General features: G+C 47.5%; 2 protein-coding genes across 2 annotated transcripts in view; both read right to left on the reverse strand.

The window, feature by feature from the left end:
* DDOST (dolichyl-diphosphooligosaccharide--protein glycosyltransferase non-catalytic subunit) overlaps positions 1 to 5687 on the reverse strand; it is a 13347-nt gene extending 7660 nt beyond the window's left edge. The window contains exons 1-4 of the mRNA XM_029913557.1: positions 5482 to 5687; positions 4394 to 4504; positions 2037 to 2123; positions 1470 to 1573 (exon numbers count right to left, since the gene is read on the reverse strand). Of these exons, the coding sequence (XP_029769417.1) occupies positions 1470 to 1573; positions 2037 to 2123; positions 4394 to 4504; positions 5482 to 5638 (459 nt within the window). The 5' untranslated portion in view covers positions 5639 to 5687. The remainder of the gene's footprint in view (positions 1 to 1469; positions 1574 to 2036; positions 2124 to 4393; positions 4505 to 5481) is intronic.
* Positions 5688 to 9240: 3553 nt separating this feature from the next.
* On the reverse strand, positions 9241 to 47553 carry KIF17 (kinesin family member 17). Its single transcript, XM_029913572.1, is given in 13 exon segments — positions 9241 to 9462; positions 10490 to 10560; positions 13954 to 14212; positions 19518 to 19749; positions 23253 to 23377; positions 23751 to 23845; positions 24667 to 24814; positions 26123 to 26220; positions 27540 to 27992; positions 36025 to 36214; positions 41003 to 41104; positions 42143 to 42289; positions 47035 to 47553. Coding segments are annotated over 13 exon segments (2373 nt in total). The 5' UTR covers positions 47266 to 47553.
* Between the last annotated feature and the right edge of the window lie 24048 nt (positions 47554 to 71601).

Genomic DNA, 71601 nt, shown 5'->3' on the forward strand with positions numbered 1-71601 from the left:
CCTCTTGGCCTGCAGGGCCTTGCTCTAGGACACAAGATGTTCTTAAGTAAGGAATAATAAGCTTACAGCTTTGCAGTGTGTTGTCAGGAGCTGCCATAATTAAATAGTGATGTAACTTATAGTCACTCAGAAGAATCCTCTCTGAGGGACAGTTGTGTATCCAGAGGGGTAGTTACTGTGCTTATTGTACTGAGTTTTAGTTACATTTTTCCACGGAAAGAATTTGTTTAAACCAGGAAGTATTCAGCTATTACAACATACTAGAAGAGGTACCAATCCAAGAACTAAGCATATTAAGAGAGTCTAAATAACAGCACCACAATGAAATCAAAGGCCTCATGAACCTATAGAGCAGTGGTTTTCAACCTTAGACTATGTCTAAGGGGTGCACGAAAGGCTGTTGTTACTATAGAACAGTGGTTTTCAACCTGGGGTCTGCAGACTAAGTCTAAAATTTCCAAAGGGGTCCGCACCTCCACTTGAAATTTTGTAGGGGTCTGCAATGAAAAAAGGTTGAAAACCCCTGTTATGATATTGGATAGGCCTTCAACTATCTACTGGCTGGGAAGAACTCGTATCTAGCTACAAATTATGAATCTCCAAGTCCTACTATAAGTTCTGTAAGATTGGTTTGATAGCGAGCACAAGATGGTACAGTAGAAAAGGAAAGTTTTCAAAATCTGCACTGCTAATAAGATACATAGGCATCCCAAAGCAATGGTGATTCCCCCATCCATCGGGGATTGTGTGTGCCCCACGTATTTTACAGAAAAGCTATGTTACAATGTTCTTAACTCTCAGACATTATTGGGATATCTTGTAACTCTCCTGTAAAGACAGATATTTCAGAACCATGCATCCAACCAGATGGACCATGCAAGGACAGAAAAATCAAGGTATCACATACATTTGACAAACTCCTACAGAGTTTTCTATATTGATCTCTCTTTGTCCTCGTGTCTTGAGCTAGAGTTTACCTTTTGGCTATTAAGCATGACATTCTATCTCCTGACCCATCATGAATAGAAAGAAATAAAATATTTCACTAGAAAGGGGGAATTCCTATCTCCTACCCCCCCCCGGGGGGTTCAAGACCCAATACAGTGAACCCCTGACTATTCCAGGTGGTGTTTTTAACTGCTCAGTGTGACTGGAATGTTAGAAGTTGTCTAGGCATAGATCAAAGGTGCATGATAAATTGCAATCTCATATTAAAGAGAAGAGCAATAATAAAAGCAGCATGTCATTCAATAAGATTCACAGCTGCTACTCAAAATAATCTTTGGAATGAGCATGGGTAAGAGGGGAAAGAAGAGAAAAAGGAAGAAGACAGACAAGATTTGTCTCCAGCCCTTCCAGCCAACTGCTTTAAACAAAAAAAAGAACCCTTCCCAGAAGCTATGTACTAGCTAAGACATGTTTCCTCAAGCCCTGGACAGACCCAAAGAATTCAGTGTCTAGACTTTTACCTGGCCTGGGTCTGAGATATCATAGTTGTGATGGTCAATGACTGCTGTCCTTTCCTCATCAAACTCTATTCCACACTCACTGCCCAGCTCTCGCAGAGGATCACCTAAAAAGACAGAGAAGTGGATTCCCAATTTACAGTACGTACAAGACACAAAAGCAACTAAAAATCAAAATAAAAACGAAGGACAGCCCCGATTTATGTGCTAATGTCCTGCTAACCAGGCTGCTGGGTGCACTCAGTACACAACCCTTGGCTGAACTCAACTTTCTTTGGAAAGTGAAAGTAAGGCATTCCTTTATTCTTTACCACCAATTCCCTTGGAGCATTGTGAGGATGAAGGTTTGTAGCATGTTTTGAATGCAGAGAGTGCTGTATAGTTTTAGCTTTTGAAGTTCCCCTTTAAAAAAGGTTGCAGCCAGAATTCTAAGAGTTCCCATGACAAGGAAGACACCTTCCCCTACAGGACTGATCTGTGCTCTCTATATCCAGCAAACTCTTATTACGCAGCTATAAAATGAAAAGCCAACATTTACGCCCATTTGTTTAGCATGCAGGTTTTACTGACCAATGTCAGAACTGGCAGCCACAAGGACACTTCCGCCTCCATCGATGAAAGCAGTAATTGTCTCCACATTGATGTTTCCGCCAAAATCTGAAAAGATGCACCAGACATTACTGATTTAAAACGCTGACAGCAAACTATTTTATCAGTGCTTTGGAGCAAGGGTGGAGAGGGAAATACAAGGGAGGAGAGGCAAATTAATAGAGAAGCTGTGTTGGAGTGATAGGCACAGGAGGTGCCCAAGCAGGATCCGGAAGCCACATACACCTATGGCCAACATAGATTAAAGGGTCCGATTATGGGAGGATTAATTCCTTCAGAAGGAAGACAAAGCCATAAAATCCAGCCTTTAAAAGGCATAGAACTATCCATTCAAGCTCAGTTGCAGAGAAATAGCCAATGAATTTTTTATTATTATTTGTTTGGGCACATTTAAAGACATACTTTTCTTTTGGTTACATGTAGTTGATTTGCTTCTTCCTCACCCCACCCCAAGATACAATTCTTATCTGTTTGCAGGTAGAAATTCAACATTTTAAAGATAGCGAGAGACCTCTGCATTGAGATTGGGAGAGAGATATCTGTCAACAAGAGGAAATATTAATTATTCCTTCTTGTAGAAGTTGAATTACAACTGGCACCAGTGCAAGCATTCCTGGGAAAATGAGGAGGAATACCTCACTCATTCCATTCTCTAACAAAATCAAATTTAATTAAACTTCAGTATAGCAACAATAACCAATATATAAAGAGAAAGCAAATGAATTTAGAGAAACATGCATCTCTGCAAGTTGAAAGAGATACAGCCAAAACTTTACTCTACAATATCTTAATTAAGGAAGTGAAAGAGAAAACAGAACACCGAGAGAAGGACAGAAGTGGAGTAAGTCAGAGGTTAAGAACAGGTCATGAGGAAGACACTGTATGCCACACTCTAAAATTTAGTTCTGAAGTAGTTTAAAACGGGTTCCTACATATCATGAGTCATTAGCTTCTTCTTGCACAGCTCTGTAGTTAGTTCTCATAAGGATCTGATTCCAATATCACAGTCCTAGTAGTAATGTTCAAAATTAAATTACCTGACACATTCTCTGAGGCTCACCTGAAGTTAAGTGTGCTATAACCTGGGGCTATAGATTATACTATTCAGTTTCATTCACACACAATCAGCTAGCTCTCCATTCTTGCTAACCGAGTGTTCCTTTTGGAAGGTCTTTCTTGGCTCTCATCACACCAATATCACCTGATCTCTCACTTTCTTGAAGGGATGTATTTCAAAAAGGTTGCTATTAATAATCCCTCATCAAGTCTGATTCAGGCTGTTAATAGTGGTAAAGAGAGAATCCAGATATTTTGGTGTGAATTAGAACAATTACTACTACTACACTTAAAATCAAGGCATTTTAAATAATGACAGTGTTATTCCATCTTTTAGTTACAGAATTTTAGAACAGTGCATTTGTTAATCTATGGAAGCACTGCTCCAAAAATACATATTAAATACATTTTTTTTTTTACTGAATCACAATACCACAATTCTAGATACAACACAGGGATTATAAAGTGGGCTGAGAATCATTAACAGACATAACAGTTACTATCACAGCAAACAATGGTAATGAAATGGTGTTTACAGAAAATCGATACCCAACAGTGGCTGCTATTGCAGGTCCAAAGCAATCAGCTATATTTTTGTGCTTATTCTTTGTTCTACAGGCTTCTGCCCCTCCCCACCTTTTTAGAAGCAGCCTGATGACCATTTAACTGCTTAGAATGCATACAGCTCCTGCCACAGTTTGCCCAATGATGAGTGAAGATAACACCTGTAAGTCTCAGAGGGTCCTGTGGCACCTTTAAGACTAACAGAAGTATTGTGAGGTTCTTACCCACGAAAGCCTATGCTCCCAATACTTCTGTTAGTCTTAAAGGTGCCACAGGACCCTCTGTTGCTTTTTACAGATTCAGACTAACACGGCTACCCCTCTGATACTTGACATCTGTAAGTCTACATCTCAGGGACAGGCCCCAAAAGCCACCTCAAGGTCAAAATGAAGCAAGTCAGAAGAATACGTTGATCAGTTGTATCAAACTGAAGAAAAGCGTTCTCATGGTTAGAGCAGGAGACTGGGAGTCCGGACGAGGCCTAGCTCTGCCACCACTCATTGTTTCACCCTGGGTAAGTCTCTTGCCTCCCTGTCTGGAAAACTGGAACAGTAAAAGACCAGCCTCAAAGGGGTGTTGTGAAGGTTAGCTAATATCTGCAAGGCACTTTACAGATCTAGTGTGTCTTCTCCAAGGGCCTCAGAGTATTACACAACTTAATTTCTGGGTCTTTTCCTTTATGCAAAAGGATCTCTTACCTTCTACAGATGGGGAGAAAATAATCAAGTTGTCATACAGAAATTCTCCATATTTTATGAGGGACAGGCCAGGGTCATCAGCAGTCCTGAAGGTGAGGTCAAAGCCTCTATCTGCACCCAGAAAACAAAGATCATAGCCATGAATACTTTGACACAACTTTAATTTAAAAAAAGTGTAAGACAGGTCATGCTAGAAAATGAGATAAGAGGGCCCTTAACTCAGTCTTACCCATTACAATCTAAGCATCTAGTTGCCATACTTTTTAAGGTGTCATTCATCTGAAGAAGTGGGTTTTTTACCCACAAAAGCTTATGCCCAAATAAATCTGTTAGTCGTTAAGGTGCCACCAGACTCCTTGGGATACTTTTTAAATTGCTACATAAAAATATAAATCAAGCATGTTACTCTTCCACAATACACTTATTTCCTCAGTACTCCGGTGAGCACTGTCTGCAGAATTGTTCCTGTCAGTCTCCAAGCAGTGACACTTCCTGGTACTTACAATCTAATCCACAGTGCTCAGGGGACACAGGGACTTTTTGGACAACCCAAATTAAAAACAAACAAGAACCTCGGCGCTCTCAATAGCATTTTCATGCACGTCTTTGATGTGAATCAAGCCGTGATAAAGCTTGTGGATGACGCGAAGACCAGAGAGGAAAGAAGCAAATGCTCTAGTGAGATCTGGGCAGCAGGGGCTGCAGCCAGTAACGGGAGACGTGAGTCTAACAAACGTGACGCTCTCCAGAAGAGAGACAAGCAGCAGCCCAGGTACAGAGCAAGGGAGCATTTCCCCCACGCGTCCTCACTGACCCGCGTGACACTTCCTAGTGACCAAGCCCCGCCGCCGCTGTGTGGAGGATACGGGGGCCGCGTGGCACCCGGGGAGAACCAGCCCGCGAGAGGACTCCGACCCCCTCAGCCACCCCAGGCAGGCGCACCCCTAAGTGGGGCCGGGAGGCTGCACCGGGACAGACCCAGGCTCCTCCTGGGCCTGGCCGCTCCCCCCATCGCCCTCCCCCAGACCATGCCCCCCCCCCCGCTTCTCCCCTCGCCCCGCCCGGACCCCGGGCTCCGCCGCCCTCACCCGCCAGGCTCCGGAGGAAGAGCGAGTGCGTGTCCCGCAGGTTGATGTTCTCCAGCAGCACCAGGGTGCGGGGCCCCCCGTCCGCCTGGGCCAGGCCCAGCCCGACTAGCACCAGCAACAGGAGCCGCCCTGAGGGGAGAGCGGCCGCTGCCTCCATCTTCCTCCTAGGGGGGCCAGCCTCACCCGGAACCGATCCTCGCCACGCTGCCAATCACCGACCCGCTTTGCCCGTAGAGGCGGGACACGCAAACAGCCTCAATCTGTGACCCGGAAGCGATCGGAACCCAGCGCACACACACCGCTCCCTCTCGGGGCCCGAGGAGTAGATCCGAAGGCCCGCCTCCTCGAGAGCGGGGCCCAATCAGAGACAGACAACTCCACACAGCGGGCCCCGCCCAGCAGCCCTTCCTCAGGGGGCGCCCTGAGCCCCGCCCATGCGCGCTAAAACCGCCTCCGAGCCAGCGCCCCCTGCGGCCCATCAAAGGGGTGGCAGCGGTCCCAGGCCAGGCCGGGCTGCATCTGCACCCGGGTGCTGTGGATGTTGCTGCTGCTGGGCATGCGCAGTGCGCCTCCTCCTTTCCTTGCCTGGTTTCCTTCCTGCCCCAGGCTTACTGCAGTAGCCACTCCCAAGCATGCCAAGCAAGATAGTTAAAAAAAAATAACGTTGGGTCTCTGTCTTCTGCAGCCCCTGCCCTTCAGGAATCCCATTGGCATGTTTTTACTGTCGCTGTTGCCAACTCTCATGATTTTGACACAAGTCTCATGATAATTACTGTTTTCCTTAAAGCCCCAGCTCCTGGAGTCAAGTGGCTATGTGATGATTTCACCCTTCATTCTTAAAAGTAAGTTTCTATTCCTCATGGCTGTGGAGGAAGCTTCACTGTGACCCCAGTGGACCTAAAGGTTCAAAAAGCAGAAAGCCAATAAAAAGAAAATATTATTTTTACATAATTGCCTGCTATGAAAGCCAACCTCATGATTTTTGAGCATCTGGGTTTAGCAATACTGCTGCCACTGTGAAGGTTAGAAACTTACTTGTTAAAATAAAGCTGAGTCCCATGTAATCACATGACTCCAGGAGCTTTATGGAAAGCACCAGATATTGCAAGATTTGCAATAAAATCATGAGAGTAGGCAACACTGGTACTGTCCTAGCAGGGCTGTAAACTGTGCTCTATCTGCCAACACCAGGGGCTTACTTCCCCTGCCACTACTCGTACCCATGCTGCAGCATGTGTTCCTTTCCTCTTCTTCGAGCTATGCCCTGCCATTTGGGTCACCTCTCACTGTCTAGGACAGCTAGGGTAGGCAGTGTCTTTTGCTGATTATGAAGCAAAAACTGATGGGCAAGACACTCCCGACCCAGTCCTTTGCAGCTACAGGGATAGTAGCCAATGTATGCAACATCTGGCAAAAATGCAAAGGAACGTGAACTGTAAATATAACAGCAATCAGACTGAGTTTGTCATTAAAAGGCAATGTATTATGATCATTAACCAGATGTCCTGCACATAAGATAAATGACTACAATATAAACAGTCAACATACAGTGTACAAAACTCTAACATCTTGAACACAAGGACAGGAGCTATCATTTCCACTGTCTCACTGAACTGCAGTTTCTGATCTGATCTAGAGGAGTCAGGGAATAAATGTGCAAACTGTATTTCCTTGGAGAACTGAGTTTGTGTCTCATATATGATGTCAGTTTCAGACTCTTTCTCAAGAGAAGAGAAAGCAGAAATGGCTGTGATATGGTTGTGATACTGGCAGAACCTCTCACTGTCTTATTGCAATGAGGAATAAGACTGGAGAATTCTGTATGGGGCATGAGTTCAAGTTGTGGCTGTGACATCCAAAAGGAAATAAGTAAGCGCTGTCTAGGAAACTTGCATTGGGAAATACGGAAAGTGATTTTAAGGCTTTTTCTGAGGAATTGCCTCACATCACCTAAAGATTTTAGTGCAAGTACAGAGGTTTGCGTTCCCACCACCTGCTGGGCATGGCAGTGACCAGAATGGAAGACTAAATATATGGTGCTGGCTGCACACATGTGGCAGGGAAGCAGGTAACGGAGGAATGTGCCAGCCCCAGCTTGAACCTGGAGTTGTCATTACAGACTTCAAAACCCCCGGAAGCAGCATTTGTCTCCACTGACCCTAAACTCAAAGGAAAGTCAAACTGTCCCTTCCAAAAGCCGCTGTGATAAGAGGATTGCTGCCGCCAAATGCTACATCGTTAAGAGGGTAACTGCCAAGGAAGGCCGCTGCAATCTTTGCGGACACTGCCCATGAAGGCCCCCATGGGTCACAGGGGACTGGTGTCCATTAAGGAATCACGGGTGCCACTGAGTGATACACAGGCTAAGGGCACTGCTTCTGCTGAACCTCCAGCCCATGGTGCTTTATTCCTTGAAAACCTGGGATCAGTGGCAATCCTCGTGGGAGAATGTGACGGCCTTCACTCAGGGTTGGTTGGGAGGGGAGCGCCACCTAGTGGTCAGGGCTTAGGGCTGACACATTCAGAGGGGATCCAGGGCCCTCTTACTCCACTGGGCTCTGACCCAGGGCCCTTGGTGGGCTCTCAGCGGGGGGTCTGCCTTTTTTTTTTTTTTTCCCGGTGGGTGCTCCACTCCCGCTCTGCCCCAAGGCCCCGCCCCATTCGCCCGAGGCCACGCCCTCGCTCCGCCTCTTCTCACCCCTGCTCCACCCCTCCCCCGAGCACCTCCTGCTAGCCAGTCAGCGGCCAGCACCAGGGCCCGCCAAACAGCTGATCAGCGGCCAGCCCAGGCCTGAACCACTGTGGCTGGTGCATGCTGAGCACCCATGGGGTTGGCATCTATGGCTACAGGGCCGACTCTAGGCACCAGCCTCCCAAGCACGTGCTTGGGGTGGCCCTTTTCAAGGGGTGGCATTCCGGCGCCCTGCCCCCCCCCCTTTTTTTTTGTGTGTGCTTGGGGCAGCAAAAAAACTGGAGCCAGCTCTGTATGGCTATCAGTGCTCTGACAGCTCAGGATGCTTAAGGCCACTTCCTACCACCTCCCTGCAACTGTCCCAAGGTCACTGTCTGGGGTAAAGCAGCGTGAGGGTTGTCTGCTCACCCCAAGGCACCGTCTGGCGGCTGCATGTAGTGAGGTCATTCTCCTTTCCTCTTGGGTGGCAACTGCCTCCTCCTGGGGTATGGCCCAGTCTCCCGAGGCCAGCTCAGTCCAAGGACTTTCCCCTGCTGGGGTGTCCAAACAGCAAATCAAGGGGATCAATCAAGGCTAGAGTTCATATGACAGGGAGAGGGGAGTGCTTCTCTCTCAGGCTGTCCCTGCAGCAAGCCTCCCCTTTCCTCAGGGAGGGACCTTTGGACAGTTGTTTAGGGGGAGATTCTGACTTCCCTCAGCTCGTCTCTCCTGGAGCTGCCGGAAGCCTGTCTGCTCTCCTCCCTGGTCTGCCACAAAATGAGCTGCTCCCCTGCCTTTTACCCCCTCCTCATGTTGGTGCATTCGCCACAGATGCGGCGGGGCTGGCTAGGCCAGAGTATTTCCTTAGCCCCTTGTTGCTCAGGGTGGGGTTTGTGCACCCAATCACAAACCCTCCCCCCAAGATGGAGCCAGAAGACCTGGGGCCATCGCATTGCTCCCCCGTGTTCCCTGGAGAAAGTCAGTGTTCTGGGGAGCTTTGCCTGTCCTATCCTGAACTTGGAATGCGTAGGGCTGGAGAGATCAGCGCATCAGCCGGCTGTTTGTGTCTTTCATATCCTTCAACCATCTTAAGGGGGTATGAGAGGTGCTGAGCTTGGCAGATGGAATGGCACCCCACTGGAGGAGATACAGGCAAATGGACAAAAGGAAAGGAGGAGTGTCAGATATTTATGAAGACTCTTTGTAGGATCAGCACTGAGGATCTGGTTGGCTCACTTGGACCAGAAATAGTTACTGGCAATATTCACACTGTCGATCCTGTTCAGCATCAGTTTGTAGCGGTCTTCTTCCTGCTGGGATCACAAAACACTGTGAGCAGCACTCCCCTCAGCTCCAGCTCAAAAGCAGCCAAGCACCACTCCATGGGCTAGGGCCAGAGACTTAAAGACAACATGAAGTGATCGAACATGTGATCCAACCTGGGCAACAGTAACACTGCAGAACACACATTCTTGGGCATAGTCTGGACAGGCATCGGGCTACATCCTGCCACCCCCTCCAATACCTGTAAGCAAAGTCCAAAATGTAATGATACAGGTGCAATTCTGCTACACTGGACGAAGTGGAGGCAGGACTCTGTGTTGCACAGAATGGCTTTCTGGCAACTCTCTCCAAGGCTGTAGTAGATACATGGCCAGTAGATTTGCAAACCATGCAAATCCACTGTCCAAAAGCCCTGCCAAGGAGTCCTGTAGGGGCCACACAACCACTGCAGGCAATAGGATTGGTCCCATTTACTAAGGTTTTGCATGGGTGGGAGGAAGTAATCAGCAATTGATCCATGAGGCAGGTTTCAATTATCCCCATAGAAGTTTGGGAATAAGCTTCCGTCCACACTTGCTGCACTATCCTAGTCCTGGGCCACTGTGTCCTGGGCAGAGAGGCCAAGCAAAGCAAAGCAAGGCGTGTTTTTGTGGTTGTCAAAGAACTAGGATGGCACCAATTAACCAGGACTTGAGCCCAGTTCCGTCTAGTCTTGGAACTGCTCTCGGGCTGTGTTGTGTATCATTCTGGCCTGGATTGTCTCCTCTTCAGGGGCTGGACTCCCAGCATTCCCAGGCCCTGCTGGCCAGGGTCCTACACTCCACTGGCTGGCCACTGGACTGGGAGGCCAGCTCACTGCTTCACTATTTACTCTGCTTTACACACACCTCTGAGGCCCTGCCAGCCTTATTCTAATGCCAGTGGTGGCTGCGTCTGAGTCCCTCTGGAGACGCTCAGCCCTCTGCCTATTTCCTCCAGAAGGAAGAGCTGTGTAGCGACATAGTCCCTTCTCAGAAGGCTCCCTCAGGGTCCCGGAGGAGACGTGCAGCTTACCACCAGCAGCTCTCCGTTCTCGCCTGAGGAGCTCTTCCTGGCTGGCTTAGTCTGTGGCAGTGATGGAACTGCTATGAGAGAACAAAGGCATTACTTAAAGGACCAGCGGCACTGAATCAGTTCCAGCTTTTCCTGACTGTCCCCCTTGTTCCCCACTGCTGCTTACAGACACCCCAGATCACTGCTTACTGAGCCATAGGGGGCCTAGAAGGACCCTCACACTACACTTTTTATGCACCTACCAATAAGGATGGTCATACTGGGTCCCAGTATCCTGTCTTCCGACAGTGGCCAATGCCAGGTGCTTTAGAGGGAATGAACAGAACAGGTAATCATCAAGTGATCCCTCCCCTGTCGTCCACTCCCAGCTTCTGGCAAACACAGGCTGGGGACACCAACCCTGCCCTTCCTGGTTGAGACCCACTGATGGACCTATCCTCCAAGAATTCATCTAGTTCTTTTTTGAACCCTGTTATAGTCTTGGCCTTCACAACATCCTCTGGCAATGAGTTCCACAGATCAACAGTGCTTTGTGTGAAGAAATACTTCCTTTTGTTTCTTTTAAACTTGCTGCCTATTAATTTCATTTGGTGACCTCTAGTTCTTGTGTTATGAGAAACAGTAAATAACACTTCCTTATTTACTTTCTCCACACCAGTCATGATTTTATAGACCTCTATCATATCCCCCTTTAGTTGTCAGTTTTCCAAGCTGAAAAGTCCCAGTCTTATTAATCTCTCCTCATACAGAAGTTATTCCATACCCCCAATCATTTTTATTGCCCTTTTCTGTACCCTTTCCAATTCCAATATATCTTTTTTGAGATGGGGCAACCAGATCTGCATGCAGTAGTCAAGATGTGGATGTACCATGGATTTATATAGAGGCCATATGATATTTTCTGTCTTATTATCTATCCCTTTCCTAATGATCCCCAACATTCTGTTAAGCTTTTTTGACTGCCGCTGCACATTGAGTGGATGTTTTCAGAGAACTATCCACAATGACTCTAAGAACTTTCTTGAGTGGTAACAGCTAATTTAGACCCCATCATTTTATATGTATAATTAGGATTATGTTTTCCAATGTGCTTTGCATTTATCAACACTGAATTTCATCTGCCATTTTGTTGCCCAGTCACCCAGTTTTGTGAGATCCCTTTGTAACTCTTCGCAGTCTGCTTTGGACTTAACTATCTTGAATAGTTTTGTATCAACTGCAAATTTTGCCACCTCACTGTTTACCCCTTTTTCCAGATCATTTATGAATATGTTGAACAGTACTCATCCCAGTACTGACCCCTGCGGGACACCACTATTTACCTCTCTCCATTCTGAAAACTAACCATTTATTCCTACCCTTTATTTTCTATCTTTTAACCAGTTACTGATCCATTAGTAGGGCCCTACCAAATTCATGGCTATGAAAAACATGTCACAGACCGTGAAATCTGGTCTCCCCCCCAACCCCCCATGAAATCTGGTCTTTTGTGCTCTTTTACTTTATACTATACAGATTTCATGGGGGAAACCAGCATTTCCCAAATTGGGGGGCCTGACCCAGAGGGAGTTGCGGGGGGGTCACAACGTTATTGTAGGGGGGTCGTGATATTGCCACCCTTACTTCTGTGCTGCCTTCGGAGCTGAGGAGCCGGAGAGCGGGGGCTGCGGGCCGAGGGCCCAGCTCTGCAGGCAGCAGTGCAGAAGTAAGGGTGGCAACACCATACCGTACCATCCTTATTTCTGTGCTGCTGCTGGCGGCGGCTCTGCCTTCAGAGCTGGGCTCCTGGCCAGCAGCCGCCGCTCTCCAGCTCTGAAGGCAGTGCCACTGCCAGCAATAGCGCAGAAGTAAGGTAGCACTAACGCAACAACAATACAATAACCTTGCGACCCCACCACAACTCCTTTTTGGGTCAGGAACCCTACAATTACAACACTGTGAAATTTCAGAGTTAAATAGCTGAAATAATGGAAATTTATGATTTTAAAAATCCTATGACCGTGAAATTGATCAAAATGGACTGTGAATTTGGGCGGGCCCTATCCACGAGAGGACCTTCCCTCTTATCCCATGACAGCTTACATTGCTTAAGAGCCTTTGGTGAGGGACCTTGTCAAAGGCTTTCTGAACATCTAAGTATACTGTATCCACTGGATCACCCTTGTCCACCTGCTTGTTGACCCCCTCACAGAATTCTAGTAGATTGGGGAGGCATGATTTCCCTTTACAAAAAAATGCTGACTCTTCCTCACCAGATTATGTTCATCTATGTGTCTGATAATTCTGTTCTTTACTATCGTTTCAGCCAATTTGCCCGGTACTGAAGTTAGATTTACCAGCCTGTAATTTCCGGATCACCTCTGGAGCCTTTTTAAAAATTTGGCATCACATTAGCTATCCTCCAGCCATTGGGTACAGAAGCTGATTTAAATGATAGGTTACATACCACAGTACAACTACATATGGGGCCTGAAGGTCTGTGCAGTGAATATTTCAACCTTGTAGGGAAAATGGTTCACCTATTGGGCTAAGGCAGCTAATACACAGAAGGGAATGAAATAAAAAACACAGGACTGGGGATCAGGGACCCTGGGTTCCAGCCCTCACTCTACTTCAGACTCACTATGGCACATTGGGAAGTCATGTCCTTCTGTGCCTCAGTTTCCCCCCTTTTAAAACCAGTCTAATACCACCTACCTGATGAGGGTTTGTGAAGCCTAATTCATTAATCTCATAAAGTGCTTCAAGGTCCTTGAAGGTAAAGAATGGGGAGAAGGGCAACATTTTTATGTTAAGCACCAGTTACCAAATAACACTCCACTAAAGGCCCAGAGATGCTTATGATATTTAATCAGATATGGGTTATACTGTTGTGTGGTTTAACACAAGATTCCCTACTATCACTCAAATCAATGACATCCTGTTCAAAATAAATAGTCAGGAAGTCCCAATAAGAGATGCTTTGTCCTCATTTAGCTAGATCAGGGGTCGGCAACGTTTGGCACGCGGCTCGCCAGGGTAAGCACCCTGGCGGGCCGGGCCAGTTTATTTACCTGCTGACGTGGCAGGTTTGGCCGATCGCGGCCCCTACTGGCCGCGGTTCGCCGTCCCGGGCCAATGGGGGTGCCAGGAAGCCGCGGCCAGTACATCCCTCGCCCGTGCTGTTTCCCGCCGCCCCCATTGGCCCGGGAGGGCCAGTGGGAGCCGCGATCGGCCGAACCTGCCGCGTCAGCAGGTAAATAAACTGGCCCAGCCCGCCAGGGTGTTTACCCTGGCAAGCCACGTGCCAAACGTTGCCGACCCCTGAGCTAGATCATCATCCAGGCTCTCACAGAAAGATTACAGCCTATTCTGTACACGTGAGCCAAACCAAGAGTTTATAAGCGAATGCGATACACATGGCCATGCTAGTGAGCTGAGATAAGCTGCGTGGATGGGGAGTACAATGCAGATGCCTTTCTTACCTGCGGGAAGGCTGGTTTTTTGCATGACAAGCTCTGGGAGTTTCCAGCAGCCGCTGTCCTCATCCCAGATGGACTCACATCTGATCTTATCTAGGTTGCTATAGTTACAGTCACGCCGTATGAGGGGCTGCACCTGATCCAGAAGCTGCTGAAAGAGCAAGCAGTCCCGCTCCTGCCGGCGGATGGTGGCAAGATAATCAATCTTCTCCAACTCAAACTCTGACTGCAAGTCTTTGATTTCAGTCTCAGCAGCTCGCAGCTAGGTCCCCAAAAGGAAAGGGTTAATTGTGGTGAGAACAGAGAACTCTAGACGACCGGCACAACAAGAATGATTGGGGGAAGATATGAAGAGGGAAGAAAGATATGAGGAGAGTTTGAAAAGATTTGCACTGTTTACTTTAGAGAGGAGACTAATAAAGAGAGCGCATGATCTAAGTATACTGTATATGAATGGTTCAGAGAAAGTGGATTGGGAACTTCTATTCTCTCTGTCTCATAACTCAATAACAAGAGGACATTCAATGAAATTGAAAGGTGGCAAATTCAAAACTGGTAAAAGGAAACTCTTCTTCACACAATGTGCAATTAGAATGTGGAACTCATTGCCACATGAAGTTGTGGGAATAAATAACTTAGAATTTTGCTATGAGGGGCTGGAACTTATATGGACGTCAAGAATATTCAGAATTACACTAGCATATACTAAAAAAATGGGAAGAGATGTAAAACCCCAGGCTTCAAGTTTCAAGCAAATCTCTGACGAACTATTAGGGATTAGGATGAACTCCTCTAGGGGCAGATTCTTCCACATCTGCCTACACCAGAGTTTATTGCCCCTTCCCCTGAAGTATCTGGTGCTGGCCCCTATTGTAGATAGGTTACTGGACTAGATGGACATTGGGCCCCCTTCCTAGAAGCCGCTGCCAGGGGTGTGCTGGTCACTTTCGGGAGCCGCCCGAGGTAAACGCTGACCTCCTGATCTCCTCCTGCACCCCAACCTCTTGCCTCAGCCTACAGTCTGTACCCCACACCCAAACTCCCTCCCAGAGCCTGCACCCCACACCCCCTCCTGCACCCCAACCCCCGGCCCCAGTCTGGTGGAAGTGTGTGAGGATGGGGGAGAGTGAGCGACAGAGGGAGGGGGGATGGAGTGAGCAGGGGCGGGGCTTTGGAGAAGGGGCATGACGGGCATGGTCTCAGGGAAGGAGCAGGGGACGGGGCAAGGGTCTTTCGGTTTGCGTGATTAGACAGTTGGCAACCCTACCGGGCAGGCAGGTGGAAACCCTGGCCGTGCTGGAAGAGCGCGCCCAGCAGCGCAGCCGGCAGTTCGCTGGGCACCAGCCAGCGCAGGCACAGCACCACCCAAATGTCAGGCGGACCGTGTCCACACGGGCGCGGCTTGTGCATGCGTGCCCATTGACTGTTCTGCCCTGGAGCCTGGAATTGCTGTCAGCGGGCCTGTGTGCACACATGTTTTTGGAGGCCCTTTGGTAGGTAAGCACTATATCTTTAAAGCTGCATGTTGTCAGAGGGTCTGGTTTTCAGAATGGCCTCACTTTGATGGGCACAATTTTGCATTTACAATTATTTTTGGGTGCAATTCATACTGCTTATATGTCTTCTGATTCATAGCTATAATGAACCACAGTCAAATGAAGACAGATACCTAATTCCTTCAGCATCAAAAGCATGATTGTGATTGGAATAACAGAGACTTGGTGGGATAACTCACATGATTGGAATACTGTCATGGATGGATATAAACTGGTCAGGAAGGACAGGCAAGGCAGAAAAGGTGGGGGAGTTGCATTGTATGTAAGAGAGCAGTATGACTGCTCAGAGCTCCAGTATGAAACTGCAGAAAAACCTGAGAGTCTCTGGATTAAGTTTAGAAGTGTGAGCAACAAGGGTGATGTCGTGGTGGGAGTCTGCTATAGACCACCAGACCAGGGGGATGAGGTGGACGAGGCGTTCTTCCAGCAACTAACAGAAGTTACTAGATCACAGGCCCTGGTTCTCATGGGAGACTTCAATCACCCTGATATCTGCTGGGAGAGTAATACAGCGGTGTACAGACAATCCAGGAAGTTTTTGGAAAGTGTAGGGGACAATTTCCTGCTGCAAGTGCTGGAGGAACCAACTAGGGGCAGAGCTCTTCTTGACCTGCTGCTCACAAACTGGGAAGAATTAGTAGGGGAAGCAAAAGTGGATGGGAACCTGGGAGGCAGTGACCATAAGATGGTCGAGTTCAGGATCCTGACACAAGGAAGAAAGGAGAGCAGCATAATACGGACCCTGGACTTCAGAAAAGCAGACTTTAACTCCCTCAGGGAACTGATGGGCAGGATCCCCTGGGAGAATATCATGAGGGGGAAAGGAGTCCGAGGAGAGGTGGCTGTATTGTAAAGAATCCTTATTGAGGTTGCAGGAACAAACCATCCCGGTGTGTAGAAAGAATAGTAAATATGGCAGGCGACCAGCTTGGCTTAACAGTGAAATCCTTGCTGATCTTAAACACAGAAAAGAAGCTTACAAGAAGTGGAAGATTGGACAAATGATCAGGGAGGAGTATAAAAATATTCCTCAGGCATGAACGAGTGAAATCAGGAAGGCCAAATCACACTTGGAGTTGCAAGAGATGTTAAGAGTAACAAGAAGGGTTTCTTCAGGTACGTTAGCAACAAGAAGAAAGTCAAGGAAAGTGTGGGCCCCTTACTGAATGAGGGAGGCAACCTAGTGACAGGAAAAAGCTCATGCACTCAATGTTTTTTTTGCGTCTGTCTTCACGAACAAGGTCAGCTCCCAGACTGCTGCACTTGGCAGCACAGCATGGGGAGGAGGTGACCAGCCCTCTGTGGAGAAAGAAGTGGTTCAGGACTATTTAGAAAAGCTGGACGAGCACAAGTCCATGGGGCCGAATGCGCTGCATCCGAGGGTGCTAAAGGAGTTGGCGGATGTGATTGCAGAGCCATTGGCCATTATCTTTGAAAACTCATGGCGATCGGCGGAGGTCCCGGATGACTGGAAAAAGGCTAATGTAGTTCCCATCTTTAAAAAAGGGATGGAGGAGGATCCGGGGAACTACAGGCCAGTCAGCCTCACCTCAGGCCCTGGAAAAATCATGGAGCAGGTCCTCAAGGGATCAATTCTGAAGCACTTAGAGGAGAGGAAAGAGATCAGGAACAGTCAACATGGATTCACCGAGGGCACGTCATGCCTGACTAACCTAATTGCCTTCTATGAGGAGATAACTGGCTCTGTGGATGAGGGGAAAGCAGTGGATGTGTTATTCCTTGACTTTAGCAAAGCTTTTGATACGGTCTCCCACAGTATTCTTGCCAGCAAGTTAAAGAAGTATGGGCTGGATGAATGGACTATAAGGTGGATAGAAAGCTGGCTAGATCGTTGGGCTCAACGGATAGTGATCAATGGCTCCATGTCTAGTTGGCAGCCGGTTTCAAGCGGAGTGCCCCAAGGGTCAGTCCTGGGGCCGGTTTTGTTCAATATCTTCATTAATGATCTGGAGGATGGTGTGGACTGTACCCTCAGCAAGTTTGCAGATGACACTAAACTGGGAGGAGTGGTAGATATGCTGGAGGGTAGGGATAGGATACAGAAGGACCTAGACAAATTAGAGGATTGGGCCAAAAGAAATCTGATGAGGTTCAACAAGGACAAGTGCAGAGTCCTGCACTTAGGACAGAAGAATCCCATGCACTGCTACAGACTAGGGACTGAGTGGCTAGGCAGCAGTTCTGCAGAAAAGGACCTAGGGGTTACAGTGGACGAGAAGCTGGATATGAGTTAACAGTGTGCCCTTGTTGCCAAGAAGGCTAATGGCATTTTGGGCTGTATAAGTAGGGGCATTGCCAGCAGATCGAGGGACGTGATCATTCCCCTCTATTCAACATTGGTGAGGCCTCATCTGGAGTACTGTGTCCAGTTTTGGGCCCCACACTACAAGGAGGATGTGGAAAAATTGGAAAGTGTCCAGCGGAGGGCAACAAGAATGATTAGGGGGCTGGAGCCAGGGGCGGCTCTATGTATTTTGCCGCCCCAAGCACGGCAGTCAGGCAGCTTTCAGCGGCACGCCTGCGGGAGGTCCACCAGTCCTGCGCCTTCGGCATACCCGCCGCCAAATTGCCACCGAAACCGTGGGACTGGCGGACCTCCTGCAGGCATGCCACCGAAGGGAGCCTGATTGCCGCCCTCACGGCGACCGGCAGGCTGCCCCCTGCGGCTTGCCACCCCAGGCACGTGCTTGGTGCGTGGGTGCCTGGAGCCGCCCCTGGCTGGAGCACATGACTTATGAGGAGAGGCTGAGGGAACTGGGATTGTTTAGTCTATAGAAGAGAAGAATGAGGGGGGTTTGATAGTTGCTTTCAACTACCTGAAAGGGGGTTCCAAAGAGGATGGATCTAGACTGTTCTCAGTGGTACCAGATGACAGAACAAGGAGTAATGGTCTTAAGTTGCAGTGGGGGAGGTTTAGGTTGGATATTAGGAAAAACTTTTCCACTAGGAGGGTGGTGAAGCACTGGAATGGGTTACCAAGGGAGGTGGTGGAATCTCCTTCCTTAGAGGTTTTTAAGGCCCGGCTTGACAAAGCCCTGGCTGGGATGATTTAGCTGGGGATTGATCCTGCTTTGAGCAGTGGGTTGGACTAGATACCTCCTGAGGTCCCTTCCAACCCTGATATTCTATGATTCTATGTGCCCCCCCCCCACTTCAGCTGTGCCAATGTAAGAAGCTGTGCCACTAGAGAGAATAATGTCTCTCTCTCTCTCTCGCACACACACACACACGCGCACACAGCCAATTTATTAGTTTGCAGGTCAAAGCAGGACAAAGCAGGAGATGGGCAACAGCTCACCATGACCATTCTCAATGATGCCAAGTCCTGCCCATGTTATAGATGTGTGTGAGTAACCGTACAAATCATAACAACACTTAACGCCTGGATAGCCCTGTCCTCTGCAGCTCTCAAAGAGCTTTACCAAGGTGAGTGAAAATCTTTCTTCTCAGTTACAGATGGGGAAACAATTTGCTCACGTGAGTCAACAGCAGAGCCAAGTAGAGAATTCAGCTCTCCTGAATCTCTGTCTGTTGTTCTATCCAGGCTGGCTCAAAGCATGGCATATATCACTATCAAAAGTAGGCCACTTGATTTACAGCTTCTACTTTGTGTTATGTTGAGGTGGAATAACATAGTGGCAATTTTGGGCTCTCCCCAAGCAAAAAAAATCTTATTCTTACTTTTAGAAATTGTGAGGCTTTGATGTGAGTGAGGATAATTTAATATTTAAGATTATCAAGGGGCTAAAATAATCAAAATCCATGTCTAACATGTCTTGTCAGTTAACTAGGATCAGTTTGAAAGACACGGAGATGCCAGAGTCATGCTGACTGGAGTGTCTCATTACTATAACAAAAGGATGAAGGTGAAGGAGGAAAGGCAGATGAGGGGATAGGGGGATAAGAGTAAGGGGCACCTCCAAGAGTAATCTCACGGATGCTCCCCAAATCTTAGCTCTATACAAGAGTTAATTGCTTCTTAGGGGTTACCTTCTTCTGCATCTTCTCCAGCAGCTTGCTCTTGGCTCGCACCTCCTCTTGGATGGAGTCATAGACATTGAGCAGGACCCAGTCACTGCTGTCCTCATCAATTTTCTGCAGAGCTGCCACCAGTTGCTTCTTCCGTTCATCTGCATATTTTTTCCGACATTTGTGCTTTTCCTTCAGGTCCTTGTTTTTGGCCTGTTCTCCTCCAACCACCTGTTGTTCCAGCATGTGCAGCCTGGAAGAGTTGGACACATTTCTTAGATCTGTAGCATAAAGGAACATCTGCACATATGCAAATGATACACTTTCATGGCAACTGCCTAGAGACATTTTAAAAGATACAATAAACAGACAGTGATTTCTGCTGAAGTGAGTATTCAGATTTGTTGATTTAAGAGGTGAGTGACGATGGGGAGCCTCTGTTTTAAGATTTACTTTGTGTTGTGATGTTCACCAAAGCATGAGCTCAGTGTATGTATCTTTACATACATCCTGAATGTATTCACCATTAGGTATATCTAGAAATCTTGACATTTATGGCCCTGTATTTATGAAGTAAAAGAGATTTTTTTTAAATGAACATCCTAATCCTTATTTTTTGTTTTGAAACCTGCTGTTTAGCCCCAAGACTGATACAGCATTAGGATACAGACCATCCCAACATCGTTTGTAATTTATTTTCAGTGGGTGGGCTGAAGCAGATGTAGTAAAGGGAGCAATTTCCATACGCGGGGGCTGCCACATCAAAGGCTTGGTCTCTTGCTGACCTCAGGTCAATAGTGAAGCCCCTGAAAGGCAGGGAAATATCTGCCGTGACGATAAGACAAATGCCCTTCTGTGAATCACACAACAAATTGATGCCCATGCATCATGAGGAAATAGGTACCTGCACTGAATTACTGAATATTTTGTGCACAGGAGGAAAAAAACCCTGTTCCCCTAACAACCCTTCAACAGGTCATTTAAGGTGATCGCCCCCTTGGGAATGTTAATCTTTTTACTACAATCCCTTGCCTATGCTGAGGATTTGAGACATTGGTTGCCAACCCCTCGTGTAATTGCACTGGTGTAGAGAGGTAAGTCACTCTTCACACTGGTGGAGCTTATCCTGGTTGAACCTGGCGTAAGCTGTACCTTACAGCCATTCACTTTTTCTACACAGGGGTTTGCACTGCTGCTGCTCTAACAGAGGCTGGCCAATGGGGGCCAATAAGGAGAGAATGCCAGAGTAGACATGACCTGTGATGATACTATCCTCTTAACTGTCTTTTCTTCGATCAGAGCATGCAAACCCATTCCTAAAGAACTCAGGTTTCCTCAAGGGGAAACTGGCTCTTTCTGCGCCACTGGACCTCCTGTCTCAATAGCTTGAGTTTGAGATGAAACAATTTAGCCCTCAGCAGCTTTTGTTTAATGCCCAATTGAATCCTGCTTTGCTAAACAGTAGCAGATAGTCCGCAGACATCCTGAGCTGTAAAGTCTTTCCAAGGAGGCTTTGAAAATCCCATCTCCAAGGATCCCTGCCTTGCCTGATATGCAAAGAACTTTGATGTTTAACAATGTAATTGTAGGAGTGAGTTTCCTTTCCTTGTGTGTTAAGCAAACTAAGTTCTGCAAGGGAGTGTTGAGATTTGACACAATCAATCAGAATAATTTCTTTGGAGCTGTCTCAGCCTGTGATAAATAAAGGGGGCATAGCTCCCTTTGATAGACACCCAGTCAGCCAGTTAGCTGTAAAATCCCTCTTGGTAGCTGTTCTCTGCTTGCTTTACCTGTAAAGGGTTAACAAGCCCACAGGTAAAAGGAAAGGAGTGGGCACCCAACCAAAAGAGCCAATGGGAAGGCTAGAACTTTTTAAAATGAGAAAGAAACTTTCCCTTTGTCCGTTGTTCTCCGGCAGAGCAGGAATGCTGTGTAAGGTTTGAACCAGGTATGAAAAATTAGCTTCCATACCTACAAGGAATCATTTGGATAGGGAACAGTTAGATAAATGCAATCAGGTTTATTCTTTATTTTGGCTTGTGGCTCTCCTCTGTGCTAACCCCGGATGCTTTTGTTTGCTTGTAACCTGTAAGCTGAACCCCCAAGAAAGCTATTTTGGGTGCTTAATTTTGGGAATTGCTCTTTTAAAATCTAGCAAAAGCCTAAGTTCCAGATGTATTTTCTTTCTTTTTGTTTTTAATAAAACTCACCTTTTTTAAGAACAGGATTGGATTTTGTGTGTCCCTAAGAGGTTTGTGCCTGTTGTTTGATTACCTGGTAGCAACAGCTAATTTCCTTTGTTTTCTTTCTCAGCTCTTCCCTGGAGGGCTTGAGGGTACCCCACAGGGAGGATTTCCCAAGTCCTCCTTCCTGGGTTCAAAGGGTTTTTTTTGCATTTGGGTGGTGGCAGCGTTTACCAAGCCAAGGTTAGAGAGAAGCTGCAACCTTGGGAATTTAATACAAGCCTGGAGTGGCCAGTATTGATTTTTAAAGTCCTTGCGGGCTCCCACTTCCTGAGCTCGGAGTGACAGAATGGGGATTCAGCCTTGACATAGCCTAACAGGCGAATAGCTTATCATTTACAAATTGCACCCCCTTGTATATTTTAATAGCCTGTTTGAGCCTCAGAGATGCCCAACAGAGAAATGTGCAGTAGAGAAGCCCTTGGGAAACCTTCTGGAGAAGCAGTTACAGCAGAAGGCCATTTTCAGAATGAAGCAGCATTCAACACTTGAGAGTTTAATATAAGGGCACACAATTGCCTCAAAAACCAGTGGAACCCACGAAGAGTGAATCAGGATATAGTGAAACTCCACTAGTGGGGAATTGACAGCAAGTCCCATATTGTTTCAATGCGCTGTCATTCTGCTTAAAGGGACTTTCCTGTCAGGCCCTCTCCAGGGTAGAGCAAAAACTGTGCCATCTTCAAACTAGTTTGGACTCAAGATGGGCCAAAAGTTGAACCTTGAATCTGAAGCTCTTCATACTCCAAGGGTCAAGTTTGGGTTCAAGGCTCTGAACCTCGTTCCACAGCAGATCCAAGCCAGAAGGGACCGATTTGCCAGTTCTCGTTCAGATATGGTTCTTGCAAGAATAGCTGATTTCCATTTTCACTGGTTTGGGGCAAATATTTTACAGTAACAATAACCAACATATTTTTCAAGGTGAGTTTTATCACAGCAGACTGACAGCCCTAAAGAGGAAAGTCTCATTTATCGAGCTACACAATGGGCAGCAACAAGGCGAGATTCCTCCACACTCACCCCACCACCGGGGCTCCAATGCCCTGGAGGAACCCCCTCTGGGATTGAAAAAGGAGTTGTCTCCATGGTCTGTTCAGTTCTAAACCTTACCAACAGCAAGTAGCTAGAAATGCATCAGTTCAAAGATAGGCCTGCCAACAGCCCCAAGAAAGGAAAGATTTCAGAGTTAGGCAGCATTTGATATGGTAACCCAGAAGCAAAACACTTGCTGTCCCATTTGCAATCTCCTCAAATGGCCTGTTCCCCAGTATTTCACTCTTATAATTTCTGTATTTCGGCAACATCTAATGTCAGATCGGCTGGCTCTTCATGTTTGAACAAGATTGGAACTTCCTTGTGGGGCAGGAGACACATCTTCTGTTTTGTACACATTAAGCACACTGTCTGAGCTTAATAATAAGAATGCAGTGCGATAGTCTGGTTGTTTCTGTCTGTGCATGTCACATGCAATGCACAAAAGGCACTCTGCCGGATCAGAGGCACAGTTACTGACCTGGCAAGCACTTGCTGCTGGTCCACAGCCACTGGAAGCGCCTCGGCACCAATGGCCACTTCTGCTCCAGGACTCTCTCTGGTCACACTCCCGACATACTGGGCTATCTGAGGCTCTGCTGTGTCCTGAGGGCAAAAGGCAGCTAAAGACAGCTGTTCTGAAAACATGCAGCATGTGTACTGAGACACACGATGAAGCAGGAAGCTGTCCCACTCTGGGGTTGCTCAAGGACCAAAGAGTAAGGAATGTCATTTTGCTGCTTCCCCCTGCAGCACAAGCCACCAAAATTGTCACATTACCCTTAAGGATATAGTAAGCTCCTGCCCTAGTAGTGTTGCTGTGCACTGTTAAACAGCTGCCACATTCCACCCCAGAAGCAGCTGCACTGTGGCTAGATAAATACGCTCTTTGATGAGTATCCATGAACCTCACAGACACAGGGGATAGGCAGCTAGATTTGTTCCATTTGTCTGATAAAGAGCATTGGGTGATGGGTACCTTGGTGGACACCTGTTCTGTTTCTGTGACGGCGACAACAGGGCCTGGAGACAAAGGTGCCTGGTCAGGGAGAGTTTCAACCCTCAGGACAGCATCTGGAGAATACAAGAAAAAATACCCAGAACTCTTAGCTACAAGCTCTGCACCACTAGAGCATCACTCTATGAAAATATCACCCAAAATTTGCACCAACCACGTCTGTTAGCAAAACAGCTGCCAATTGCCACCTCACCCTGTTTGGGGAAAACCATGGGAGACCCAAAGAGCATCCTCCATGAATACAGTAGTTTTCACAATGGATGGTAAAACTCTGGAGGTTCACATGAGAATGCTCAGTCTGTCTCTGAGGGTGGGGGCTTACGGTCAAAGAAAAATCACCATTTTGTGTTAGAAAATGTCTGAGCCAACTATTGAGAACACAGGTAATAGAACTACTATGGATTATCAGCTCTTTGGGGCACAGGCCATCTTTCTGGTCTGTGTTTGTTCAGTAACTAGCTCAACTGGCTCCTAGGCAGCACTGCAAAACAAATAAGGATAATACTATAGCATGGCTGGCAGCAAGTCACAATTGTCTCAGGAATCCCCAGACTTTGCCTAGTTGACAAGCCATATTGGCTACTCACTAGGCATTGAAGGGGCACACCTAATTCACATATAATGGATAAGTTTGAAACTATCACCCTCGTATCGTGCATAGAAGTGTGGCTTGTGCCAAGCCAACTGGCTTAAGGTACAGCAATGCATGATGGGGCCTGTCATCTCTGCAGTTCAAATCTTTTATTCAAGCTAAGTGCTGTAGTGGCCCAAGCTGCAAAGTTCTATTGTCTGCAGTTGCTAGTCCCCCGGTCTACATCCTCCCTGCTCTACGGTTCCCCCAAAAGCTAGCACTTCTCTAAATCTTCCCCGTTCCCACCTGCTTCCTTCCTGAGGTTTTCCTCCAGAGTGGACAGCTTGAGGTCGTAGGAAGTCCGCATGGTATTGATGTCCTCCTCAAGTCGGGCGCGGGACTCTTGCTCGGCTTCATAGTCTGCCTTCAGCCGGGCCAGCTTCGCCTCATACTCCTGAAAGGCACAAGGGCACTGTGGACAGCCTGGCACGGCACATCCCCATGGTCTACTCCTGACCATCCCCACCCATTCTGGGCTGCTCGTCACTTCCCTAGCAATATACTAAATACAGAGCTGTATTCGCAGCCATTTTCCACTCTACAATGTAAATGAACACAGCGGCTGCTCACAGGTGATTGGCAATTCTCCATTTATCCACAGGACAGGAATAGCTGACACAACAATGCCTCAACCCTGCCCTGGAGGGATCTCCTTTAAGAATGAGAGGGGAGTTCGCTCCCTCTAGCACTTTCCCCTCTGATCTCTCGGCCCAGTCGGAGTCCAGTCAGTGCTGATTCTGGAGGTGGATTATGAATTTGGACACCTGCATGTTAGGAAATGGACTAATATCCCAACCTGGATGATCAGCCATCAGGAAATGTACAGATAGCATTAAACACTTGACTGTCAATAAGACAGAGAGACAGAGAGAGAGTGTGTGTGTGTGTGTGTGTTTGTTTGTTTCCTCTCTCCAGCATATATCCAGGTTATGTGAGAGGTTTCAATGCATAATCTGAATTTTCTGATCCTTTCTGATGGTGGATTCTGTGAATCTTGACCCACACAGACAAGCTTGGACAAATCCAAAATTGCAATTAGATGGGAATTTTCCAGGCTAGATAAGTGCTGGTTCATAGGAAATCTAGAATTTAGGCTTCTGTGTATTTGAAATTGATCATTATGATTTTTGGGGACAAATGAGGCAGCTTTGTGTCATACAAACCACATCCCAAATGCTATCAGATTGGAACAAATTTTTGTCCCTCCCAATATGGCCAAATTAGAGCCACCAACAGAACCGAAAGGTTCTATATCTCATTAACGATCACCTAAGCAACCAGCAGCACTGAAGTCATTGGGAGTTTAGTCTAACTAAGGAGCAAGTAGGAGGCTCAGGATTTGGCCCAATAGTTGGTCAGATCGGATTCACCGAACCCCTTGCTGACAGGAGATTCCACACTAGAATAGGAGGGAGTGCTGAAAGCTAAGGCACTTCTACAATGCAAATTGACCCATGCTGGGAACCCAGTTCCATCCCATCTCCAAAGCAAAATGAAACAATGTTGGGAAACTGTGGTATTGTAACATGGTCTCCAACAACACAGGTTTTGTCTATGGTACAAGACCAAAGATTGAGGTGTGTGGGCAGAGGTGTACCAAGAAGGTCACACAGTACCCCCTTGCGCTACAGTTGTGCTGAGGATTATAAAAGTGGACAACCCCCAGCAGGAAATAACTTGGGGGTCATGCTCCCTGGCTTACTTCTCTGATCAACTGCTTCTCTGCCTCGACATCTGGCTGGGGTTCAGGGAGGAGAGCTGGCTTCACTTCCAGCTGAGTAGTCTCAGCAGGTAACAGACCTAAGGAAAGGAGAAAGATTACTCACACATACAGCAGAGGATTGTCCACAGATCATTTGGCAACTAACCAACAGAAAGAGGCTAACAGATGATAGAGAATGTGTCAGCCTAGACATTCCTTTAAATTGTGCTAATAGGATACAGTCCATGGTAACAGAGAATGCTCTGTGCTGGGGCTGCACCTGAGAGACAGTCACTGCTGTGTGGAAGGACAAAGTTTTAAACAGCTTGGTTCCAGGTATGTAAAAGGCTGAAGATAATTCTAGTCTAGTCTAGATAGGTTCTTGCTATTATTTTCCAGGATGTAACTGAGGGCTACAATGGTATGATCTTTGCCTATGGCCAGACTGGCAGTGGGAAGTAGTTTAGAGCGTGGGACACTCTAAACCCTTCAACACAGAAAGGCATCGTTCCCTGGACACTGGATCACATTTCTGAGAGCAGTACAGGTCCGCAGTGATGTGAAAGGGCTATGGCAGTAAATGCAAGAGTGAGAGATGCTTGGAAGACCGTGCTAATTGGAGTCTTCCTGTCCCTGGTTTTCATCTAGCTATTCACTCAGGGAGGGGATCATTCTCACCCCCATTTTACAGATGGGGATATTGAGGCACACAAATGTTATGCAACTTGCCCTAGGTCAGAGAATTAGCATCAGAGCGAAGAACAGAACCTAAGAGTCCTGATGCCTCGTCCTCTGCTCTAACTGCTGGAGAATGCTGCCTCTTCACCCAAGCCTAAAGCTACAGGGACGCAGGCAAGATGTCTGGTTAAATGGAGCAGTGATCTTGTGGTTCTCACGCTTCATAGCCCCTATGCAGCTCCCTTCCCTTACTTATCCTCAGAGAGAAAAGGCAGGCGTACCCATGTGATAGCAAAGGAAATGAGGCCACTTAATGTGGCCACCTAACATAACCTCAGGCCCAGGAGGGGAGGATCAACAGTAGGGAGGTGAAGGGGGCATGGACATTGCCTGCTCTCTTGAAGGCTGGTTCTGGCTGGGGCAGGGGAAGGGAAGAAAGTCCATGGAGTCTTAGCCCCTACATGAAAGGCTGCTCCTATCCAGGAGTATGGAGGATGGTTCCTAGAGACTGCTCCCCTCCCTAAAGTATCCCCCCATCTGAAAACAGACTACTCCCATCCTAACCCTAACCCTCCCACCCAACTCGAAGGCCAAAGCTGCTGGCGTTGGGCTGAAGAGAGCCTTCCCCAACAGGTAGAAGGGAGGTTGGGGAGAAATGCCAATGTGCACTCTGTATATTTAAGGTGTAATTTTCTGGCCAATGATAAAGCAACTCTGGAGCAGTTCAAGGGCATCATACCTGACAAGTTATTTGTATTCATCTGTTCAGCCAAAATGGCCTTCAGCTTCCTGATCTCCTCCTGATACTCCCTCAGCAGAGCATCTTTGGGATCTTCATTGATACGGGGCTTGTTCTTGATGTTCTTTGCCCGGTTGGCATAGCGCAAAGTGCTGAGGCTCTCGTCGTAGTTGTTATCAGCAGGAGACAGGCAGGCCACCATGAGGGTCTTGGTGTTTCCTCCAAGGGAGTCCTGCAGCAACCGGGTCAGCTTGGAGTCTCGATAGGGGATGTGTTTGCACCTGCCATCTACCAGGGCTGAGATGACATTGCCCAGAGCTGAGAGAGAGAGGTTAATTTTGGTGGCTTCTTTGAGACGCTCCCCTGTGGCTCCGGTTTTGGACTGCCTCTCGCTTCCAGCCAGATCCACCAGGTTGAGTTTTGCAGCCCTCAGGTGATCCTGCCCTCTCTCATCTGCAAGAAAACAATGTGGGATCGGGTTCTTTTAAGAAGAAGCAACTTCACCAGACAAGGACCAGGCCTCTTGCCCTTAGGCATCACATTTCAATTTGAGCCCTAGACTTTGTATACACATAGGCTCCGATTCAGCAGAGCACATATACATATGCATAACTTCTAAACAGGCTTGAGTCCCATTGAAATCATGTACTTACCTATTTTGCTGAATCAGGGCCTTGGTTCCCAGAATACACAGCAAAACTTCTTGAACCGCTTTAGGTTCTGACCCCATGAGCACTCTCAACTCCCATAGGCTTCAGTGGAAGATGAGGGTACACAGAATTTTGCAGAAGACACTCGGCACCGTGCAGGATTGGGACTCTTACCTTGTACAGGTTCTTTCATACAAACTATGTCCCCCAGAATGTTTCCTGGAGTTAAATGATAAATGCCAGGCAGGGAGAGAGAAATTAAAGGGGTGGAGATAAGGGAGAATGGAAATGAGAGTCAAGAGTCAATGGGGTAGGAATTCAGCATGGCCAGAAACACATGGGCAGTACAAGCAGCAGAGGATGTGAATGGCCAGAGAGAAGGATCCGTTCAAGTGGACTACCGTGAAAGGCTTGGGGGAACCAAGAAGCCTGGAAGCAATATTTAGTTCAATTTCCAGCCTACAGCTTCTCTCTAGGCCTGAATCAAAGCTGCCTCAGTGTATGGTGATGCTCATAGGTCTGCCTGTGATGTACAGACACAGGAAGTGCCCCTCCCCAGGGAAACAAACACTATCAAGACGTCACCATGTGGGTTCCTGGCATCCCAAGAGGGGCTGCACACACTCTCCAAGGTTCAGGTTTTACTGCTTAGAAGCTGGTGAAATGACTCAGCAGGAGGAGAGACGGGCACTGTCAATGTCTGCTCCTCCTCAAGGGACAATGGGGAATATAAACAGAAAACTCCCCAGATTGGGATTCAGCCCACCCCCCTGAGCCTGGGTGAGGAGCCTGACCTTCCTAAAAGGATTCTGCCCCCTTTGCCTCCTAAGCAACCAATGTACAGCTCTCCCTGAGTACCACTGCATGAGGAAGCCAAGAGCTAAGCTGAAGTTAACACCTTGTTTACCAGGGACCAGGAAGTGACCCTCCCCTCTGTAACATTTCCTTCCTGCCTTTCACCCCACAATAATGCTAAGTGTAATGGGCTCAGGAAGGAATTCCGCCCCCACCCCCCATGCCCATGTATTCTGGGTTTGTTTGTTTTTTGAGAGGGGATCGCCTTCCTCTAAAGCTTCAGCAGCAATGTCCATGGCTAGAGGTGGGACAGCGAACAGGGTGGGACAGGGCTCTGAGGTGACTGTGACGTTGCACTCCATATGATTTTATGAAAATATGCTAATGAGTGTGAATATAATGTAGCTGGAATATGCTTCATGCAAAAGGTCTCTTGTAAGGTATCATTACAAAGCGTACAATCTACTGAGTGTGGTCATCCAATTTGTATAAATGTATCATTCTTGTATCTGAAACTAGAAATATGAAACATAACTCTGAAGTCCTATTGTAATTATGCAAAGTGTGGGTCATTAATGGTGGTTTGAAATCTTGATGGCTCCCATCAACTAGGACAATTGGTTGTAAATAGCTCTGTTTACTTGCAAGCCTTCCTGTGAGTCAGGCCAGGAACAATGAAGGCTTGGGGTCTCCCAAGACATGTGCCCATGTCACCTGGTACTGGAATCCATCTTAAACCTGGTGCTTTTCCATTTAGAAGGACGGGTGGGGACCCAAAGAGACAAAAGATTCCCACCTTGTGCCAAAGCTATATAAGGGGGGTGGAACAGAACAAAAGGGCTGCAGTCATGAGCAGGGGTGGCTCCGGGCACCAGCACACCAAGCGCGTGCCTGGGGCGGCAAGCCGCAGGGGTGGCGAGCCGCAGGGGTGGCGTGCTGGTCGCTGTGAGGGCGGCAGTCAGGCAGCCTTCGGCGGCATGCCTGCGGGAGGTCCACCGGTCCTGTGGCTTCGGCGGCGGGTACGCCGAAGCCACGGGACCGGCAGATCACCCGCAGAAACGCCACCGAATCCGCGTGACCAGCAGATCGCCCGCAGGCGTGCCACCGAAGGCCGCCTGACTGCCGTGTTTGGGGTGGCAAAAAACATAGAGCCGCCCCAGGTCATGAGAAATCCCTTAGCTACCACCTGAGCTGGAACAAGGACTATACCAGGGGAAGGGATTGGGCCCAGACTAGAAAGGAGTCTAGTCTGTGAAAGAAGCTTATTGGAACATCGCTGAGGGTGAGATTTATCTGTAAGCAGTTTCTTAATGTATTAGGCTTAGACTTGCGTGTTTTTGTTTTATTTTGTTTGGTAACTTACTTTGTTCTGTCTGTTATTACTTGGAACCACTTAAATCCTACTTTTTCTATTTAATAAAATTACTTTTGCTTATAAATTAACCCAGAGTAAGTAATTAATTCCTGGGGGAGCAAACAGCTGTGCATATCTCTTTATCAGTGTAATAGAGGGCGGACAATTTATGAGTTTACCCTGTATAAGCTTTATATAGAGTAAAATGGATTTATTTGGGGTTTGGATCCCAATGGGAGCTCGGTGTCTGGGTGCTAGAGACAGAAGCACTTCTTAAGCTGTTTTCAGTTAAGTCTGCAGCTATTTGGAGGACTTGGTTCAGACCTGGGTCTGTGTTTGCAGGAGGCTAGCGTGTCTGGCTCAACAAGAGAGCGTACTAAAGTCCCAAGCTGGCAGGGAAAACGGTCTCAGAGGTAGTCTCAGCACATCAGGTGGCAGTCCCAAGGGGGGGGTCTCTGTGACCGAACCTGTCACGGTGGCGTAATCAAGCAGGATCTGTGCACAGCTGATTGATCTGAAATGCTGGTAGTGATTTTAAGTGAGTTTTAAATGTGCTGGCTGGAGAACAGACAAAGTGGTTACCGGTTTGTAATTTTCTGTTTGCTTATTTCGGGTAAGGGAAATAGGGACAGAAAAGTAAGCAAACATAAGTAAGAGTGAAGATCAAAAGAAGCTAAAACTGCACAAGTTGCAAACTGCCCAGAAAGTCTGAACACTGGGCGCTGGGAAAGTCTCTGTTAACTACGAAGCCCCTGAGCTGAGTGGGTATATCTCACTTAATCATTTCCCTGCCATTGTGGGGCCTCAGGCATTGGTGCAGCTCAGTCCTGTGTAATCTCTGCCTGTGGCACGGAACAGGCTAGTCTCCTGTGGGCTGTAATAATTTGGTCTAATTTCAGTTGATGGGTTTAGTGGGCTGGTGCCAAGTGGTGTTGAGGGCCTGTGATATACAGGTCAGAGTAGATGATCTGGTGATCCTTTCCTGCCTTAAACTCTAGAACTATCCGCATGACTGCGAAAAGCTGCAAGCAGTTCCCCGCAGAACCTATCAGCTTTGCTGCCAGTCCTGCCAGGGGGATTTCTCTCCAATGTGAGCCACTCCTTCCCCATCCAGGGCGCGGGCATGCTGCCCACCCCTGCTAACTAAGGACTGAAGGGTGAAAACCTGTCCCCAAAGACTTCAGTGGGGCCAGAATTTCACCCCAGAACTCCAATGTGCTCTGATTCATTAGGGGTGTGTTGAACCATTTGACTCTCAGTCTCTCAGCACCTCCATAAATTACCCCACTCTCGGGGGTGCACAGAGCACTCTGAGACAGAAGGAAGGTGTTTTGAAAGGTACGCATTTGTCTCTTTTTCAAGTAGCTCACTAGGCGGAAAACAACTGTCCTAGTCCCTCCCTAAGCCCCATTCTGCCAGTCAGCATCTGAGGTGCTAGATAAGTAGCAAATGCTCATTCCGTGAACTAAGGAAAATAAAACAAAAGGAGAGTGATTCTCCAGTGAATAAAACTAGGCTACAAAGTCAGACTTTGCAAACTCTACCTATGGTAGATAATGTGGCCCCGATTATCACAGTATCTCAGCACCTCATGATTTTTCATGGATTCATCCTCACCCCCATGAAGCTGAGCAGGGCTAGTATCCCCACTGTACAGATGGGGAACTGTGGCCCAGAGAGACTAAGTGACCTGTCCAAGGTCACATAAGGAGTCTGTGACGGAGCAGACAATTGAATCCAGGTCTCCCATGTGCCAGGTTACCACCCTAAGTGCTGGATCATCCTTCATTTCAAACATTCCTTTCCCTGCTATTCCCAGCTACCACAAACCCAGGTTTAAGAGTAAAACTGACCACAAGCCTCTAGAACAGCATGAGGCTGACAATGGAGCGCATCAAGGGTTCAACGGGGTCAGCACCACTGTGATGGCCCCATCAATATCTGCAAAATCTAAACTTTCATTTCAAAAAATTAGTTTCTAGCCATTAAGGCTGTGAAGAAAACCTTCCAAATGTCAACAAAGCATAAACTGATGCACTCTGTGAAAGCTGAGTTCTCAGTTAGACAGACAGAAACAATAGCTCCAAGAAGTTAACTGCCTATTCATCACAATGGGGTGTTGACACTGAACCCTAATTATTATGCCATAAAGCACTGCTAGCTATTTCATCACTGATCATTCTGGCAGAAACATCTGGCAGCTCAGGGATTGTGGGTGAAACTGGGGAAAATAGGTGGAGTTTGAAAATAGTGCCACCCCTTCTTACTGTCCTTTCTGAGCCCTGGGGCAAATGGACATTCTGAAGAGTGGGGCTTTTACAGCTTAGGTAAGTAGCAACTGGCAATTAAAAATTAAGTAGTTGTTTTGGCTCCTGCCAGCAATTGTACCCAAGGAGCTTGTTTGTTTCAATCAATACAACTACTGGGTTAGTTTCCATGGTGTAACAAGTCCCCAGACTCTTGCTAAAATGCCTGCAAGCCGGTTGGAAAGTCAGGCTGTCACTGTCTAATTCTCTTCTAGTCCATCAACTAATTCTGGCAGCAGAAGCATGAGACAAGTCTAAACCTTCTTCCCTCCCACCAAATCAAAGGGGAAAGCACCCGTTCCCTTGAATGCTCAGAGAGGACTAATGGGAAGAGACCTGTGTATTTCATAAATCTGCCGCCACAGAATCTACTATTTGCTGCATATTTGCACTCTGGAATCTAAATGTGCATTAAAAAGTCTTTGTAGACCTCAAATATCAGGGGGTAGCCGTGTTAATCTGTATCTATAAAAACAACAGGGAGTCTGGTGGCACCTTAGGTCTGGTCTATACTACCCGCCTGAATCGGCGGGTAGAAATCGACCTCTCGGGGATCGATTTATCGCGTCCCGTCGGGACGCGACAATCGATCCCCGAATCGGCGCTCTAACTCCACCAGGGGAGGTGGTAGTAAGCGCCGCCGACAAAAAGCCGCAGAAGTCGATTTTGCCGCCGTCCTCACAATGGGGTAAGTCGGCTGTGATACGTCGAATTCAGCTATGCTATTCACGTAGCTGAATTTGCGTATCTTAAATCGACTCCCCCCTGTAGTGTAGATGTACCCTTAGTCTGTTAGTCTTTAAGGTGGCACCAGACTCCTTGTTGTTTTTGTAGACCTTCTGGTTGTGAAGGGAATCTTAAAAATATGAACTGTAAGTAAGTGATACTGTGTTTCTTCCCAAGACTGCAGACAGCTTGATCTTCCCCATTCATCTTAATGGGGGTCCAATCTGAAACCTAAAGATGACAGTTTAAATATCAACTTTGTTAACTATTTGACTGATGGTCATTTTAGTAGAAACATCTAGCTAATGTGCTTATTCCACAATCCCAAACTTGCTCCTACACCTCCCCAATTGCCCCAAACTCAGACTGTCCAATATACAGCTGCCAAAACATCATATTTCACCCCCCTCTCTCCTCCATCTTCTACTATGCAGCTCTGGATTGCCAATAACAAATTTGGAGGCATAAAAACTGAAAACATGAACAAAGTGTAAAACAAATGTAATTTAATTTCAAAATAAATAGCAGAGGCCACTATACTGTTTGGATTATGACTGTCATGTTAAAGCCAGTAAAAGCGTCCAATCTCAAATGTAAATGAAACGGATGCAGAATTTCCAGTCTGCTGCATTACAGCATTGCAAAATCCAGAGACACTGAAACAGAATTTAGGCCCAGCTTGCCATGGAATGCATGGGGCTTCCCTAATAAGTGAATTAAATGACAAGCCATTCTCACCCTGCTAGTTTGGGCTACAAAAACAGAGGTACCACTTTTTGAAAGCCTCTAAACAAGACAAATAATTCCAACTTAGACTGCAACCCAAGCCCTACCTGGAGCACGAGAGGAGAGTAAGCATTTACTTTTGATTCTTAGGCTAACGTCAGGATTTGAGGGTCCCACATTATAGAAGTTGGTGAAGCAGGCCTTGGTTCAGCAAATCAAGGCACGGTTAACACTCACGTGATCTGCTAATTGGGTTATTCTGAGGGTCACTCCTCATTCCTCCATTTTTAGTAAATGTTTGGTGGTAAATTCTCTATACATGGAAATGAGGGATATCAGCAGCACCTGCGATTACAGTTGGAAGACACTGTGCAAGTTTCCCATGAATGGAGAACAGATGAAGGAAATAAAACCAGACTCTTAGCACTCAGCAGTGGAGCATGGGAGACTGAACTCCTCTCTCACTCCTACAGGTGATCCTTCCAGGTCCAGGTTGAGACACACTGGCATGGTGATATCTGGGGGCAACTTGCCCTGTTACTAGCCATACTTTATTGAGTAAAGAAAGTCCAGTGGCTAGAAGCCGAAGTCAGGAAAATCCGAACTGGAAATAAAATGCACATTTTTTGGACAGTGAAAGTAATTTGCCACTGGATTAGACTACCTAGAGATCCTCTTTCCCTGGGATCTTTTAACTGAGATTAGATATCTGTCTAAAAGATATGCTGTAGTTCAATCAAAAGTTCGTAGGTTCAATGCAGGAAGAACTGGGTGAAGTTCTCTGGCCTGTGTTAAGTAGGAGGTCAGACTAGTTAGAGGTGTGCATGAGTACTGCAGTGGAGCACCCATAAGGATAAACATCTCGAAGAACTCAAGTTACAGAAAGGTAAGTGACCTCTCCTTCTCCATGTCCAGTGAAGGCAGGACAAGAACTAATCAGATTAATCTGCAGCAAGGGAGATTAGATTAGATATTAGGAAAAACTTTCCAACTATAAGGATAGTTAAGTACTGGAACAGGCTTCCAAGGCAGATTGTGGAATCCCTGTCATGGGAGGTTTTTAAGAACAGGTTGGACAAACACCTGTCAGGGATGGTCTAGGTTTTTTTGGTCTTGCCTCAGGACAGGGGGCTGGACTTGATGACCTCTCGAGGTCCTGTCCAACCCTACATTTCTATGATTCTGATTCTATGATAATAATGGTCCCTTCCAGCTTTACAATCTATGAATTCCAAGTGCAAGTGTGGCCTTCAGGCACCGGGGCTGTCAGTCCAGCACTTTTCAACAGCATCAAATAAGGATTTTAGAAGAAAAAGAAAAACAGAGAGAAATATGCTCCCAAACAATGTGTAGGACACATGTCCCCCTCCTTCCATGGATGAGCAAGGGAAAAGACATTTAAAAAATACTCAGTCACTTTGCACTGTAGTGAATGCTGGTGCCAAGGCACAGCTCTCATTCTAGACTAGAACTGGGCAAAATATTTTCAGCAAATAGTGCATTCACTGAAAAATGCATTTTTCAAGGGCTCTGAAACCATTTGCAAATGTTGGTCAAATTTAACAAATAGTTTTGGCCAAAAAAAACAGACAAAAACATTTTTGAAAAGGTCAAAATACCTTAGAAAAAATCAAAACAACGTTTTGAAAACGTCCATTTGAACGGATATTCAAAACATTTAATTTGGACCCACATGGAATGTTTTCAGTTTTTGTTTGGGTGAGAAAAACTCAAAACATTCAGTTTCATTAAGAAACAAACCGATTTCCCCCCCACAGATATTGTGGTTCAGCAACAGAACAGAAAAATCAATTATTTGCTCAGCTGTATTCAAGCGCCAGTTTTTATTCTGGGATTATCCACCACATTGCACAGGCTGGTTCTATGCTCAGTCTCCCAAAGGCCTGATCCAGGAATCTGGCACCTACCTACAGCATAGATCTCCATGTTGATGGTGAAGATGGAGTGGGAGCGGGAAGAATCCTTGTTCATCAGGGTGTAGCCCACCGCTCGGTTTCTCCAACCCGTCTCCATGATGCGCTCGCACTGGGCTACGCTGTGCACGGTGTGCAGGGAGAGCCCTTTCACATACACCCCTTTCTCTGGGTGCTCCTTCAGCTGCAAGCAGGAAGAGCACAACACAACGATCAGAACAGTCTCTTCTGGCCTTAAAATCTATGAATCCATGAACACAGGTTACAGCAGGACCATTAGACTCTGAAACACCACAGACCACTCTGGAAACTTTCCAGGAGCCCCTTTGCATATGAAAGGAGGAAAAGGCAGTTATGTGCATAATGGGACACTACAGCAAAACTCTCATGGCCAGCTACAGAACAGCACTCTGAAGCAACTCCCGAGGGGTGCTGTGTACCTGCTGAGCACCCACATCTCCCACCAACTTGGAGGTTGCACCGTGCTCAGCAATTAGGCTTTGGCCCACCCCACTACACAGCTGTAATGTAGCAGACAGCTGTATTTGGCTGTAACCAGGAAACAGACTATTTCTGAAGTATGAATAAAAGTACAAAAAACCTTTAATGGTTCTATATGCAACAGGAACTAAAGTCAAGAGTTTGTTGCTTAGCTCAGGCATCTCCAGTGTCACATGGCGCTCTGCTCCCCTACTCTGAACTGCCCCTTAGCTGCGTCTTCAACTTCAAACATTAAGAAGATAGGTCAAGGGTTTCATCTGCCATAGCATATCGCTCTTGTGTCTCTGGTTATAGGGAGTTTACTACATCAAGGGTTTGAGGGCTTGTCTTCACTACCGTGCTGCAGGGTGCCGATGTAGCACATCTGGTAAAGATGCATTACGTTGACAGGAGAGTACTTTCCCATCAACGAAATTACTCCACCTCAACGAGAGGCAGAAACTATATTGGTGGGAGAGTGTCTCACGGTGACATAGCGAAGTGTACACACAGCTTTAAATCAATGTAACTTATGTTGCTCAGGTGGTTTTTTTCACACCCCTAAGCAACATAACTTACATCGACTTAAGTGGTATGTTGTCATAAACATACAGCTAAGGGTAGCATAAAATAACCTGGTTGGCACCTGACCAAAAGGACCAATAAGGAAAGAAGATACTTTCAAATCTGGGGAGGGGGAGGTTTTGTTAGGGCTCTCTTTGTGTTTCTCTCTCGGACAGAGAGGGACCAGGGCAGGAAAAAAAACATCTCCTAAAACCCTACCTGAAATAAGCATCTAAGATTACAAAAATGGTAAGTAATAGCAAGGAAATGCATTAGATTATCTTTTGTTTTGGCTTGTGAATTTTCCTTATGCTAAGAAGGAGGTTTATTCCTGCTTTTTGTAACTCTGAAGTTGAGCCTAGAGGGGAATCCTCTGTGTTTTAAATCTTATTACCCTGTAAAATTACCTTCCATCCTGATTTTACAGAGGTGCTTCTTTTACTTTTTTCCTTATAATAAAGTTCTTCTTTTAAGAACCTGATTGGTTTTTAGTGTCCTAAAAACCCAAGGGTCTGGTCTGTGCTCACTTGGTTAACCTATTGGTTGGTATATTATTCTCAAGCCTCCCCAGGAAAGGGGATGAAGGGGCTTGGGGTGGATAGTTTGGGGAAATAGGAACTCCAAGTGATCCTTTTCCTGAATCTTTGTCTAACTCACTTGGTGGTGGCAGCAATACCGTCCAAGGACAAGGAAGGGATTTGTGCCTTGGGGAAGTTTTTAACCTAAGCTGCTAGAAATAAGCTTAGGGGGTCTTTCATGCGGGTCCCCACATCTGTACCCCAAAGTTCAGAGTAGGGAGGAAACCCTGACATATGTAGACAAGCCCTGAGACACAATAGTGAGGGATACTGATATTAGGTGCTCTACTGATCCCCTCTGCACCACATGGGCATCTACATGGCATTGATTAAACTCCAAAAATCCTGCCCATCATGCTCAGGACAAGTATAAAATCTGGGTGTCAGTCTTTTCTTTGGTGACTCCAAAGTCCTGTTCTGGAGAGAGATATCCCCAACACATTAAATCTCTAATAGAATCCTCCCAGCAACTAAAATTCCCACAGAGGGGACTTTTCATAAAAGAAGTTACTAAAGTACATGTTTTTTCTTTTATAGCCTTGAGTGATCCATCAAATCCATCACAGGAAAAAGTGATCAGGATAGCCCACTAGGATCACAAACACCACTTAGGCTCCATTCTCATTGGGGCTTTTAAATGTATTTGAAATCATTTGCAAATAGTTATGGCCAACATCATTTGAGTTGGCCAAGGTCCTATCTACACCACAAAATAACTGAGTCGGGGGACCAAGCTACAACATGGTTGTCCTGATGTGATTTCAAACATGTGACAGATGTTAGTCACCTTGCTTAATGCACTTCTGGAAAGCGCTCTGACACTCCTGTGATAAATGCACTATAAGAACCTATCTAGAATAGAACAGAATCAGGTTATGAGAGAGTTAAAAACTGTAGTGTAGACTGGACCTTAGTCATGTTCCCTAACCAAGCTAAAGCCCTGGACTGCCTGGGTTAACCCAGTTACAGGATCAGGGTTAGGTCAATCTATACTATAGCTTTTAACTGTGATATATGATAATCAGGTGACTGGGATGGCTAAAGTTAGGAGTGCTGTGGAAGCTTAGTCCCTGGCGAAGTCCTCTCCAATGACCATCTCTGATCGGCTGAAGGAATGGCACTGCCTTGCATGGGAGGAAGCTGTACTTAGCCTACTAGGGTGGAATGAGGACATTCCACTCACTTGACACTGCACTTCAACTGAGTGTGATGTCTTCCAAGCAGAGCTCAGTGAGGCCTGTTCTCTGCAGGGCTTTATTTCATGGCAAGTGACTGAGTCCCTGAGGTGCAGGGGTGGCCAGGAGTCACCGACATTAAAAGGAAACAAATACAATTAATAATACTAATGGGATTTCAGAGGAGAAACATGTAGGGCTGCAGGGGGCAGAAGATCTGCGTAGGCTTTGTGTATCCACAGGACACTGACTCACTTAATTACTCTGTAGAAGCAGCTACAGCCAGAAGCTGTCACCAGCGGTGACTGTGTTACCGTGGAAACAGTTCTGCCCAAGCACTGCCCTGCCTGTGCCAACAGCAGTCGTCACGTAAACCAATGTCATTATTGATGTGGAACAAAAAGCAGGAATGTGCAGGAGGCTCCTTCTAAAATAGTGACCCCTATTTCTCCCTAAACACACACACTCTCTCTGCAGAGCGAGGAAACGGGGACCCACCAGGGATTTCACCCCTATAGGGCCAGGCACATGCTAAAGTTCTGTCAGAGTTTCAACATTTCTGTGCAGCAGATGGTGCTAGTACCTTGGTATTCCTTATACTGAATCTTGCTGGCATGTAAATTAGAAGAGAAGAGAAGACATGCAGCTCCCCACAGGAATGCATGGGAAGGGCAGAGATTTGCAAAGCTATTGTAAGGCAAATTCTTTGACTGTAAAACAACAATCAATAGAATTATTAATTGTATTAATTTTACTGTACTACATCTTTGAAACTTTCTGCCTTTCCCATGCATTCCAATGGGGAGTTGTACCTCTGCAGTATCCTGTCAATAAAGCATCAGCCATTTTTAGAGATAATGAGATCATCCACAGTCACATTAGATCAGATTAAAAATGGATAAGGGACAGAAACCCTCCTTCTTCAGTGCATAAACCAGATACTAACTTATGGGCATCAGAAAGAAACTTCCCCTATGTGCAGGCTACTCCATAACGGTCCACTGGGGACTTCTTGCACTGTCCTCTGAAGCATCTGGAACCGGCCACTGTAAGATAGGACTTGCCACATTGGACAAGATCAATGGTCCATCCAGTTAGGTGTCCTATGTTCCTAACTAGACATAACCTAACGTTCTTCCAGGCCCCTCCAAATCCTTTCTCTGGCTCCCCTCTCCTTCCACGTTGAGCAATTCAGCCTCACTTTCAGGGTTTTGCACAATCCCTCTCATTCTTACATCTCTGTTTTCATTACATCTTTCCCCTTCCCTTCCCTATGATCTTGTGTATCCTCTCTCCTGACCTCTTCTTTCCATGTGTCCACTTTCAGCATCCTAACTCCTTTCATGCCTCCCTGTAAAGTTGAGGCAGATTCCCACCTCCTAGCCCAAAGCTGGGACCTTGGGTTCAGTCCTGCAGCCCTTACGCATACTGGCTAATTGATAGACCTCAACAAGTTATTCTAAATGGGGACTCATCATGCAATTGGAGCCTTTCTAGTGGGGCTCCACACAGGGATCTGTTCTTGGTCCAACACTACTCAATATCTTTATCAATGAACTGGAAGAAAATGTCACTGTTGGTAAAGTTTGCACACAAAAATTGGTGGAGTGACAAATAATGATAATGTCAGTCCTACCATAGTGGTTTTGTAATTATTTTTGTATTGCATTTTAAATTGATGCCAAAGGTGGCAGGAACCAGTCACAGGCATTCTTTTGTACGTGTTCAGTTAAATTCAAATACCTACATAAAATAACAGAAATAAGTTTGGTCTTGTGAGTTGCATATTCTAACAGCCACCATCAAGAATGAGGAACTTTGAAATCAATTGTGGAGAGCAGCTGAGTCTAACCTTTCGTCAGGGTAAAAACACATTGATGATAACTTTCAACATTGATTTGAAGCACACTCTACTTTCATGTACAAGGATGTAGTCAAACCTGGGTCTCAAACAATAAAGGAAAGTATGAGATTTGGGGGAATGGGACCAGACTGTAGATAAAACTCACTAAACATAATAAGAACAGTTTTTGTCACATCCCAAATGCTTCATGTTTCAGTTTCTGCAAAAAGTTTCTGCTGGGTTCTCCCATTTCTATTAGGCATGCCTGATAGCAGTCAGAGCAAATTAAAGCACATCCTCATTTAGCCATAATGACTTTATGATCTCCTCACCTCCAACTTTTGCTTGGTGTCGGCTCCTAGCAAATCTCTTATGTCTTCATTGTAGATTTCCAGGTAAGAGACTCTCACCAAGAACTTGGTGTTTTCAGCACACTGTACAAAAACAAGAGATGGGATTTTAGGGGAAGTTTTTCAAAGGTGCCTAAGGGAGTTAGATACCTAAACTCCAATTGACTGTCAATGACAGTTGGATGCCTAACCCCCCTTGGCTTTTTTGAAAATACTTAGTCTTCAGAATAACTATTTAGTTCACATTATATGGGACCTTTCAGATTGTAAACTCCTGCCATACAATACACAGACACAGAGAAGTGTATACCTAGTGTGGTGGGCTGGTTTACACTGGTAAATACACAGCATCGAGAATATTCAGCTTGGAGTAAAAGTACCTTGCCCTTTTCTAGCACCATTCAGCAGAGGGCTTCATAGCAATTTATAAACATTAATGACTTAAGCCTCACAACTTCCTAAGATTTAGGCATTATCCTAGTTTTACTGATACGGAAACTGAGGCAGAGAGAGAAACACTAATTTGCCAAAAGTCACACAGTAAATGTGGTAGAGCTGTAAACAGCACCTGAGTCCCAAATCTCAAGGACTCTGTTGGACTATACATATGTCCACTACTGAATCATACATACTCAGCCAACCAGAACTGCATTCAGTGCTCATGTACTCATCATGTGAAGATCTTGGCAAGTTGACAGGAGGTCTCCTGCTATCCTACTGATAATTTGGGGGTGGGAAGAATGTGGCTAAAGCACTGAGGAGGAACTCAAGAGATCAGAGTTCTATCCCAGCTCAGTGACAGCCTTCCTGTGTGATCTTGGGGAAGTCATTTCCCTGCTCTGTGCCTCAGTTTCCCCATCTGTAAAATGGGGGATAATACTTCCTTACCTTGCCATAGGGTTGTGTGGATAAATTCATTAATGTTTGTGGGGCTCAGATACTATGGTGGTGAATACTGTAGAAAAACCTATTAATAAATAGCTTATAACATATAGCCCCAGACCCTCAAAGATATTTAGGCACCTAACTCCTATTGAAATCAATGAGAATTAGACACCTAAATACCTTTGAGGATCTGGGCTACAGTCCCTGCTACAGCAGCCATTTCACTTCACTACATACCTGTACGCTCTCAAACACATGTTCGAATGCTCTGGGAATTATGCCTTTCTGCGTAGGAGGGTCCACAATGCCCTGCATGGTAAATGACTTCCCACTGCCAGTCTGGCCATAGGCAAAAATGGTGCCATTGTAGCCCTCAGTAACACCCTGGAAAATTCAAGAAAAACATAAAGATAATAGCCATTATCTTCGTCCTTCACATGTTTTGAATCAAGCTACTAAGATTCTATTCTATCACCTAACAGTGATTTTATAGGGAAGGAGAAAAACTGCTGGGTGAGCAAAGAAATTGCAATGTCATCTGTAGGTGGATGGAACGCAAGCACCTGAGCTGGAATTTTGAATTTCTTCTGGAAAGTCCCATGGGACCTTTAATCTCTACAAACCAAGGACTTGGTTTTACATCTCATCCAAAACCCAGAAAAATAAAAAGAATGGAAAAGCTGAAGCGGAAGAAAAGTAGGGGCAAAAGACAAGCTTCCTAGCTCAGGCCATAGACTAAGAGAATAAAATAAAATACATTTCACTGCTGTATAAATGCAGTGGTTTCTCTCAAACCCCAGGGGCTGACAGAACAGAGAAGGTCAAAACAGGAAGGGCCCTTTGATTATAGTATAGAAAATTAGGATACTTTTGCTTGTAGGTCAGAAGGTACTCGGAGGACTGGAGAGACAAATGGAACTCCAGCTGATTGTGGCTAAAAGGGAAGTCTTAATCCTAGAATAATGATAAGAATGTTATTTCTCATCTACTCACTCAAATTCATCCTTTGCAAAGCTGGCTAAAGGAGGGAGTCACCTTTCCTTCCTTCCTTCCTTCCCATCTCAGCAAGACGTGAAATAGATATAACTTTACGAATCACCACTGGGTGACGGATTGACTGATTTTTTAAAAAACTGAATGCAAGATTCCCCAGATGCAATGGCAATAATACCTAAACAGACGTTTTGAAAAAAATGAACCACAGACTGAAATATGGTTAGGGAGAGAGGCTGCGAAGAGCCGTCAATGAGGTAAGGGGCAAAGCCCTGGTGAATTGCTCAGCCCCCTGCTGTGAAGCCCTCCCAGCCCCCTGCTGATTGAGGTCATTCCCTCCTTTGCCAGCTTCAGAGATGCCTTTGAGTGAGCAGAGGAGAAATACTATGCTAATGTTCTTCAGTTTACTGTAGTGCAGGGATCGGCAACCTTTGGCATGCGGCCCGCCACGGTAAGCCCCCTGGTGGACTGTGCTGGTTTGTTTACCTGCCGCTTCCGCAGGTTAGGCCGATCGCAACTCACCCTGGCCACGGTTCGCTGTCCCAGGGCCGCAGTGGGGCTCCAGGTGCTGGGGCTTCCCCTGCCACCCCCCCCACGCTTCTGTGGGGGACCAGGGTCAGGGCGCTGGGGCTTTTCCCCCCCTGCCCACCCAGCACTTCTACTGGAGAGAGGGTGGGGGGGGGGGGGTTTGCCGTGCTGCCCAGCAGCTTCTGCTGGGGATGGGTGGTGGTGCGGGGAGGGGGCAGGGGGGAGGAGACTTCCCCCGCCCTGTGCTGCTGCCATGGAGCAGGGTCAGGGTGCGGGGGCTTCCCCAGCCCTGCCCGCTTGGCAGCTGGGTCTCCGGGCTTCCACCGGTGGCAGCGGATTTTTTCCGGGGGGTCCCCCAGTTGGCTGGGACTCCTGGGCACGGGCCCCATCGGCCCAGTGGCTAATCCCTCCACTGGCTGCCAGTATTAAAACATCCTTGGAATTTCTAAATATTACAGATGACAATTTCCTAACTCAAAAAGTGTTGCAGTCAACACAGGAGGACTCTGCATTAACTAAAAACTAATGGTTGCTTAGGTACAAGTGACCATGAATTGGTCGCATTTATAATGTGCAAACAGAATAAAGTCCAAACCAGTCATATGTATACTTTGTGCTTTAAAATGGCCACATTCACAAAGCTGAAAACATCTGCCAAATCAGCTGGGAGGAAAAATTTAATTAGAAAAATATGATCGATCATTTGGAATTGTTTAAGAACACTTTATTAGATGCCCCAAAAGCCACAATCAAGGAAGAAGACCGTACTGGTTAAAAAACTGACCTGGTTTAGAGGGGAAGGGAAAGCAGCTATAAAAAAATGAAAAAAATAATACATAATAAATTAAAGAAAGGGGAAGTTGATAGTAATATATATAAACCAGACGTTAAGAAAAGGGACACACAGAGAAATCTATGGCACGCATATTTAAGCACAGTAAGAACGAGTTTTTTGAGTATATTAGAAGCACAAAAGAATCTTGACCATGGTACTGGTTCACTGCTAAATGCAAATGGTAGAATTATCAATAATAATGTAGAAATTACCAATAAATATTTCTGTTCAGTACTTGGGAAAAAACAGATGATGTAGCCTCATCATATGATGATTATTACACTCTTTCCATTCCACTACGAGATATCTCAGGAGGATGTTAAACAGCAGCTACTAAAGTTAGACATTATAAGATCAGCAGGTCCAGACAGCCCCTTCTGGATGCAAGTTGTCAGAAGAGGGCAAAGGACCTCTAATGTTGACTTTAAACATTAATGTTGGAACAACAGGGAAGTTCCAAAAGACTGGACGAAAGCGAATGTTGAGCCAATATTTAAAAAGGGTAAATGGGATGACCTGGGTAATTATAGGCCTGTCAATCTGACTATGGAGCTGCTGATATGGGACTTGATTGAAAAAGCATTAAAGGAGGGGAACATAATGAATGCCCAATCAACGTGGGGTTATGGAAAACAGATCCTGTCAAAGTAACTTGATATCTTTTTTTGATGAGATTATGAGTTCAGTTAATAAATAATAAATAATAATAATAGTGTTGATGTGATATTCTTAGACTTCCATAAGGTGCTTGACTTGATACTGCATTCAGTGTCGTAGCCGTGTTGGTCCAAGGATACTAGAGAGACAAGATGGGTGAGATACTATCTTTTACTGGACCAACTTCTGTTGATGAGAGACAAGCTTTTGAGCTTACACAGAGCCCTTCTTCAGGTCTGGGAAATGTACTCAGAGTGTCACAGTTAAATACAAGGTGGAACAATATTAAGCATAAGGAGTTAACACATATTTCAAGGGACCATTGAAATGTATGTAGCTGTGATGCTCTGAGTATGTTTCCCAGTCCTGAAGAACAGCTCTTGATACTGCATGACATTTTGATTAAAAACAAATGGTACAAAATTAACATGGCACACATTAAATGGATTAAAAGCTGGCTAACTGATAGGTCTCAAAATGTATTTTTAATTGAGGAATCATCAAGTGGTTTTGTTTCTAGTGGAATCCCACAGGGATTGGTGCTTGGCCCTACATTATTTAACATTTTTATCAAAGACCTGGAAGAAGACATAAAATCATCATTGATAAACTTTGCAGATGACACAAATTGGGGGAGTGGCAAATAATTAAGAGAACAGGTCACGAATACAGTGCGATTTGGATCGCTTGGTAAACTGGGCACAAGCACATAATATGTATTTTAATATGGCTAAATGTAAATGTATTCGTCTAGGAAGAAAGAACATAGGACATATTTACAGGATGAAGGATCTATGGGATGGATATTGTGGTGGATAATCAGATGAACCTGAGGTCCCAGTGCAATGCTGTAGCCAAAAGGGCTAATGTGATCCTTGGATGCATTAAACAGGGGAATCTCAAGTACGACCAGAGATTACCTCTTTATTTAGCTCTGGTGCAACTGCTGCTGGAATAGTGTGTCCAGTTCCAGTCTCCACAATTCAAGAAGGATGTTGAAAAATTGGCGAGGGTTCAGAGAAGAGCCACAAGAATGATGAAAGGATTAAAATAACTGCCTTATAGTGATACAGTAGAACCTCAGCATTATGAACACTTCGGGAATGGAGGTTGTTTGTAACTCTGAAACGTTCATACCTCTGAACAAAATGTTACGGTTGTTCTTTCAAAAGTTTACAACTGAACATTGACTTCATACAGCTTTGAAATTTTGCTATGCAGAAGAAAAATAATGCTTTCCCTTTATTTTTTAGAAGTTTATGTTTAACGCAGTACTGTATCTGCTTTTTTTTTTTTTTTTTGTCTCTGCTGCTGCCTGATTACATACTTCTGGTTCCAAATGAGGTGTGTGGTTGACTGGTCAGTTCATAACTCTGAGGGTCTACTGTAGATGCAAGGAGCTCAATCTATTTAGTGTAACAAAGAGAAGGTTAAGGGGTGACTTAATTACAGTCTGTAATGACCTACATAGGGAACAAATATTTATAATTGGCTGTTCAGTCTAGCAGAGAAAGATATAACACAACCCAATGACTGGAAGTCGAAGCTAGACAAATTCAGATTGGAAATAAGGTGTAAATTTTTCACAATGAGAGTAAATAACCATCAAACAATTTACAAGGGTCACTGACAATTTTCAAATCAAGATTGAATTTTTTTTCTAAAAAATCTGCTATAGGAATTATTTTGGGGGAGTTTCATGGCCTTTGTTATATAGGAGGTCAGACTAGATGATCCAATGGTCCTTTCTGGCTTTCAAATCTATGAATCAAGGAGACAGTGCAGCATGAGGTCACATTCAGCGGGTTTTCTTCATAACCATAAAGATTAAAACTTTGTAGGATTTTTTAATGAAAGTTTAAACTCTGCCAGGGTCGGCTCTAGGCACCAGTGAACCAAGCACGTGCTTGGGGTGGCACAATTTCAGGGGCAGCATTCCGAACACCTTTTTTTTTTTTGCTTCGGCAGTTGCTTGGGGCGGCAAAAAAACCTAGAACCGGCCCTTAACTCTGCAGCAATTGATGGAAAGGCCTTGCCTGCCATTGCCAATCTCCCAAGCCACCCATTCGCCATGGAGAGTCTCTGCGGCTCACAGATCACTTTTGGCCTCACTCACCTCCACCAGCGGGTAGGCAATTTCATTGTAGATCTGTTCAGTGTTGTGGCTCTCATAGTACGCCCCGTCGAAGGTGAACTGCTTGGGGGGCTCGTCAGTGGCCCCAGGGTTCTGGATGAAGCACTGGCCCCGGGGGCTGTCCAGGCTGACCACGGCTTTGCAGCTGAGCGCCTTCTCTCGCTCGTTCATGGGCCGGCAGCGCACGATGACCTTCACCGCCTCCGAGGCCATGTCCGCAATCGCCGGGCAACAACCTGGCCGCCCGCAGAGGCGCTTCCGATGGCGCGGGGCGGCTGGGGCGAGCCCGGCTCAGGGGGCACGCTCCCAGCTCACCCCAGTGTGTGTGTGTGGGGGGGCAGTGTCCGAGGGGCAGCGGCAGCTTTGTATGGTGCTGGAGAGAGCCGGGCATGGGCAGAAAGACTCACTCACGCCGGTGGGGCGGCAGGGACCGGGGGCGGCAGTGGCGGGCGTGTGGGACGGGCGGGGGCAGTTTCTGTGGCATGGGCGAGCTGGGGCGAGCCTGGCACGGGGGGGGGGGGGGGCCCCGGCTCGCCCCCGGGGGGCGGGGGGGGGGGGGGGGGGGCGCTGGGCGGAGCCGATCTGGACCAGGCCGCCGCCGGGCCGAGGCAGCAGCGCCGAGCTCCGCTCCCCGCCCCCGCCGCGGCGTTCGCCGTTACCAAGGGGCCCAGGGAGCGTCGCGCAACGCCGCTCCGCACTCTCTGCCGCAAGGCTCCCGCTCCCAAGGGGCCGGGCGAGGGAGCGTCAGCCAATTCCCATCCCCGCTCTCTGCCGAAAGACCGCGGCAGGCCCCTGGTCTGGCTGAGCGGAGCCGCCCCCTGGGCTCTGTGGGTGGGGGTGAGGGGCTGCTCGGGGGACTGTCGCAGCCTCCAGCTGTTGGGTGCAGCAGGGCACAGGGCGGCCCATTGCAGGGAGCTGGGTGGCAGCGCGGAGGGGTGCAGCTGGCACCGCCCCAGCCCTGAAGGGGAGCAGGGGGGCAGCACCCCCCCAGGCTGGTGGGTGACGTCTGGCTTGTCTAGGCTAGGCCACAACTCCAATTGAAGAGCTGCAGGGGCAGCGCAGGCCACTTCCCTCCTGCCCTGCTGGGAGCAGTCAGCACGCCAGCGCCCAGGGAGCGAGCACCCCTCTGGCCGGGGCAAGCCGTCATACGGCGAGGGCTGGCTTTAGCCACACTCCTGCTGTGGTGGCACAGAGGGAACCTTCCCGCTACATGCTGAAGGGCACCTGGTGCAGAGCCCAGGAATTTTTAGACCTTCTTGTCTGAAGGAAAATATCTTCCTGGCAGCTCTTTTGAGATCTGGCCAAGAGGAGCCAAGTTTGGCCACCCACGTTGAACGGTAACTTGGAGTTCTCCGGGATGTTTTGTCCGTAGGATGCTTCACCTCCACATGTGCGCGTCCCCGTGCACTCTTGATCAGAGATTTTTGTCAGCAGTGTCCACGGGTCCGTACCATGCAATGTCCGGCGGTCAGATCAGCCGTGCATCAATGAGAAGCTGACGTGAAAGCCGTGTCTCATGAAATCTTGGGCAGTGACTCCATAGTTAACCCTGAAAGATGGCTTCCATTCAACGCTGGTTTTCATATTCTCTTTGCACTTTCACAGAAAGGTTCCTTTGGGGCTGACATTTTCCATACTTAGTGTTAGTCCCAAGAGAATTTCTTTGGAAAGGCTGAATTTCATTGAAACGGATATTCATTGAAAGACTGAATTTCATTGAAACGGATATTCATTGAAAGACTGAATTTCATCAGTGTTCTAATAATTTGCCCACTCATGAATAAACAATGGTGTGCGGTGCAAAGTTCATATTGTTCTGAAGTAATCCTGACTGAGAGCTTATGCAAAGGCCAAATGCACAAAGGCGGGGTTCTCAGTTAAACGATATTTCAAAGGCATCATCCTTTATGTTGGTAGCTCTGGCAGGGGTTATTAATTTAAAAAAAATATTTCTTCCTGTGTCAACTGTGTATGTAAATTCTCAGAGCCTCCAAAAGTTATAACCCCTATGGCCAATGGAGCATGTAACTGCTATGTGCCCAACAATTCAGCCGTCTTGGGAGTTATAAGATCAGTTGGAAGCAACAGAGTCCTGTGGCACCTTTAAGACTAACAGATGTATTGGAGCATAAGCTTTCGTGGGTGAATGCCCACTTCGTCGGATGCACTTTGTCGGACTCTCTGTTGCTTTTTACAGATCCAGACTAACACGGCTACCCCTCTGATACTGAAGATCAGTTGGCTTTCTTAACTTTCATATACCACATACCTTTCCAATATTCTTTCCTGTGCACCTGCTGAGTCGGCAATGTCTCCACTCCGCTCATTGGTTTCCAGCCCACATGGAGCAGCAGTGGGGTAAGGGCAGGTGTGTACTTTTCCCACAGCCGTGTTGGGGTGATGCAGAGGCAAGATGGGAACAGACAGGCCCCTCGGTCACCACAATAACCTTCTCCTGCCATAAGCCACACCCCTTAGATTCCTGTGGTCCCCCCAAGTTCCTCCTCTACAAAGCTGCCTCTGGCTCTCTCCAAGCTCTCCCACTGCCCTGGGGTGAGGGAGGGAAGGAATGAGGTCCTGCCTCCCCATAACAAATAGGGGGACCCACCTAGGGCAATTGGTTTATGGTTTTATGCATATTTGCCAGCTGTTTATTTTGCCCAGCGTGGCAAGAAGCTGCACATCTTTGGAGCAACATTGGCAGCTCTCTTTGGAGCAACATTAATTCTTACATGGATTTTACAGCGGTAATTCTCAGGAACTGAGGGGGGGGACTTGGTGGAATACAGATGTTCCCCTGCTCCAACCCAGATTCTGCCATTTGAATGCTGCAGATCAGAGATGGGAGGCTTGAAGGTTCTGGGGGAGCACGCTGCAAAGCCATCACGTGCTGCTGCAGCTTCAGAGACAGTGCCTTTCTCCCCTGCGCCTTCCAATGGGGGAAAGACTCTGACCCTTGGATTGGAGTTTCTGCCTGGGTCCTACATGTAACACGTTGGGACCTGGTTGTCTTGGACATGTTACTCTAAGTCTGGACATGTTACTCTGAGCCTTGGACTACAGCAGCAATGGCTGCAGAGGCTCAGGATGCCGCTTCCCAGAATGCCTGGAATCAGGGGCGCCGGAGCATGCCAAGGGGCCATGGCCCATCCACATTTTGCCATGGGCCCGGCCCCCTGCCCCTCCTCTTACTCCTGAGGCTCTGCCCCCCCGGCCAGGCCAGAAGTAGACGCTGGAGCCTGGCCCAGGGTAAGAGCGGCCCGGGGAGCCTGGGCAGCTGTGGGGAGCCGTGAACCCTCCACCTGCCCTGAGCTGGGAGTCCGGGGGGTGGGTTATGGGCTGGTGGCTGCTTTTGGGGGCCCCCTGCCCCGGGCAGATGGAGGGCCTAGGCTCCCCTTCCTGGCTCCAGCTTCTGGGGGGCGGGGCCTTGGGGGAAGAGGCAGGGCAGGGGCGGGGCCACGGAGGGGACAGGGTCTTGTGGCCCCCCCACTATTAGGAAGACTCTGTCACCCCTGCCTGGAATGCAGGGCGGAGATACAACACACTGGAAGCTACTCCCACAGCCAATCAGAAGCCAGAACTCAGAGACAAAGCGTTTAGCTACATTTGGTTGCTGGCTGCTGGGGGAGCGGAGGGAGAAGCGTTGCAGCCTGGGAGGTGCCCATTCAACTTCCCATTGATCTCTGGTGGTGGCTATTAGGTCACTGACGTGTGTCAGCCCAGCACAGACCAGCAGCCTAGAGACAGAGGAGTGACTCCTGGTCCGGCTACTGAGAGCCAGCCGAATTGTCCATTGGACTCCGGAGCAGGGAGCCCCAGCACCATCCTACCCTTTCACAGAGAAGACCCTGTAAGAAACCCCATGTTTGTTTGTTTTGCTTGTGAGTTTTAAGTACAGCATGGCATCACCCAGGGGTGAAAGTCACTTAAAAGTCTTACAGATATGGGGGCCTGGCTCCGTGCCCCCAGAAGGGGCGGGGCCTTGGGCAGAAGGGGCGTGGCTGGGGGTCAGCCTCCCCCAGCCAGCCCTTCAGCGTTGCCTGGCCCATGCCGCCTGGGGCTCTGGTGGCAATTTAAAGGGCCTGGGGCTCTGGCTGATGCTGCGGTAGTGGCGGCTGCGAGCCCCAGGCCCTTTTAAATCGCCGGACCCCGGGGCAGCTGTCCCTTTGCCCCCTCCCCCCGGCAGGCCTGGGGGGGGGCAAAAGGGGCAGTGGCAGCGCTTTAACATCGGCTGTGTATGGGCCCGTACTGGCGGCCACTTCTTACTGGTACACCGTACCAGCCCACTTTCACCTCTGGCATCACCTCACGCAGAACTGGGAGGAAGCTAGGGGGGTTGGGCCCCTCAGAAATGCTGGGAGGGGGAGGATTTAAGTAAAGTTCATGGTTTATTGTTATAAATTCTCCTGATCTTTCCTTAGTCTCTATCCTTTGTTCCCTGCACCTAATAAAGCTCCCCTCCTTGTTGTATGGCTACGTTGGGGATTGTGATAGTGATGCTATCCCTTGGGTACTGGGCTACACGCCTAGCAAACTATTTGGTAGCAAACATTTTCCAAGGGCCAGCACCCCTTGTGCCCCAGGTACTAGCAGAGGTCCTCCTTGGCTGGAGCTTTGAGCTGTGGTGCCCTGGAGATGTCTTGCAAGCTGCTCTGCTTCTGGGCGATAACCCTGCTATTAGCAGTGTATTGTGCTCATGAACTAATCGCATTCAACAGTGTTACTCTTTTAGAATTCCTTTCAGAGTGGAAGCTGCATGTGGTGACCCATCCTGCCGTCCACAGCAGGGCCTTGGCCTAGGGAATTGCCAAGGACTGGGTTCCTCAACCACAGGCCAGGGAGGGGAAGGCAGCCTATTGTGGTGGGAGAGGGGGCTGTACCAATGGGATGGCCTGCATCTTGGAAGTAGGGGAGAGATCAGCTTCTGGGCTGGAGAGTAGCTAAGCTTCCAGGGGAGGGGGTGCCATTCAGACTCCAAGGTGGCAAATAACATGAAGAGAAGGTTTGTTTGACAAGCTTTTTTCCCCATAAACCTTGTTGACTGGCATTAGTTCAATTCCCATCCTTTCATTCTTTATCAATTGAATCCCATGTCTGCTCTTCCACTGTTTCGCTCAGACCTGATGTCAGGCTAACTGGCCCACAGTTACCTGGGTTATTCCGCTTGTCCTTTTTGAATATTGCCACCTTAACACTCTTCTGGAATGTCACCAGTATTCCAAGATGTATTAACAATTAATGGGGGGTGAGGGGAATTTCAGGGTCTGCAACGTTCTGTCTCGCTCTGCACCTCTCTCAGTCTTTCTTCTCAAATAGATAAGAGTTCATCTGTATTCTCTCCATCTCGGTCTCTACGGATCCCTCCTGCTGGCTTCTGACAGGTAAGCCTGACTCTACATGTCTGCCAATACCAACTCTCTGCCTGGGCAATACTTGATGTATACACTGTACCTCTGCAGACACATCGTCATCTGTTGTAAGCACTTTCGTCGTGGCTTTCTTCAAATGCTTTTGAGAGGCCTGTGGTCAGATTGTATGTCCCTTAAGGGCATTGGTGTATTTTTCCATTCCAAGAGTATTGCTAACAATTCTTTTTCAATTTGAGCAGATCTCTTCTCTGTCATGGACAATGATCTCCTTGCAAATGCAACAGGTTTTCCCCTTGGCAGCAAGGTATCCCCTAGACCCATCTTGGATGCACCACGTTGCAGTTGCTGGGGTTCCTCTGGGTTGTAGTATTTCAGAATGGGAGCCTTCCCAATATCTCTTTTACTTTCCAGAATGCTTGCTCATGTTGGTCTGTCCACTCTCATAAGGAGTCTCGTGTCAGCTGTCTCAGGATCATGAATCTCTCAGACAGATGGTTGCAAAACTTAGCTAAATAATTGACCATTCCCAGAAATCTCTGGACTCCTTTAACATCCCTGGATTTTGGTATTTCTCTAATTGCCCTCACTTTTCCTGGGTCTACTTTCAGGCTTTTGTGGTCAACAAATGTCCAAAATATGGCAACTTGGTTACTCTCAACCTGAGTTTCCCGAAGTTCAATTTAATGTTTCTCTGCTTAATTTGTAGTCATTATCTTGTCATGCTTGTTCTGGATCGTCACCCGCTCCCACTGTCAGCACATTGTCAGCTACTGTCCAGAGTCCCAGCAGGCCCTCCAATGCTTGGGTCAGTCTGCTCTGGAATACCTCTGGTGCCAGACTGATTCCCATTGGCATCCTTAAGCATCGGTACATCCCAAATGGCGTTGCAAAGGTGGTCATCTAAGTGGATTCCTCATCCAGTTTGATGTTCCAGAATCCATTTTTTAACATCGCATATTGAAAAAAGTCTCACTTGAGACAAATCTGGTAATATGTCCACAATTGTAGGCAGAGGGAAATGATTCCATTCTAAAGCTTTGTTTAAAGGTTTTGGATCAATGAATATTCTTATTTTTCCAGATGGCTTTCTTACCACCACAAGTCTTCTTATCCAGTCGGTGCTCTTCTCTACAGGCTATATACTTCCACGATTCTGTGGGTGCCACTGTTCATCCTTCAGTGCCTGTAGTAATGCAATGGGTACTTTTCTTTATGGCAATTTAACTGACTTCACACTGGTGTCAATCTATATTTTATAATCACAGTCTAGCCAGCCATCACCCTGAAACATGTCTCTATACTTCCTCTGTATCAGCTTCTGGACCCAGGTAATACCATCCAAGGTATCTTCAGTCACTCTACTATCCACTTTCATTAGTTCTGGAAATGTACTTTTATCAAGTTCATGGCTTGGGTCGCCTAGAGTCCCAGAAGAGGTACTGCTGTCTCATCGTCTGTGACTACAGTTTCTGGTGCTTCCTAGAGTCTTCTTGCACTGTGTTTACCAGCAGTTTGGTCACCCACATAATTGTTTTCATACTCACTGGTGCTCTTTTCAGTTACGGTGTATACCTTGGGTTTGTTTTTCTTCTCTCTGCACAAACACTTGGCTGCAAAATTATTGAAATTGGCACAGACACAGCATTTTTTCCCCATAAGCCAGACACTTCTTTCTGTTTTGCATGTTTTCTCCTACAGTATTTGCATGTGTCTATACTGTTGTCTGCTGCGGACGTATCTGGTTTTGTTTTCCCTTTCTTATATATTACATGGATAGTTTCTGCTGACTGCCCTGCCAGGGTTCTTATCTTCTCTTTGGATAGCTCTGCTGCCCTGCATATCACCAAGTTTTTCCTCAAAGTTAAGCCAGCTTCCATCAGCAACTGTTCTTATACTCATGAGTCTCATATCCTGCACGCTATCTAGTCTCTTATAATTGAATCTTAAAAATTTCCAAAACTGCGGCTGGCTGCTAGCACTTTTCAGTTGGTGCTGTTTGTCTACATCCTCTGCAGTTGCTTGATCCTAAGGAAAGAAATTACATCTTTCCATTATTTCATTCTTCCTGGAGTTACAGGAGTATCAAAACAGGCTTTTGTATCAAAACTGCTTCTAAGGTGCATTGAGCTTGGGGAATTTCCATGCACAGAGTCTCACTTATCTCTCTCCAGCTTTCTCCAATCAGGTAACATTGAGGTTAAATTCCTCTTTCCAGCTCTTCCATGCCTGAATTAAAGTCTTAGCTTGCAGGATGAACATCCCTGGAGGCTTCAGCCCCTCTATCTTCTGTTACCCCAGCCTTGTTTTGTGAAACAAAATGTATACTCGCCGAAGTATTCTGCTCTGAAGTGCAGCTCTGAATGGTCTGTCCTGCTGTCCTGCTGAAAACTCCTGGAGCCCGTCATTCAAAAAACCAGCCTCCCTGCAGTTAAGAAAGGTATCTTCATTGGACTCCCATCCACGCAGTGTATCCTTGGCTCACTAGCATGGCCAGGTGTGTTGCATTCGGATAGTCTTCACTTATAACACAGTTGTTGGCTCAGGTGTACAGAATAGGCTGTAATCTTTCTGTGGGAGCCTGGGTGATCTAGCTAAATGAGGACAAAAGCATCTCTTACTGGGACTTCGTGACGATTTATTTTGAAGGGGCATCATTGATTGATAGCAGGGAGTCTTGTGCTAAACTGAACAGAATAACCAGTATCTGATTAAATACCACAAGCATCTCTGGGCCAATTCTTTTCCTTCAAGGACCTTGAAGCACTTGATGAGATTAAAGAATTAGGCTTCACAAACCCTCATCAGGTAGGCGGTATTAAACTGGTTTTAAAAAGGGGGAAACTGAGGCACAGAAGGACATGACTTCCCCCAGTGCCATAGTGAGTCTGTAGTAGAGTGAGGGCTGGAACCCAGGATGCCTGACCCCCAGTCCTGTGCTTTTTATTTAACTCCCCTCTGTGTACTACCTGCCTTAGCCCAAGAGATGAACCATTTTCCCTACGAGGTTGAAATATTCAGTGCACAGACCTGCAGGCCCCATATGTAGTTGCATTGGCAGGTGCATAGCATGTGCCATCCACTGGATAAAAAGTGTAGTGCGAGGGTCCTTCTAAGCCCCCTATGGCTCAGTAAACAGTGATCTGGGGTGTCTGTAAGCAGCACTGGGGAACAAGGGGGACGGTCAGGAAAAGCTGGAACTGATTCAGTGCCGCTGGTCCTTTAAGTAATGCCTTTGTTCTCTCATAGCAGTTCCGTCACTGCCACAGACTAAGCCAGCCAGGAAGAGCTCCTCAGGCGAGAACGGAGAGCTGCTGGTGGTAAGCTGCACGTCTCCTCCGGGACCCTGAGGGAGCCTTCTGAGAAGGGGCTATGTCGCTACACAGCTCTTCCTTCTGGAGGAAATAGGCAGAGGGCTGAGTGTCTCCAGAGGGACTCAGACCCAGCCACCACTGGCATTAGAATAAGGCTGGCAGGGCCTCAGAGGTGTGTGTAAAGCGGAGTAAATAGTGAAGAAGTGAGCTGGCCTCCCAGTCCAGTGGCCAGCCAGTGGAGTGTAGGACCCTGGCCAGCAGGGCCTGGGAATGCTGGAAGTCCAGCCCCTGAAGAGGAGAGACAACCCAGGCCAGAATGATACACAACACAGCCCGAGAGCAGTTCCAAGACTAGACGGAACTGGGCTCAAGTCCTGGTTAATTGGTGTCATCCTAGTTCTTTGACAACCACAAAAACGCGCCTTGCTTTGCTTTGCTTGGCCTCTCTGCCCAGGACACAGTGGCCCAGGACTAGGATAGTGCAGCAAGTGTGGACGGAAGCTTATTCCCAAACTTCTATGGGGATAATTGAAACCTGCCTCATGGATCAATTGCTGATTTCTCCCTCCCACCCATGCAAAACCTTAGTAAATGGGACCAATCCTATTGCCTGCAGTGGTTGTGTGGCCCCTACAGGACTCCTTGGCAGGGCTTTTGGACAGTGGATTTGCATGGTTTGCAAATCTACTGGCCATGTATCTACTACAGCCTTGGAGAGAGTTGCCAGAAAGCCATTCTGTGCAACACAGAGTCCTGCCTCCACTTCGTCCAGTGTAGCAGAATTGCACCTGTATCATTACATTTTGGACTTTGCTTACAGGTATTGGAGGGGGTGGCAGGATGTAGCCCGATGCCTGTCCAGACTATGCCCAAGAATGTGTGTTCTGCAGTGTTACTGTTGCCCAGGTTGGATCACATGTTCGATCACTTCATGTTGTCTTTAAGTCTCTGGCCCTAGCCCATGGAGTGGTGCTTGGCTGCTTTTGAGCTGGAGCTGAGGGGAGTGCTGCTCACAGTGTTTTGTGATCCCAGCAGGAAGAAGACCGCTACAAACTGATGCTGAACAGGATCGACAGTGTGAATATTGCCAGTAACTATTTCTGGTCCAAGTGAGCCAACCAGATCCTCAGTGCTGATCCTACAAAGAGTCTTCATAAATATCTGACACTCCTCCTTTCCTTTTGTCCATTTGCCTGTATCTCCTCCAGTGGGGTGCCATTCCATCTGCCAAGCTCAGCACCTCTCATACCCCCTTAAGATGGTTGAAGGATATGAAAGACACAAACAGCCGGCTGATGCGCTGATCTCTCCAGCCCTACGCATTCCAAGTTCAGGATAGGACAGGCAAAGCTCCCCAGAACACTGACTTTCTCCAGGGAACACGGGGGAGCAATGCGATGGCCCCAGGTCTTCTGGCTCCATCGTGGGGGGAGGGTTTGTGATTGGGTGCACAAACCCCACCCTGAGCAACAAGGGGCTAAGGAAATACTCTGGCCTAGCCAGCCCCGCCGCATCTGTGGCGAATGCACCAACATGAGGAGGGGGTAAAAGGCAGGGGAGCAGCTCATTTTGTGGCAGACCAGGGAGGAGAGCAGACAGGCTTCCGGCAGCTCCAGGAGAGACGAGCTGAGGGAAGTCAGAATCTCCCCCTAAACAACTGTCCAAAGGTCCCTCCCTGAGGAAAGGGGAGGCTTGCTGCAGGGACAGCCTGAGAGAGAAGCACTCCCCTCTCCCTGTCATATGAACTCTAGCCTTGATTGATCCCCTTGATTTGCTGTTTGGACACCCCAGCAGGGGAAAGTCCTTGGACTGAGCTGGCCTCGGGAGACTGGGCCATACCCCAGGAGGAGGCAGTTGCCACCCAAGAGGAAAGGAGAATGACCTCACTACATGCAGCCGCCAGACGGTGCCTTGGGGTGAGCAGACAACCCTCACGCTGCTTTACCCCAGACAGTGACCTTGGGACAGTTGCAGGGAGGTGGTAGGAAGTGGCCTTAAGCATCCTGAGCTGTCAGAGCACTGATAGCCATACAGAGCTGGCTCCAGTTTTTTTGCTGCCCCAAGCACACACAAAAAAAAAGGGGGGGGGCAGGGCGCCGGAATGCCACCCCTTGAAAAGGGCCACCCCAAGCACGTGCTTGGGAGGCTGGTGCCTAGAGCCGGCCCTGTAGCCATAGATGCCAACCCCATGGGTGCTCAGCATGCACCAGCCACAGTGGTTCAGGCCTGGGCTGGCCGCTGATCAGCTGTTTGGCGGGCCCTGGTGCTGGCCGCTGACTGGCTAGCAGGAGGTGCTCGGGGGAGGGGTGGAGCAGGGGTGAGAAGAGGCGGAGCGAGGGCGTGGCCTCGGGCGAATGGGGCGGGGCCTTGGGGCAGAGCGGGAGTGGAGCACCCACCGGGAAAAAAAAAAAAAAAGTCAGTCCCTGTGCTGATAGCCTACAAAGGGCCCTGGGTCAGAGCCCAGTGGAGTAAGAGGGCCCTGGATCCCCTCTGAATGTCACAGCCCTAAGCCCTGACCACTAGGTGGCGCTCCCCTCCCAACCAACCCTGAGTGAAGGCCGTCACATTCTCCCACGAGGATTGCCACTGATCCCAGGTTTTCAAGGAATAAAGCACCATGGGCTGGAGGTTCAGCAGAAGCAGTGCCCTTAGCCTGTGTATCACTCAGTGGCACCCGTGATTCCTTAATGGACACCAGTCCCCTGTGACCCATGGGGGCCTTCATGGGCAGTGTCCGCAAAGATTGCAGCGGCCTTCCTTGGCAGTTACCCTCTTAACGATGTAGCATTTGGCAGCAGCAATCCTCTTATCACAGCGGCTTTTGGAAGGGACAGTTTGACTTTCCTTTGAGTTTGGGGTCAATGGAGACAAATGCTGCTTCCGGGGGTTTTGAAGTCTGTAATGACAACTCCAGGTTCAAGCTGGGGCTGGCACATTCCTCCGTTACCTGCTTCCCTGCCACATGTGTGCAGCCAGCACCATATATTTAGTCTTCCATTCTGGTCACTGCCATGCCCAGCAGGTGGTGGGAACTCAAACCTCTGTACTTGGACTAAAATCTTTAGGTGATGTGAGGAAACTCCTCAAAAAAAGCCTTAAAATCACTTTCCGTATTTGCCAATGCAAGTTTCCTAGACAGCGCTTACTTATTTCCTTTCGGATGTCACAGCCACAACTTGAGCTCATGCCCCATACAGAATTCTCCAGTCTTATTCCTCATTGCAATAAGACAGTGAGAGGTTCTGGCAGTATCGCTACCTGTGACGGGGTTGGGACTCACCACCACAGCGCCTCCCGCCGGTTGCTCTGGGAATTAGCTCAGTCCATGGCGAGTGCCCTCTGCTGGTGGTGTCCCGTCCGTCATCTGTTCCTTGCTGGTGTCTGGACCCGCGTTGCTCCCCGCTCGGCGGCGTCCTCTTCAGGACACTGCCCTCCGGCAGTGCCCCCTAGTCCATCCTCACCCCCTTCCGGGGTGTGTGTGGTTAACAGCAGTCTTTCTCTGCGCCCCAGCCACAGTGGTCAACCACACCCCAACGTCTAACCCCTTGTGTCAGGGGTCTGGTGCAATCTGCTACTACCACATTCAATGGCTGGATGTCCGTGCAAGGGGGGGACCCAGGTCCGCCCTCTACACTGGGTCCTGACCCAGGGACCCTTTGGCAGCAGCCATCCTGCCCTCCTTCTCTCCCCATGTGCATCTCTCTCCCTGGACCGCTTCCCCAGGGCCTGCAGCCTGGCAAGTAGTGGGCTGGAGTTCCCTTCGGCTGCCCCGAGCCCGCCCAGCACTGCGCTGTCCCAGGTGCTAGTCTCCTCGCACAGGAGACAGACTTTCACCCTTTGAAGGCCTGGGAGAGACTACCTGCTCCTCTCCTAGGTAGCTTTTTTATAGGGCCTAGCCTAGCCCTGATTGGCTGGCTCTAATCTCGGCCCTGATTGGCTCTCAGTAGGCCCTTCCCTGATTGGCTGCTGGCCTGCGCAGCCGCTCTGGCCTATTCTAGGCCCCTCTCGCATGGGGGTGGGGCAGCTGCCCCACCACACTACCATATCACAGCCATTTCTGCTTTCTTGTCTCTTGAGAAAGAGTCTGAAACTGACATCATTTATGAGACACAAACTCAGTTCTCCAAGGAAATATGGGTTGCACATTTATTCCCTGACTCCTCTAGATCAGATCAGAAACTGCAGTTCAGTGAGACAGTGGAAATGATTGCTCCTGTCCTTGTGTTCAAGATGTTAGAGTTTTGTATACTGTATGTTGACTGTTTATATTTTAGTCATTTATCTTATGTGCAGGACATCTGGTTAATGATCACAATACATTGCCTTTTAAAATGACAAACTCAGTCTGATTGCTGTTATATTTACAGTTCATGTTCCTTTGCATTTTTGCCAGATGTTGCATACATTGACCACTATCCCTCTAGCTCAGTGGTTCCCAAACTGGGGTTCACGAAATGTTACAGGGGATTCTCGGGAAAAAATTCCCTAATGGCGGACAGAGCTGTCCCTAGGAACTCCTGGCAGCATGGGGCCAGCAGCCTGGAGCCCCTGGATTTCCAAGAGCTAAGCAGATCAAAGCAAACATCTCTATCACACTGAGGAGATTTAAACTTCAAGACTCCTTGTTAGAAATGGAGAGGGAGCTGGATATTTTTTGCTGTTTTTAAAATTAAATAGGCAGCTAGTATTGTTTTTAAAATTATTACGAAGAGCAAGTTTTGTTGTAACGTGCGTTGTTTCCCTAGACTGCTCAAGACCTCAATGCTTGTGAAGGAGGAACTCTTTGAGTTGGCTTCTTAAATATCTTCATGCTGTTTCACATCTGATACTCCTTGATGAAACATAGGAGCCTTGTCTTATAATAGGCTTATTCAAAGTGATACAAGCTACAAAAGTGAGATCTTGGAAGAGTGTTGCTGTTTTCATAATGTAATAAAAATACTGTAATGATAAATAATTAATAAAGTGTGTCATAAACATGTAATAAAAAGCAACAGAGGGTCCTGTGGCACCTTTAAGACTAACAGAAGTATTGGAGCATAAGCTTTCGTGGGTGATGCCCAGTCTTGCGTCTGACGAAGTGGGCATTCACCCACAAAAGCTTATGCTCCAATACTTCTGTTAGTCTTAAAGGTGCCACAGGACCCTCTGTTGCTTGTTACAGATTCAGACTAACACGGCTACCCCTCTGATACTTGATGTAATAAAAACAAATTGTATATTTCCAAGATCACTGCTTTTATAATTTATACTCAAGTAAAGGAGAAAATCCCTGAAAATATTCATTTTTAGGAGGGGGTTCACAAGACTTGACATTTTAGTGAAAGGGGTTCACAGGTTGTTAAAGTTTGGGAACCACTGCTCTAGCTGTAAAGCACTGGGTGGGGAGTGTCTTGCCCATCAGCTTTTGCTTCATAATCAGAAAGCCAGCATATTCTGCTGTTGATCAGCAAAAGACACTGCCTACCCTAGCTGTCCTAGACAGTGAGAGGTGACCCAAATGGCAGGGCATAGCTAGGAGAAGAGGAAAGGGATGCATGCTGCAGCGTGGGTACAAGCAGTGGCAGTGGGAAGTAAGCCCCTGGTGGTGGGGAATAGAGCACAGTTTGCAGCCCTGCTAGGACAGTAACAGTGTTGCCTACTCTCATGATTTGATTGAAAATCTTGCAATATCTGGTGCTTTCCATTAAGCCTGAGGTCTTGGAGTCATGTGATTACATGGGACTCTCAGCTTTATTTTAACAAGTAAGTTTCTAGCCCTCCCAGTGACAGTGAAAAACATGCCAATGTGATTCCTGACGGGCACAGCTCCAGAAGACAAAGACCCCAAAGCTATTTTTTAAAAATATCATGACTTTTGAGCCAATGTTGTGACGGGTGTGTGGCTCCTGATATGAATGCTTGGGGGTGGATACTGCAGTAAGCCTGGTGCCATCTGGCCAGGAACAGCCTCTGGGGTAGGAAGGGAGGCCTGTTCTGCAGCCCAAATTGATGGCGGAGTTGAAGACTGCAAAGGGGAGTGTGGGCGACCTTCCTGGTTTGGTTCCCCCTGCCTGGGGGGAGCGCGGGCGACCCTCTAGATGACCTGCCGGCTCAGTTCCCCCGGCCTGAGGGGAGGGCGGGTGACCCTCTGGATGACCTGCTGGCTGGGTTCCCCCAGCCTGAGGGGAGCACTGGTGAAAGTCCTGCCCCGGTCTCTGTTCTCCCCACCTGAGGTGCATGTGGGTGACCCTTGCCCAGTTCCCAGCTCTGTTGCCCCTGCCTAAGGGGGGCAAGGGCGACCCCCTTCCCCGCTCTGGCTCTTTCCCCCCTGCCTGAGGGAGTGCAAGTGATCCCGCCCCTGGCTCTGCCCCTCCTGCCTGAGGGGAGCGTGCACGTCCCTCCCCCAGCCCTGTTCCCTGTGCCTGAGGGGCATGTGGGTGACCCCCCAACCCCGGCTCTGTTCCCCCTGCCTCAGAGGCACACGGGCGACCCTTGCCCTCGCTCCTGCCTCTGTTCCCCTTGCATGTGGGGTGCGTGTGAGTAAACCCCTTCATCCCTGGCACTGTTCCTCCTGCCTGAGAGGCACGCAGGTGACCCTTCCCTGCCCCTTGGCTCTGTTCCCCCTGCTTTACTTAGAATTATTTAATGAACAAGCTGCTTCTTTGTAAATCCAAAGAGGTGAGCGAGAGAGGCCCTAGAATTCTAAGGATTCCTGTGACAAATCCTTTCATAACCATGGGCTAGAGAATCTCAGGGACTAATTTCTCCTCTCTTTGAGCTAGTTACTGAATGGGAGAGCTTTTTGAGCCATGAGCAGACTTGATTTGGCCTTCTATGTCAGAGAGTCTTCTAGCTCCACACAGGTGCACAGTCGAAGTGTAGCCTTTTCTCTTCCTTTGTTGTGTTTCAGAGAACAGTACTGCCATCCCAAACCTTCATCACTTATGAGTCTCACCCCACAAAAAGCATGAAATTAGCTTAAAAATTAGTCCAGGGCTGCATCCCAGCCCCCCGGCCCCATCCTGCCCCCAGCCCATGGCTCTCCAGGCTTCAGCCCACATGTTGCCAGACCACAGAGAGACCAGGCCCGCGTTACTCTGAGCCCCAAGTATTCCTTGGCCCCGAACACAGGGGTGCAGGGCTCCAGCAGGCCACTCCCAGCCATGCATAGCACGAGCACAGGCCCCGACTGGCCCCGTCTGCTCGGGGTGCTGCTGCTCGACCCAGCTCTGGGCATGCACATATCGCAGCCTGCAGCCGTGGCAAGGGGCAAGGGTCGTAGCTACGGATGCATCAAGCTAGCAGACCTTCCCATGCGAGGTGCTTTCCGGGCATGCACAGTTCACGCGAAGGCACCCGACGCCTCCTCAGCTCTTTAATGTCCCGAACTGCGGCAGGTCTGTGCGGGGGCTCTGCCGCAGGGGGGAGCAGCTTGCTCCTCCCCCAGGGCCAGTGGGACCTCCATCCCCCCATCTTAGGCACAGACAGACACCTCCTGTGCAGCACTTGAGGGATGGGTCTGGGAGCCAGGACTCCTGGTCTTATCAGAATACAGACCCTTTGGCCCCTACAGTCCCAAACCTTGTTCCCCCTTAAGTCACTGTAGTAGAGAGAGAGCCTGGAGCACTGGGCCTGGTGCAAGAACTGAGGCCTGAACGAGAGGCTGTGAACCAAAGTCAGGCCATGTATTAAAGCAGCTGCTCACAAGTTCACTGTCCAGTACATGAAGTTGTTGCTAGTGTACTAGGTACTAGATATTTACATAAATATATTCCAGCAAGGACAGATACATCCCAGTCTAGTACAAGATAAGCTGGTTTGACAAAATAATGAAGAGGGATTGTCACTGACTCACAGGACCTGTGCTCCCTTGGCTCTGTACAGACCCTGGGAGTAACCCCCTTCCATGTGACAGCCCTCCTCGAGGGTTGCACTCAGTCTCTGGGGTTAGGCCCTTTGGCCCTTGTCATAACTATAAAGGGAAGGGTAACAGCTCTCTGTGTACAGAGACTCCAAATCCTTTTACCTGTAAAGGGTTAAGAAGCTCGGGTAACCTGGCTGACACCTGACCCGAAGGACCAATAAGGGGGCAAGATACTTTCAAATCTTGGGGGGGGGAAAGGCTTTTGTGTGTGCTCTTTGTTTTAAGGGGTGGTTCGCTCTTGGGACAGAGGGACCAGACATCAATCCAGGTTCTCCCCATCTTTCTAAACAAGTCTCTCCTATTTCAAACTAGTAAGTAAAAGACAGGCAAGGCGTCTTAGATTTACTTTGTTTTCTCAACTTGTAAATGTACCTTTTTACCAGAGTGTGTATCTTTGTTTGCTGTACTTTGAACCTAAGACAGAGGGGGGGTCCTCTGAGCTCTTTAAGTTTGATTACCCTGTAAAGCTATTTTCCATACTGATTTTACAGAGATGATTTTTACCTTTTTCTTTAATTAAAAGCCTTCTTTTTTAAGAACCAGATTGATTTCTCCTTGTTTTAAGATCCAAGGGGGTTTGGATCTGTATTCACCAGGAGTTGGTGAAAGGAGGGTGGGAGGAAGGAGGGGGGATGGTTAATTTCTCCTTGTTTTAAGATCCAAGGGAGTTTGGATCTGTGTTCACCAGGGAATTGGTGAAAGGTTTCTCAAGGATTCCCAGGGAGGGAATTCTTGTGATGGTGGCAGCGGACCAAAGCTAAGCTGCTAGATAAGCTTAGAAGTTTTTATGCAGGCCCCTACATTTGTACCCTAAGGTTCAAAGTGGGGATTCAGCCTTGACAGCCCTATTGCCTCCTGGGACCGCACCTCAGCCTTCAGCATGCCTCTCTCTCCATAAGCCCCTCCAGGAGTCCACTCACTCTGGACCTCTGGAATCTCCACACCCAGAGGGAGCAATGCAACCCCGAACCCCGATCTCTAGACTGCAGTGACTCTCAGCCTGCGTAAAAACAGAAGGATTTATTGTGTATCCACAATGTATGTTACCATTCCTGATGTCTGATTTGTGTCCATTTATTCTTTTATGTTGAGACTGTTCAGTTTGGCCAATGTACATGGCAGAGGGGCATTGCTGGCACATGATGGCATATATCACATTAGTAGATGTGCAGGTGAATGAGCCCCTGATGGTGTAGCTGATGTGGTTGGGTCCTCTGATGGTGTCACTAGAGTAGGGTGAAGCTCTGTTTAAATCTCTTCCAGCTTTCCAGAGAGTTGCAGCTCTGGTGGAGTTACCAGCTGCTCCATTTTTCCTCTCAGGTTATTTTTTTAAATAACTGTTACTCTTGGTACCATCTTGTGTTCAGTGATCATTCAGTGCCCAAGGTGCTTGGAAGAGATCCTCTTTATTCAGTGACACAGTTCCAACTGCCTCTGCTTCACATAACATGGGCTTCTGCAGAACATCTACAGAATTCCTGTCTGGAAAGTGAAACCACTTAAAGGTACATTCCCAGTACCACACACAGTGAGGGAGGCAGTGAGGTGGACTGTACCTATGCTAGAGAACTTCAATATTCAGAGCTGGTGCTGATTCCACACAGTATCTAGGGGCTTTCGCCTCATGAAAATAACTTTCCTGATCTCTGCGCAGATGTTCATCCTGGCAAACAGCTGTCAGGTGTCTGGTACCTGATGTCCTGCAAAGTCTGAGGGGAGCTACTGGTCAGACCTCACCCAGGACGTATACACTCTTCACCCTTCTCAGTCTCGACTTCTCCCAGGGACTCCTTCCATCCCCTGGGAATTTCCACCTTTGTTCTCATCCAGCCTGCCTCCCAGGAAGCCACCTTCACAATGACTGACTCCCCAGTACACCTCAGTGGGTGTTGCTTCCCTTCTGATCAGGATCACCCTCTCTGTCCCAGTATAGCAGCTTCTTCAGCCTCCTCTCCTCTGATGGGTGTCCACCTCCAGTGTATCTGCATTCCTTTCAACCTTCCCCTAGTGTGGACACACTCCCAGTCTAATGTATGCAAAACAGACATAGACTCCTCCCAACCTGACCAATCTGTGCATAGTATGCAAATGAGGCTGAAGATGGTGAGCTCATAATGCTAAACATTTTATAAATCAGTTTACATTTTCATAACTTTTTTTAAAGATTAATGGACAAGTGACTGATGCAGGAGGAGGGGGAGCAGCTCCCCATGGCCCTGAGTAGTGTCCAAGCTGGGTATGAACTAGCATGATTCATAGATTTGTAGATTTTACAGCCAGAAGGGACTGTTAGATCATCTAGTCTGACCTCCTGTATAGTACAGGCTGCAGAAGTTCACCCAGTTACCCCTGTGTTGAGCCCAATAACTTGTGCTTGAGTAAAGCATATCTTCACTAGGAGGGTGGTGAAGCACTGGAATCGGCTACCTAGGGAGGTGGTGGAATCTCCTTCCTTAGAGGTTTTTAAGGCCAGGCTTGACAAAGCCCTAGCTGGGATGATTTAGTTGGGGATTGGTCCTGCTTTGAGCAGGGGGTTGGACTAGATGACCTCCTGAGGTCCCTTCCAACCCTGATATTCTATGATTCCTAGGGAGTCTGTTCTTGCCTAGGAAGATATGCTTTGCTCAAGCACAAATCCTACTGTTGTCCTACTGTTCCTAACTGTAAGAACAGTAGGACAGTGGAACAGATGCCTAGGGAGGTTGTGGAAGTCCCTTTTTACTGGAGGTTTTCAAAAGGAGGCTGGAGAGCCACCTGTTTTGGATGTTTTAGACACAACAAATCCTGCATCTGGGCAGGGGGCTAGACTGGATGACCCTTGTGGTCCCTTCTAACCCTATGGTTCTATGATTCTATGGTCTAGAAAAGACACCCAATCTTGATTTGAAGACATCAAGAGAGGGAAAATCCACGAGTTCCCTTGGTAGCTTGTTCCAACCTCACTGTTAGAATTTTGTGACATGAGTATATAGCGTGGCATGGAATACGGGGAGCAGGATGGTGTACGTGGTGCAGGCACATGTTGTTGTCTTGTGTAGGATGGGCTGCCAAGAAGATAGACAAGTCAGGTAGGTGTGTCTGAGGGAAGTGGAAGGTTTTGTGTTTCTGTGATGGGGCTATTGCTCTCAGCTGCAATTTTCCGCCCAAGATGGTCCCAATTTCAACAGGGTGATGTCCTGCAGGCCTTGGTTAACTTTTTTTTGTGATCCAAAGTGAAGGATATAATAATTCATGCAGGAAACAAAATGCTCTGGGCTTCCTTCCCTTAGTGTAAACAATTCTGTCTCTAACCCTAGCCTCACGATTCCTTCTTTCTGATTCAAAGAATTTACCACAATACAAGGGAGAGGACACACCATTTGTGTGGAACATGGGGAAATTGCAAACTTTGTCAGTGAAATGGGTGACATTCCTCAAAATCGTGGGCTGTTATGAGGTATGAATATAAGGGGATGCATCTAATCAAATGGCTTTGAAGAGGGGATCTGTTTGAAGTGGTGGCAGTGGTGGAGTGGGGAAACCTAGAATCATGGTAGAAACAATCCTTACTTGTTCAGTGTCCTACCAGACTCTTTCCCATGCTCCTCAAGGAGGGTGTTCTCTTCAGGAGTGATGTTAAAGCCACAAAACCAGGAAATTAAGGGCAGATAAAGAAGTTCACACGACTCTGGAGTGAACACATCCCTCCCTCTCCAACCAGCCTAAGAGAAACATGAACAGATTGCGTAGGGAGCTGTATCCAACCTGTCTCAGCTAGACTGAGGGTCCGTGCAGTGCATGGGGAGGTTGGTGACTCAGAGAATAAATATATGCACGTGGGAGAAGGAAAGGGAGCAGGATTTCTGCAATGCCCCAGGAAGTTCAGAGTCCAGCTTCTCCTCCATTCCTAACCTGCCTTTACTGAGCCCAGATACCGCAGTGATCTCTGCGTGGGGAATGAGGGGGGAGGGGAGTTGGCCATTGCTGCTCCATAACCAAACTACAACATGTGTGGGGACCAGAAAATGAAATTTCTGCCATCCCTCTGACATGATTTTATATACCAGAGCTTTAGTATTTAGTCGTGTGTGTGTGCACACTCTCTGTTGAGAATCTAGTTCTCTTTTCAGTCAGGATTTCCTTCTCTACAGCATTCTTCATTCTGCCTATCATGAGTTCCAGTCAAAAAGGGGAGAAACAGAAGCTGCCAAAGCCACTGGAGCTAAGCAAAGGTAGGTTAGTTGATCCTCATGTGTATGTGTAATCTTCTGGGCCAGCCTGTGGGAGCCTCCAGAGAAGGTGAATGCCTAGGGCTGTCTCTGCCATCCAGAAAATGGCAGAGATGGAAACAACTTGGGAGTTTGTTTTATTTATATAGTTTTTGAAGTAAACTTAGTACTGGTTAAAGGCGAAAGGGGAGTTAACTCTCCCTAACCCTTTTGGTCCTCGCCTTCATTGCAGAGACATAAGCCACCAAACAGTCATCAGATGATCACATCCTTTGCTCTCCTTCTGCAGCCATCCCATCATCCATACAGATTTCCAGAGATTTGATTGATAGATAGATATTCTCCTTAGAATGAGCTCTCACTTCTTTCCTTCAAGAAGTTTTCTTGTGGTGTATAACGGCAGCCTTGGCATTGTCTTCCCAACTCATACAGGTCTAAAGCAGCTGTATCAGCACCAGTTGCTCTGTGATGCCACAGTAGTGTGTGACGGAAGGAGATTCTCCTGTCATAGGTGGGTTTCTGTTTATCTATCTGCTGTCCTCAGCCTATGCTGGAGAGCAGAGCTCTATATTCTGTGTTATCAAGGGAGCAACAAAGGCTGCTGAGATGGGAGGATAAAGCAAACTGACATAGGAAAATCCTACATAGGAATGAAATACCAAATGAAAATCGTATCACCCTCTCTTGGCCTTAAGATCCTACATCACTTCATACATCTCTTTCAATGACTGGCTCTTCACCCTAACCAGTAAACTTTCACCCAGTTTTACAACCATCTTTTCCCAAGATATAAGCAGGAGATCTGATATTGCATAATTTTGCATGGAAAATACTTTGCAAAGGAAGAGATTAGTTCGAGATGACTTTAAGAGATGGGGTTAGCACATCAGCACTGATCACAGCAATGATACAGGCTGTTCCAGCTTCCCCATCACAGCTGCTGGGATCCTCCCATTGCCAACATGGAGATGCTTGGAGGAAGTGTGACCGGCCTCTTATGAATGAGCCTTGCTCATACCATGCTGATAGGCACCTGGACAATATGGGCAGCTTGGATAGACAGAGCTAAGGCTGCCCCTCACAGGGAGGAGATCAGCACCCTGGGGAAGAACATAAGTAACTTCAGGGTCTTCAACCAAGAGAATCTCCTATGCAGGGATATTCCCCTTTGCTAGATACACTAGCTTTATGGCCCCTTTACGCTTCCAGAGCAGGGTAAAGCGTCATAGCATAGTAGAAAATTGGGCCCCTCATCTTCCTGCTTCTTCTGATCACTGGCCTCCACTCTCCTATTAGAAGTCTTGTCGCTGGTGTGAGACCCTTCTCCTCTGCAGTCTAGAACGGCTTCCTTCTATCTCTCTACAGAATTTAATAGGACTGTAGCCAACAGGATTAAAGCTATGGTGCGCGTCCTAATCTGTCGTAAATTGGCACCACTGAGAGTTGGAGTGATGATCATTTATTCTGACTGAGGATCTGTCACTGAATAGGATTCTATACAAATTACTCTAAAAATCGCTAGGATTTAATAGAAAATTAGGCTTTGCCTGTACATTTTTGGAACCATCCTACACAATGTCGCAGGCATACAATTATCTATTAAATTCTTTAGAATAGTTCAGAACTGCTATAGGAAGCATATTCTGCTGAAAGCCCCCCCTTGGTCAATTGATTTCTCTCTCTCCCGCTGTTGTTATTTCTATATCTACCCAGCTAGGGATTTAGCTATGAAAGGCACTATGGAACATTAACGCGTATTACCAGATACTAAGTGCCCATGTCCATATGGTAAATGATCTTTCCACATTTGCAGCCTGTGAAACTTAATCTGCTCTAGTTTTCTGCTCTGAAAAGTTGCAGTTACCTTCCAAACCTTGAGCACCAGGTTTCTGCCCCAGGCAATGTCCAGCCTGCGCACTACTACAAGTGACATCGCAACCACTGATTCAGCTGCATTAAAGCAAGGAGTCCGTCTAGAGGGCTATTGTTTCCAAGGCACAGTCATTCTTCAAAATCCTCAGCATACTGATTTCATATCCAAGAGAATAGAAAATTACAATAAAGAAATAAATACAATAAAAAGCTCGTCACCCGATGCCCTATATTGTGCTGCAGTGATGAACGGTAGTGTGATCTCCCTTGCAGAGAAAGAGGAGATAAGATTACCGGTGGGCTGACGAGTCCCTTTCTGTACCTACTTGTCCTTAGCAGTCAAACATATGGGATCTATTCTTTGTGGCCTAACTGGCATTACTGCTTGGGGTTTAGAGAGCATGGCTCCTTTAAAACCTTACCCTGAGGTCCTGAGAGGAAGTGCTGATTGTTCCCCAAAGAGGAAGTGCTGCTGTGTGTGTCTGTAGCTCCAGACGAGGAGGCCCACACATAAGGATGCAGCGAGAGCCATCCCTAGTGTGGGAGGGACAGAGCATCCAGCCAGGGATGTCCCAGGAAGGGACCATGCCAGGAAGGAATCATCTGAGAAGGACAAACCAGACCTGACTCAGTATCACTATTTCCCAAGCCGTATGGGGCTGTGAATACTTGGGCTTATGACCTTGCACTGGGAATAAGGAGGGAGTGAGGAGGCTGTCACAGTCAGTGGGTTTGCAGACAGCGGCAGAAGATGGCATCAGAGGGGTTTGTTGGGGAAAGTTTACTGGCACTAAGAACAGGAGTACTTGTGGCACCTTAGAGACTAACTGGCACTGAAGATGATCGGGAGCACCAAGCTTCACTGCTGAACTGTAACTCTGCCCAGCACTCCTGAACTGTAGATCTAGCCACAGTGCTCAGCATCCATTCTTTTGTATAAATAGTGGTGTCCCCCAGGTGCCTGTACTGGGACCGGTCCTATTCAACATATTATTAATGATCTGGAAAAAAGGGTAAACAGTGAGGGGGCAAAATTTGCAGATGATACAAAACTACTCAAGATAGTTAAGTCCCAGGCAGACTGTGAAGAGCTACAAAAGGATCTCACAAAACTGGGTGAGTGGGCAATAAAATGGCAGATGAAATTCAGTGTTGATAAATGCAAAGTAATGCACATTGGAAAACATCATCCCAACTATACATATAAAATGCTGGGGTCTAAATTAGCTGTTACCACTCAAGAAAGAGATCTTGGAGTCATTGTGGATAGTTCTCTGAAAACATCCACTCAATGTGCAGCGGCAGTCAGAAAAGCCAACAGAATGTTGGGCATCATTAAGAAAGGGATAGATAATAAGACAGAAAATATCATATTGCCTCTATATAAATCCATTGCACGCCCACATCTTGAATACTGAGTGCAGATGTTGTCACCCCATCTCAAAAAAGATATATTGGAATTGGAAAAGGTTAACAAAAATGATTAGGATATGGAATGGCTGCCATATAAGGCGAGATTAATAAGACTGGGACTTTTCAGCTTGGAAAAGAGACGACTAAGGGGGTGTGACAAAGTTCCTCCTCTGCCTTGGTGGGTCCTGTGCTTTTTGGCGGATTTGCTCACCTGAGAGGTTCACGGCAGCCCTCAGTTTGGCCGCTTCTGCTAGCGGCTCAAACCTGCCATTCACTCAGCTAACCTCATCACTGGCCAGCATGGGGGAAACGGAGAACAATCTCCGCAGTCTCTGTTGTCCCACCTAGTGGGTCGGGGACAGGCCAGATCCCTTTCCAAATTAGACCTTCCCTTCTGGTGTTGTTCACAGACCCAGTTATCTCCTCCTGTGTCCATTCAAGAGTTGGGAGGATGGGGGGAACCTGGGCCC

Source organism: Terrapene carolina, unplaced genomic scaffold, assembly GCF_002925995.2.
Source record: "Terrapene carolina triunguis isolate 2854851 unplaced genomic scaffold, T_m_triunguis-2.0 Scaffold714, whole genome shotgun sequence".
In the NCBI taxonomy this organism is placed as follows: Eukaryota; Metazoa; Chordata; order Testudines; family Emydidae; genus Terrapene; species Terrapene triunguis.